The sequence below is a fragment of the Canis lupus genome, chromosome 8, assembly GCF_003254725.2.
Source record: "Canis lupus dingo isolate Sandy chromosome 8, ASM325472v2, whole genome shotgun sequence".
NCBI lineage: Eukaryota > Metazoa > Chordata > Mammalia > Carnivora > Canidae > Canis > Canis lupus.
The window spans coordinates 73,870,601-73,942,689 of NC_064250.1; the positions used below are offsets into that span (position 1 = coordinate 73,870,601).

General features: G+C 41.1%; 1 gene segment (V, D, J or C); it reads right to left on the reverse strand.

Annotated features, from left to right (window-relative positions):
* Nucleotides 1-9,306: 9,306 nt before the first annotated feature.
* LOC112670987 (immunoglobulin heavy variable 3-23-like) lies at nucleotides 9,307-56,935 on the reverse strand. The segment is given in 2 exon segments: nucleotides 9,307-9,898; nucleotides 56,843-56,935. Coding segments are annotated over 2 exon segments (453 nt in total).
* Between the last annotated feature and the right edge of the window lie 15,154 nt (nucleotides 56,936-72,089).

A 72,089-nucleotide genomic window follows, 5' to 3' on the forward strand; every position in this document is an offset into this window, starting at 1 on the left:
TGAATTCCGGTATCAGTTGTAGCAATTTTTTCAAAGCAATCTTAGGATTTGAACTTAAAGTAACTTGTATGTGAAGAGTGAAAGTTTGACTTTTTCTTTGCTGTTTGTATGATTTTTCCTTCCCTTTGTTGTCTGATTGTTGAGGCTAGGACTTCTAGCACTATGGTGAAGAACAGTGGTGATGGTGGGCATCCCTGTCCTGTTCCTGATCTTAGGGGAAAAGCTCTCAAATTTTCCCTTCAAGGATGACATTCCCCATGTGTCTTCTGTAGGTGGCTTTTATGAAGTTGAGAATGTCTCCCTATCTCTACATAGCAACATGTTTTTATCAAGAAAGTATAATCTCTTTCACGAAAATTTTTGAGTGTCAGTTGAGAGGACAAAATGTCCTTTCCTTTTATTAATGACTCAAATCCCATTGTTTGATTTGCAGATGCTGAACCACCCTTGCAGTCCAAAATTTAATCCCATTTGGTCCTGGAGAATTGTGCTATTAATGTACTGTTGGATCCTGTTTCTTAGGATCTTGTTGAAAATTTCGCATCCATATCCATCAAGTCTGTAATTCTCCTTTTCAGTTGGATCTTTCTCTGCTTTTGAGATGAAGGAAATGATACCCTCAGAAAATGAACTTAGAAGTCTCCTTTAATTTCTATTTTTGGAACATTTTCAGGATAGGTATTAATTCTTTTTAAATGCTTGTTGCATTCCCATGGGCAGCCATCAGTCCCAGGACTTTTGATTGTTAGAAGAATTTAAATATGTTTGATTTTCATTTCTTGGTTTTGGGTCTTTACAGATTTTCTACTCACTCCTGTTTCTGACTGGGTTGTTTCTACATTTACTTGAAGGCATCCATTTTTTCTCTGATTGTTGAATTTGTTGGCATGTTATTGCTCATAATGTTCTCTCTGTTTAATAATTTATTTTTAATTTATTTATTCAATATTTTATTTAAGTTCAATCTACCAGCATATAGTAACACCAAGTGCTCATCTCATTGAGTGCCTTACTTAGTGTCCATCACCCAGGTACCATGTCCTACCACACACCTCCCCTTCTGGAACCCTTTGTTCGAGTCCCAGAGATAGGAATCTCTCATGATTTGTCTTCCTCTCTGATTTATCCCCACACAATTTCCCTCCTTCCATTATGATCCCATTCACTTTTTCTCATATTCCACATATAAGTGAATCTATGATGATTGTCCTCTGACTTATTTCATTGGTAAAATACCCTGTAGTTCCATACACGTTGATGGAAATGGTACTTACTGATCCTTTCTAATGATGGAGAAATATCCCTTTGTATATATAAACTGTATCATGTTTATCAATTCATCTGACAAAGGACATCATGGCTTCTCTGGGAATTTGGCTCTTGTGGACATGGCTGCTACAAACATGGGGGTGCAGGTGTCCTGCCATTTCACTGCATCTGTATCTTTGGGATAAATCCCTGACAGTGCAATTGCTGGGTCTTAGGCAGATCTATTTTTAACTCTTTGAGGAACCCCACACAGTTTTCCAGAGTGGCTGCACCAGTTCACATTCCCACCAACAGTGCAAGATGGTTCCCCTTTCTCCACATCCTGCCCATTTGGTGTTTTCTTTCTTATTAATTTCCTATTCTCTGTGGTGTGAAGTGTCAGCTGAATGTGTTTGGATGTGCTTTTTCCTGATAGAGAGTGATGTGGAGCATTATTTTCATGGACTTGTTGGCAATAAGTAGGTTTTATTTGGAGAAATTTCCTTTCATGTTTTCTCCTCATTTCTGGACTGGATTCCTTGTTTCTTGTGTGTTGAGTTTGATAAGTTCTTTATAGATGTTGGTTACAAGTTCTTTGATTTTTCATTTACTAATATCATCTACCCTTCTGTATGTTGTGTTTTAGGTTTGTTGACAGTTTCCTTTGCTCTTCAGGACATTTTTTTTTGATGGAGCTCCCAAAATACATTTTTGCTTTTGATTCCCAGATCATTATACATATGCCTTGCAAGAAATTGCTGTGGCTAAGTTTCAAAACATTGTTCTCTCTCTTCTCCTCCTAGAGATTTTGATGGATTGTTGTCTCATATTTAGATCTTTTAACTATTTTGACTTTATCTTTTGTCTGGTATAAGAGAATGGTCTACTTTAATTCTTCTACATGTGTCATTCAATTCTCCCTGTGCCAATTATTTTTGAGAATATTTTATTTTCCAAGTGGACATTCTTTCCTATTTTATTGAAGATTATAGACTATATGTTTGAGGGTCCATTTCTGGATTCTCTATTCTGATGTATTGATCTGTGTGTCTGTTTTTTTGACAGTACCACACCGTCTTAATGGTCACGGCTTTGTAGTACAGCTTGAAATCAGGCATTCTGAAGACCCAGCTTTGGTTTTCTTTCTCAACCTTACTCTGGCTATTGAAGCTCTTTTCTGATTTTATAGAAATCTGAGGATTATTTGTTCCATCACTAGGAAGAAAGCTTGTGGTATTTTGATAGGAACTGCATTCAATATCTAGATTGCCCTGGGTAGCATAGACATTTTCACAACGTTTATTCTTCTGATCCTTGAGCATAGAATGTTTCTCCATCTGTTTGTGTCTTCATTCATTTCTTTCATAAGTGTTCTCTAGATTTAAAGTACAGGTTCTTTACCTTATTGGTTAGGTCTATTCCTAGGTATCTTATATTGGAGACATTGTAAATGAGTTTAATACCCTAATTTCTCTGTTATCAGTATCATTGTTACTGTGTAGGAATGCAGCTGCCTTCTAGCCTTGGTTTATCTCCTGCCACATCCCTAAGTTGCTACGTCCTTTCTAGAAATTTTAGGTGCTATCTCTTGTGGTTTATATAAAAATATCATGTACTCTGCAAAGAGGGAGAGTTTTAATTCATCTTTGCCATTTTGAATGCCTTTTATTTTGTTGTCTGATTGTTGATGCTAGGAATTCTATTTCTTTTGTGAGCAGAATCGGTGAGGGCCTGCATCCGTGCTGTCTTCCTGAGTTTAGGGACAAGCTCTTTTAATCCTCATTGAGTATGAGATTCACTGTGAACTTTCCTTAGATGGCTTTTAAGATATTGAAGCATGTTCCCTCTACCCTCTACTTTGAAGAGTTTTAATCAGGAATGCCTGCTGTAATTTGTCCTATGAGTTCTCTGCATCTAGTTAGAGGACCATATACATCTTGTCTTTTCTATTTTTTATAAAGATTTTATTTATTTATTCATGAGTGACAGAGAGAATGAGAGGAAGAGAGAGAGAGAGAGAGAGAGAGAGAGTTTAGGCAGAGAACAAACAGGCTCCATTCAGGGAGCCTGACGTGGGACTCAATCCTGGGACTCCAGGTCATGCCCTTGCCTGAAGGTAGGAACTAAACAGCTGAGCCACCCAGGCATCCCTCCTTGTCTTTTCTATTTTTTTACTATTATCTACAAATACTTATTGTAACACTTGAATAGAACTACAGGAAACGCTTGGCATTGATAGAAAATATTGATTCGTTGTTAGGTTACAAAAATTTATACATAGCAAAATTTAATGCTCTTTACATAGAATATATTAGACTACTTAAATAAAACTTTCAGAAATTCCTGGTAATAGCTACGAGAATTAGAAAAGTAAAATTAGGCTTGAGACACTGCATCTTCTAGAACACTGGACTCTAACAGCACCTCCACTGCTGGAAAAAATATTTAAGTCTGTCATGCAACAGGAAAACAAAACAAGCTATTCTGGAACAACTGTTCTACACAGAAGAGAGCTTCTCCCAATTAAAAATGGTGAAAATCCAAATAGGCATTTTTAGGCATTAACGAGAACAAAAAGAATCCAAATGAAATATTATACTTGATGTTCAATTTTAATAGCATCTTGATAAAGGTATGCTTCCTTTCATTTTAATACATTTCTGCACATGTATATGTTTTAAAATCCAGGAAACAGCCAAACCAAAAGTTAATTGTTAACATGAATATGCATAATTAACCCTATATTATGCAGCCCCTTTAAAAAAGCACTGATGCACCCAACAGCTATATGTATCATTTCATAAAGAACAACACAGTTTACCATCACTAATACCCAATACTTATAATCACTTAATGTGTTGGAACACAATGATTTAGAAGGCAAGTTTCTCTTGAAAATGGCTTAAACACAAGCAGGTGTTTTTGCTGAACATTGAACTTGTATTATTCCAGGAAAGTTTTCAATTTAAAAATGAAGTAAATGCCAATTCTAATTTAAATTACTTAAGTATTCAAGTCTATTAAAGTAGGAGGAGGTCTGTGGTTCATTTGTAAATGAGGTTTTTAGATAGTTGGTACAAAACGATAAACTTGCTATTCAGACCACATAAAAATGGTTCAGAATGGTGGTCATTTTAATAAGGTAACACTTCTTAATTAAGAAAAACGTTTGTGGAACAAAAGACTATGAAGGATTTTGGGTCTTCTGTTGTAAAATAAGTTCTTAGAAATCTAAAACAAATACTTATTAAGGCAGAGCTGACATTTATTTTCCAGGATGAAGAATGACAACTGGTCCATTTTATTCAAGGAAGTCTATTATAAATTTTTTTTGGAAAGCTTGTCAATGAGTCAGAATCCAGCTTCTTCAATGGTAGGTGTAGTAGATTTATAGTAGATCCTTTTAGCATTATTGAAAAATAGATTTCTGATTGGATCAGGAGACTAATGCGTCCTGGACTTAAAGAATAGAGAAGTCAGTTAATTTAAAAAAAAGCCAATTGTTAAGAATCACAATGATCTTGAGCCAAAGTTTAATAAATGTCAGCTTTCAGAAATGGAACCCTCACCCCCATTCCATTTTATTCCCTATATAGGTAAACTTACTTGAGGACGGATGGCATATGTGTACTGATGGTCAAATTCCTTGATGCTGGCACATCCTTAGTCACTCTCAAGGAGTATGCCATATTCCCATCACTCCTCTTGGTAGGATCGCTCTACCAATAATCGTGAATATGCCATCAAATTTCAGAAAGATCAACAATCATTTTGTCAAAGTGTTGACTTTTAAAATGGCTAACATGAAACCTCCAATATCTGCTCTCAAGAAAAAGATTGACGTACAGGAATGTTTTCCTAGAAATACATCCCCACAGCTTGAGAAAGACAGTGAAGTGTTTGTACTTCTACATTTGTTTGTTTGGTGGGGTACACATCTGTACTGCAGATCAGCTGTCTGATGACTTCTCAGAGCTGCAAACTCGTCAGCTGTAACACTCTGGCAAACATTTATGTGTAAGAATTGAGTTGTTCTTTTGACCTAGCCTGGATATGTTGAAGTTCCTGTTCTTCCTTTGCTTTGATATCCTGGTAAGCCTGCATTTTGCTTGCCTCCTTTAAGTAAGCCCAGTGAGAAGACAGTATCATGAGGAAGTGATCTGGAAAAGAAGGGTGAGCATAAGAGCTAGTGAGCATGTCAGAAGGCAAAGCAAGCTGCTAGGCAGATTAGACCGTCTTTACTGTCAAAAGGTAGAGTGGGATATTCTGTATTAATACTCATTCTGCTGTCAGAGCCATCAGATACTGGAAGCATGCTCTACTAGTATGCTTAAGAGTTAAAAGGCTGAAAAAAATTAGTATACAGACATAATGAACTGAAAAAAATGGCCAAAGTTATTGTTAAGAAAAAGCAAAAATGAAATAGGAGAGGATGTTTTTTGTTTGTCTGGGCATTTTTTGTTTTTTGTTCTTGTTTCTTACCATTTTGGGAGTAATTTTAACTAACACAGACGTTCAGAAACACATTGTGTGCTTCTTTTAAAATCAGTGTCGTGCAAAGATCATTCCTCTCTGTGGATAAAAATCAATTCCCCAAAGGCCTAGAAGTGAATAATACTTATTTTGAGTAACGAATATAAACCATGTATTTAACATGGCAAAATTACCTGAATGTCAAGACTACAATTTTAAGACCTCTAAGCAAAGCACGCAGTCTGTGTTAACACATTTTCAGTAGTGAAACTCCAGGTTTTGTTCTCTAACTGCCATTAGTGCATTTCAGAAAGTGTACAAATCCTTCTTCTTTTGAGTTGATGTGACCAACACTTCTTTCCCGCTTATTTTCTTCATCTTTCCTGCAAAATCTACATCTCCAGTGCCTCATATTTCCCTTTCAACATATCTGAGACTTTCAGATCCAGGCACAATTTCTGTTTACCTTAAAACCTGAAGTGCAGCTGGAGACCTGGGTCTGAGGAAACAGGGACTCTGCACCAAAACGTGACAACACCAGGTTACTGATGGTGTGGCTCTGAAAGGAGGGACTGTGTTGTGCCAAGAGAACACATGCCCCACATTCAGATCCTGGTCTCATAGAAAACAACTGGGTGCTCTTTATTTTTCTTCACATTGTACTCTAGCTAGTGGCATACTTGGAGGGGCATTTATTTGGTAGTGAGCCATGTAGTCCGAAAATAATGTTTAGTCAAATTTAAAATATGTTTGCCTTTTTTCCCAGAGTCTAAGAAAACAAAATCCAGATGAAAACATCTCTCTGCCGTCTTCTCTCCAGCACTGGTATTGGTTATAAAGCAAGCAAAAGTAACGGACAATCATTGACAGATGAATGAATAAAGAAGATGTGGTCTCTGTATACAATGGAATATTATTCAGCCATTAGAAACGACAAATACCCACCTTTTGCTTTGACGTGGATGGACCAGGAGGGTTTTATGCTGAGTGAAATAAGTCAATCAGAAAGGACAAACATTATATGGTCTCATTCATTTGGGGAATATAAAAATAGTGAAAGGGAATAAAGGGGAAAGGAGAGAAAATGAGTGGGAAATATCACTGAGGGTGATAAATCATGAGAGACACCTAACTCTGGGAAACGAGCAAGGGGTAGTGGAAGGGGAGGTGGGCAGGGGGTGGGGTTGACTGAGTGACAGGCACTGAGGGGGGCACTTGGCAGGATGAGCACTGGCTGTTATGCTATATGTTGGCAAATTGAACTCCAATTAAAAAATAAGTCAAAAAATTTTAAAAAGTAACAGACAAGGCAGGTGTTACAAAGTTTTAGCGCTACATTTAGAGATACCGCTCCAAGTTCCAGAAAGTTATTTTTTAATAGATCCTCACCAATGCCAGTACATAACTGAATCATTTTCACAACATGGAAATAGCCAGATCTCATCATTTTGTAATTCATTCCCCACATGTTGTTGCTATAACAGCATTGGGAAGGAGGAGTTAAGATTCTGGATCAGGGTCCTTGATCTTGTCTCGTAACTGGAATATGATAGACAGTTATGCAATCATTCTGATTTCCGATGAAATCAGAGGTCTGGGAGAGCAAAAACTGCAAGTCGACATGTAGAAAACCGACCACCTTTTGGACGTAGGAGGTGTGGATTTTGTCATGGGGACATATAGCTGTGGCGATGATGACAGGAGGGAGGCTGGTCCAGAATATTCTGCAGAGTAGTATGAGCAGCAGAGAGGAAAATCTGAACCTTTTGATGTCCGCTTCCATGGGGATGTGCTGCCTTCAAGGTGCACAGGTGGTAAAGAGGGAGGAATCCCAGGATACTAATGGGTCTAACGAACCCCAGGGTTGTAGGAAGAATGTGTGGCACAAATGTGATGCACAGCAAGTAAGGACAGGAGCATGGACGGTGGCTGAGGACAGTGAGTCCAGGTGTGGGCTTCCTGCTCTATTTTGTCATACCCCGAGTGTTATCCTGGGACCAGATTATAAAGGACAAATAAGAGATGAGACCCTGTTTAAGTGTTTCTGGGTGATGTCACTGCATTCCCAGACTCTGTAGATTAAACAACAGACACTCATTCTCACAGCTCTGGAGGTTGGGATGTCTGAGGTCCAGGTGCAGGCAGATGTGGTATCTGGAGAGTGCCCACGTCCTAGCGCGTCCTTTCCCTGTCACCTCATATGGGGCCCAGAGGCAGGGAGCTTTCCTAGACCTGGTGTATAAGGTCCCTGATCCCATCATGAGGCTGCACCTCCTGACCTAAGTGCTCCCCTAAGGCCCCACCTCATCCTCCCTTCACATGGACATTAGGTTCCAAAACAGGGATGTAGAGGTCACACAGAGTGAGCTGATATCAGCACCTGAAGGATCCATGAGATATTCCCTACAGGTGGAAAGTCCTCCTCCACCTTTGTTCTCTCAGTTTTCATAATAGTTTAGTTTAATTTGTCATCACACCGTATCTTTGAGTGTCACCTGCTGACACCTGTGATCACCAGTCCTCCCTCTTCTCCTCCAGCCCCACCCATGGGATATCCAGCAGGAACCATTGAATTCCCTCCTTTGATGGAGATGTGACACTGAATCCACACAAGTCCCTCCTGGAGCAGGACCTCGTCCCTACCACTGTCCCACAACACACACCATGAGCCAGTGTCCTTCCAAAATCCAAGCACTTATGACGTGATGACAGGCCTGCCCTGCTCTCAACAGACACGATGATGAAGGTGATAAAGGTTTGTACTCTCATGTCTGTGTGTGTTTGGGGTGCTCTTCAGACTACACATCCTCACAACATACTTCTTGGGGCCCCTTGCTTTCCCAGATTCACACTGATATTGATTCTGTGAGAGTGGTTAAAGACTGAAGTCACACCTGCACTCCGTCTTCTCTCCATTTGATTTTTGAGCCCTTTGTAGTGTCATGACCAGCATGAATTTTATGTTGTTTCTAAAATCCTTGCATATTAGAAATGATGAATACCCACCCTTTGCAACAACGTGGATGGAACTGGATGGTATTATGCTGAGTGAAGTAAGTCAATCGGAGAAGGACAAACATATGGTCGCATTTATTCAGGGAATGTAAAAATCGAGAAAGGGAATAAAGGAGAAAGGAAGGAAAATGAGGGGGAAATGTCAGGGAAGGAGACAGAACATGAGAGAATCCTCACTCTGGGAAATGAACAAGGGGTAGTGGAAGGGGAGGTCGGTGGAGGGTTCGGGTGACTGGGTGACAGGCAGTGAGGGGGGCACTTGGCCAGATAAGCACTGGGTGTTATGGTATATGTTGGCAAATTGAAATCCAATAAACATACACAAAATAAAATAAAATCATTGCACAATGAGCTGGGTAGTTGTTTCATGTTCCATGTATATAGCTGGGACTCTTATAGAAGAGAAGTTGTGGTAAATGGAGATATGGGTAATAAACTGGTTTTTATGGACAGTAGTAAGAAATTTTAAGCAGATTTGTCCTTGAGCATATAAGAAGAGTTGTTGACTAAATCCAACCAACTTTCCAAAACAGAAACTGAATAAGGAATAAGCAAAACAAGAGGCACTGCCATTTTTGGGTGTTGGAATATTTCACTTTCTATGACAACAAAGTGTGTAAGTTAGAGATTGAATACGTAAGCACAGAATCCTGTACCCAGAGAGACTCCCTTGGGGAAACTGCTCCTTGGAGAGGAAGACCAGACCCTGACAGGAAACCTGCCCAGAGCCTCCATCTGCATCTGCTCCTGGGCCTTCAACACAGAAGTGGTGAGGACTGTGCACCCCCTGGTGGTCCTGATCCCCTTCTACAGGGAGGTTTGTGTCTGGACTCACACTGAGGTCGACTCACTGTGTCCTTCGCACAGTAATACACGGCCGTGTCCTCGGCTCTCAGGCTGTTCATCTGCAGATACAGCGTGTTCTTGGCGTTGTCTCTGGAGATGGTGAATCGGCCCTTCACAGCGTCTGCGTAGTATGTGCTACTTCCACTACGCATAATAGCTGCGACCCACTGCAGCCCCTTCCCTGGAGACTGACGGACCCAGCTCATGTCATAGCTACTGAAGGTGAATCCAGAGGCCACACAGGACAGTCTCAAGGACCCCCCAGGCTTCACCAGGTCTCCCCCAGACTCCACCAGCTGCACCTCACCCTGGACACCTGCAAACACAAGACATCCTGGTCAGGAAACTGTCCCACATCCCCTGTTTCTGTCACTCACCTCCACTCACATACTCAGGGTTTCTGGTTCTTCATGAATTACCTTTTAAAATAGCGACAAGGAAAACCCAGCAGAGCACAGACTCCATGGTGGTTTGTCTGTGTTGTGTCCTGAGCACTGAATGGGGTCACCTGGGAATCCTGGGACTAGAGCTCCTCTCCCAGCTGCAGGGTCGGGGCTGGGCTTCTTTAATCAGTGGAGGGAGGCCCCTATTTGCATGTCCCCTGACTATATAGTCACCTACCAACTTAGATTCAATTCTTAATAAGTTATATACAAAGATTGCTTCACAACCCCAGATCAGTTTGTTTTGGTTTCACAGTGAATTTATGATGTTCTAATCCATGCATTTATCTTTGCATTTCTGTTCCTCTTTAAAGGTCTTTCATTAGTATAGGCCATTTTTAAACAGTTTTTATTCTGCTTAATGAAGTTTAATCATAAATATTTATTTTTGGTACCAGTATAAAGGTGATTGTTTTCTAAATTTGATACAGAAAATTTGTTGTTAGGGTGTAGGATTTAACCTTATTGTCTATGCTGATTTTATATCCTGAATTTTCTTTGAGCTCATTAGTTACTTGTAATTGTTTTTTGAAATAATTTTCCTCATTGACTATGTATATGCAAACAAATTATTTAACTTCCTGTTGACTTATTTTAATATCATTTATTTTATTATTGGCCTAATTTCAAGGGTAATCTTAGATTTAGGTGCATAAATATTTTCCCTGTTATTTGTCAGATTCTTTACTCAATATTTTGTCTGATATATAGCAGATTTAGGATAGCAAATGAATTTCTTTTTGCATGTGGATCAGCTGCCTAATATATGGTGTGGTGCGGGACCTCACCAAGGGCAGGAAGTCTGTTCACAACTTCTGCCCAATTCTGATTGGAGATATATATCTTTGGTGTGTGTTGAGATTGATAAGTTCATTTTAGATTTGAATTCGAGCCTTTAATCTGATAAGACATTTCCACATATCTTCTTGCATTCTCTAGGTGGCCTTTTAGTTACTTTGAGTGATTCCTTTCCTGTGAAAATGCTCTTTCCTTGATAAAGTCGCCATAGTTCATTTTCCTTTGTTTTCCCTTGCCTCTGGAGACACGTCTAGAAGTGGTTGCAGCTGAGGTAGAAAAGGTGCTGCCTGTGTTCTCCTGAGGATTCTGATGGTTTCCTGACTCACATTTAGGTCTTTCATCAAGTTTGAGTCCATTTTTGTGAATGATGTAAAACAAGTGTCCCCTTTCATTCTTCTGCATGTGGCTCTCCAATATTGCCAATGGCATTTATTGAAGAGATTTTCTTTTATTCCATTGGATATTCTTTCCCGCTTTGTCAAGATTTTTTGCCCATACTATTCTGGGTCCATTTCTGGGTTCTTAAAGTTTTCTATTTATCTATAAGTCTGTATTTTTTCCAGGGCCATACTATCCTGGTGATCACAACGTTGTAATTTACCTTGCAACCAGAATCACGATGTCTCCAGCTTTGCTTTACTTTTTCAGGATTGCTTTGGTTAGTGGAGGTCTTTGTGGTTCTCTAAAGGTTTTTAGATCATTTGCTCAAGCTCTGCAACAAATGCTGGTGATATTTCATAAACCTGGCTTTGAAGGGATAACTTGCTCTTGGTAGTATAGTTATTTTTTCAATATTTATTCTTCTAATCTATGAGAATAAATATTTCCTATCTACTTGCATCTTCCATACTGTCTTTCATAAGTGTTCTGGAATGTTTAGACTATATATCCATCCCTCTTTGGTTAGGATTTTCCCTCATTATCTGATGATTTCTGGTGCAATTATAAATTGCATCCAGTCCTTTTTTTCCTTCTTTTCTATTTCATTTGCACTATGTAGAAAAGCCATTGACTTCCTTGTATTCATTTTACATGCTCCGATCTTGCTGAACTCCGGTGTCAGTTCTAGAAATTTTTTCAACGAATCTTTGGGATTTAAACTTAAAATAACTTTCGTGTGAAGAATGAAAGTTTGATTTTTTCTTTGCTGAGTTGGAGGACATTTCCTTCTGTTTGTTGTCTGATGGTTGAGGCTAGGCCTTCTACCACAATGGTGAAGAACAGTGGTGATGGAGGGCATCCCTGTCCTGTTTCTGATCTTAGGGGAAAAGCTCTCAACTTTTCCCTGTTGAGGAAGACATTCTCCATGTGTCTTCTGTAAATGGCTTTTATGTTGAATATGTTCCCCTATCTCTACGCAGCAAGAAATTTTTAACATGAAAGTATAATCGCTCTTGCCAAAAGCTTTTTGGGCATGAGTTGAGATTATAAAATGGTCCTTATCCTTTGTTTCATTAATGATCCAAATCCCATTGTTGGATTTGCAGATGCTGATCCACCCTTACAGACCAGAAATTAGGCCCATTTCATCATGGCGAATTATCCTATTAAGGTACTGGTGGATCCTGTTTGTTAGGATCTTGGCGACATTTTGCATCCATATCCATCAAGGATATTAGTCTTTAATTCTCATTTTAGGTTAGATCTTTGTCTTCCTTTGAGGTCAAGGCAATGATACCCTCTGAAAATGAGCTTGGAAGTTTCCATTAATTTCTATTTTTTGAAAAATTTTCAGGATAGGTATTAATTCTATTTCAATGCTTGTTGCATTCCCATGGGTAGCCATCTGTCCCAGAACTTTTGATTGTTAGAAGACTTTTAAATATGTTTGATTTTCATTCCCTGGTTTGGAGTCTTTACATATTTTCTATTCATTCCTGTTTCCAACTGGGTTGTTTCTACATTTACTTGAAGGCATCCATTTTTTCTCTGATTGCTGAATTTGTTGGCATGTTATTGCTCATAATGTTTTCTCTAATAGTTTATTTTTCATGTATTTATTCCATATTTATTTAAGCTCAATTTTCCAACATAGAGTAACACCAAGTGCTCATCTCATCACGTGCCCTCCTTAGTGCCCGTCACCCAGGTACCAGGTCCTACCACCCACTTCCCTTCCCCAGCCCTTTGTTTGACTCCCAGGGATAGGAGTCTCTCATGTTTGGTCTTCCTCTCTGATTTATCCCCTCTCATTTTACCTCCTTCCCTTATGATCCTTTCGTTGTATGAGAGAAAGTATGATGATTGTCCTTCTGGGACTGACTTATTTCATTGGCATAATACTGTGTAGTTACAAACATGTTGATGGAAATGGTAGCTACTGATCCTTTCTAATGACTTAGAAATATCCCTTTGTATATATAAACCATATCATGTTTATCAATTTGTCTCTCAAAGGACATCGTGGCTTCTCCCAGAATTTGGCTATTGTGGACATTGCTGCTATAAACATTGGGGTGCAGGTATCCTGCTGTTTCACTGCATCTGTGTCTTTGGGATAAATCCCTGACAGTGCAATTGCTGGGTCTTAGGCAGATCTATTTTTAACCCTTTACGAACCTCCACACTGTTTTCCAGAGTGGCTGTACCAGCTCATATTCCCACCAACAGTGGAAGAGTGTTCCCCTTCCTCTACATCCTCTCGAACATGTGTTGTTTTATTTCTTATTAATATTCGCCATTCTCTGTTGTGTAAAGTAGCAGCTGATTGTGTTTGGATGTGCTTTTATCTGATAGAGAGTGATGTGGAGAATTTTTTCATGGACTTGTTGGCCATATGTAGGTCTTATGTGGAGAAATTCCTGTTCAAGATTTCTCCCCATTTCTTAACAGGATTCCTTGTTTCTTGGGTGTTGGTTTGATAAGTAATTTACACATGTTGGATACAAGCCCTTTGCCTTATATGTTATTTGATAATATTATCTTCCCTTCTGTTGACTGTTTCTTTTGCTGTGCAGAAGTTATTTATCTTGAAGAAGTTCCAATAATTCATTTTTACTTTTGTTTCCCTTGCCCTCATGGATGTATCTTGCAAGAAGTTGCTGTGGCCAAGTTCAAAAGGGGTATTTCCTCTACTATTTTGATGGAATCTTGTCTCACACTTAGATATTTCATATATTTTGATTTTATCTTTTTGTACAGTGTAAGAGAATGGTCTAGTTTCATTCTTCTGCATGTGGCTGTCCAATTTTCCCAGCACCATTTATTGAAGACAGTGTCCTGAATATGGTCACCCAGGGATACTGGGGCTGGGGCTCCTCTCCGAGCTCAAAGTCTGGACTGGGGTGCTTTAATTAGTGGAGGGAGGGCCTTATTTGCATGTTCTCTGACTATAACCTCAGCTTTAAATTTTTATTTTTGATGCAAGTAAAGTGATATTTTTGTTAATTTTATATAGTTTTTGTTAGTGTTGGAATCATAACTGTATTTGTTTATTTTATATCCTGAATTTTCCCTGAAATCCTTAGCTGATTCTTCGTTTGTAGAGTTTGTAGGCATTGCCCCTGTAGCAGATCATGTCATATGGAAATGAATAATATTTCTTCCTCTCTATTGATTAATTTTTTATTGCCAACTTTCCCTGGGTAGTTCTTCACCTCGTTGGAGCAGAATAAATTGCTCTGCTTTTCTTCTGATTTCATTGCCTCATCTAATAGCTCAGTAGACATAAGACATAACTAAGGGGAGATGCATTTCATTTTCCAGGTGCATGAGCTACGTAAAATACAACACCCATACAATGACCACAGCAGGCAGCACTTCTGCCCTTAGACAATACGATGGTGTGTTTGTGGATATTTAAGGCCAGGATTTGGGTTTTGGTCAGTGAATGAGTGAGCAGATGACAAGGGTTGTTTGCAGAGCCTTCTGAGCCCTGTTCCCTACCATGATTTGCAGGATGGTTTTCCTCTCTTGAAACAGAGAAAGAGTAAATCCCAACAAATATTTATTTGACTGGCTTAGGGAGCTTAAAAGGTTCTTTACACAACAAATGCAGCCTGAAAAAGCCAGAGTATCAGCGTTGGATTCATGTGTCACTAGTATCTTTGTCTGTGCCTACAAAACTTAGGAATGTCTGTCTTAACTCTGTAAAGAAAGTCTATAATCTTTTGATAAGGATTGCATTGACTGCATAGCAAGTTCTGGGTAGCATATATTTTAAAAATATTCCTGTTTTTGAAATTATTTCATAACTTTCTTATTCACACCTAGAGTGATGCAGAGACATAGTGAGAGGGAGAAGCGGGATCTCTACAGGGAGCCCATTGTGGAATCCATCCAAGGACCTTGAGTTTGACGAGAGCCAAAGGCAGACACTCAATCACTGAGCAACACAGGTGTCCAAACAATAGTTATTCTTCTAATACATAAACATGCAATGGTTTTCTATCTCGTTGTGTCTTCCTCAGTTTACTTCTTAAAAAGCTGTATAAGTAGAAATATGTTGAAAAAATCAAAGTACCTCAGGAGGGGGACATCACAATGTTGGTGGTCAAGCTGTATTACTGAGTCGTTATCATCAAGACAACCTGGTACCTGCACAAAACAACACATAGATGAATGGAACAGAGTAGAGAAGCCAGAAATGGATAATCAACTCTATGATCAACTAATCCTCCAGAATCAAGAGTGCATGTGGAATGGAAAACACACAGGCTTATCAATAAATAGTGTAGAACACTCGCCAAAGTAACTGAAGAAGACACAAAGAAAGTGAAAATACACCATGCCCATGAAATGAAAGAATAAATATTTTTAAGATGCCTCTGCTATGCAGAGCAGTCTACACATTCAACGCAATCCCCATCCATTTACCATGTTCCCCAGTGTAGTTAACTCGCCATGTGATATTGAGTGTACAATATAGTGATGACACTTCCATCCATCCCCCACTGCTCCTAGGACCAGTGCTCTCCCTTATCCAGGTCTGCTATGTCACTTGGGCCCTCCCACCTCCTCCTTTACTAACCAACAGTATGTTTCCATATTGAAGAGTATGTTTCATGGTTTGTCTCAATAAATTTTTCCCCTTGGATAATTTGTGTTTTTTAATTGAATTTTGCATATGAGTGAGTCATACGGTATTTGTCTTGTTGTGACTTAGTTAACATTACACGCTATCTAGTTCTATACTCTTTGCTGCAAATTGCAAGGATTCATTCTTCTTTGTGTATGTCCCGCATCTCTGCATCCTTTCATCAGTAGTGGACAGTTGGGCTGCTTCCCTTATTTGTCTATAGCACAAACAGGTCCTATAAATATAGGGATGTGAACTTCTCTTTGAATTAGTGTTTTATTTTTTGGGTAAATACACTGTACCACAACTATTTGATCATGCAGTAGTTCTATTTTTAACTGTAGTAGGAATATCTATACTGTTTTCACAGTGTCTACACCAATGTCACTCCCACCAGCAGTGTAAGAGGAACCTTATCCCTTCTAGAAACACTTCACAGTGTTTATATCATGGAAGAAGTTTTCAGAGCATGATGCTAAGACCCTAAGAGGAGACGACTGTTTAACTCCTTCCCTGGATTAAGAAATCCCTCAATCTTGTGTTCTCTGGTGAGTGTGAGTGTCCTCTGATGGTCCAAGTCCACATGTTGGATCCCAGGATCCCAGCAGACATTCACGGATCTGTTTTCCTCCCTTCTCTTTTATCCACAATCAACATAGAGAACTTTGCAGCATGAGCACCATGGAGCCTCCTGTTCAGAGAATGTTTCCCCTTATTTATTTCCCATCTTTGCCTCCTCACTCTGCTCCTGGCTTACAAATATCCAGATACCCTTACTGTATTCAGAGGTTTCCAGGAATCTTGTATCAAGTATTCTTTAGCATATTTAAGAGACAGAAGCACTTTTTCTTCCATAAAAGTGAGAAGAAAATGAAAGATGCTTTCTGGACTCACAAATGATACTGAAACAGGCAGATAAAGTGCTCTGCCTCAAACATGTACCAAATTCAAAGAAAAGGAAGGGTTGAACCAGATTAAAAAAAACAGCACAGTAGTTGGAGTCTGAGATTCAGAACATTCTCAAGCCTTGATCCTAGTGGAATGTTGCCCAGATGGATGTTCATTGCTTAGTGTTGGTGATGCCTTTTGAACTTACATTTTACCTCCTCTGAAACAAAATGCCAGCACCTGTTCTTTAATGTTTGCGGAGAATTGTGTTCATAAGGAGGTGATCTGTGTTTTATTTTATTTTTTAATTTATTTTTGTTTGCTTTTGCATTTTGTTTGGTGTTTCCAGTTTTTTTTTAAGATTTTATTTATTTATTCATGATAGACATGCATAAAGAGAGAGGCTGAGACACAGGCAGAGGAAGAAGCAGGCTCCATGCAAGGAGCTCGATGTGGGACTTGATCCGAGGACTCCAGGATCACCTCGGGCTAAAGGTGGCACTAAACCACTGGGCCACCGGGGCAGCCCTGTTTCCAGTTTTGTGTGTGTGTATGTGTGTGTGTGTGTGTTAGATTCATAGATCTATCACCTCCTAGAAAAGGATTTACACCAAAAGTAGGTACCCAAATATCACCATACCTGAGTTAGATGATTAGATTTTGGAAGATATAAATTATGATATGTAGGTAAAATTTGGCCTTGGGTCATTACTGTTATGGGTTGCCATTTAGGGTGATGCCAATGTGTGTCACTGTCAATCCCATGTGAGAATAAGGTGAACATTTGCATGTCTGAGTATGGACTGTATTTATCTAGGTCATTGTTGAGTCTGTGGTTGATAACTTTGTGGCCCAACAGATTGTCATGGTTGATAATTTCAGAGATCTTGATATTACCACCATGATGGGGAGTTTTGATCTGGACATTGGGGGATTGAATGACATTCACCTTCTGTCCATCTCATGTCTCCAGATGCGAGGGACTGAGGACTCAACATCCATTAGTGGTTTCACTCTGTGAATTGGGCAGGGAAAACCTCATAACCAAGTGAAGCCACTTTCCTCTATAAACTCCAGGTCTCTTTCTGGTTCTGTGTGTCTAACTGAACTCAGATACGTGTACATGGATGGAAGGAAAACTCCATGAGTCAGAGAGAGACTTTGCCGTATAAACAAGGAAAGGTCCCTAAATTTGTCATTGCACCTGAGTCTGGTGTGCACCTGGTTCTCTGCAGGCCTGATGGGATGATGCAGGACACCTGTCAGTGGAGAGGGGAGCCATCCCTACAAACTTGGCTCTTGGATGTCTGCCAGAACCCATTACCATCCTCACAGTGAATGTGATTAGACCCAGAGGTATCCACAGGGTGTCTCTTACCAGCAATCTTTAGGTCCCTAGCATTTGTGTGGAGCCATCAAGCCTCTGAGTTGTTTCTCTCCAAGTGTTTCATTGCCATAGGTTCTATTGGATGGGAAATGTAGCCTCTTTCAGTAAGTTCAGAGAACCCACTTCTCCTGGAAGGAGTCATTCCTGGGATCTTGTCTCTGGTATAAACCTCTGATCTGTGTTCTGATAGTGAAAGTGAAGGTCTTCTTCCCTTGAAGATAAAATCTGATATGGTTTCCACACTTATTCCCAACTATTCTCATTGTGAATCACTAACGAGATTGTCATTGGTCTGATAATTCTCCCAAGGAGCCAGTGCTGGGATCCATGGGTGGTGTCAGGTGGTGGAGACCGGGGTACAGATCCTGGTAAAAAGGCATCCCCAAGCTCAGTATTGTTTCCTACAGAGGAAAGGGAGGTGAATGGGAATGCCAGCTGACACTTGTCTGTGACTTCTGCAGATCCAGCAGCACTCTGTGCACGAGGATGGACCAGGAGCTCAGGATGACCCCACGCAGGCAGGTTGTGGGAGACATGCCTGGATAGGCTGCCCGTGAGGTGTGGGCACAGATGATCTAGTATGGGCAGCTTTGGATCGATGTCGAGCCAAAGGGACACCACACTGATAGTCCCTATATTTTAGTTAACCAATGTTGTTTATCTGTTATTAATAAAATGATAAAATGCAAAAAGAGAGACTTGTTTAATTAGATCCCTTTGGCTATGTCCTTTGAGGCAAAATTTCTCTTTATTCCTGAATGTATAATGATCATAAAATTATTCTGAAACCTCTGTGTCTCTCATGAATAAATAAATAAAATCTTTAAAAAATTATTCTGAAACCTTAAAAAAGACATTTATAAATATACGGTAGATTTTCTGTCAGTTAAACGGCTTTATTTTTATTTTAGAAATAGTACACAGAGTGAATCTTAAAATTTTTGAAGTGTAAAGCACAGTACTGTTAGGCATATGCACTGGAAATTGTCACCCTGAAGCACCTACAACAGAACCTCATTGATTCCACAACACCTTTTATGAAGGTCAGCCCTTGCCAGCTCAGAGGCTCAGGAACCAACCAGAGTTGTATTGCTGGTCACATATCATCTGGGCCTTTGCAAGAGCTCCCAGGGTTATTGATATAATTGAGTTTAGTAGAGATACAGATAATATGTTAATGTTTACAAGGTATATCCTTTTCATCCCTCATGTAGGAAGCAAATAACATCAGGACAATTAGGCAGGAGTTAAAGCACATGCATATTCGAAAGCAAAAATTTAAGAATAAGCCATCTACTCCCAAGTCATACAAGATTCTGAGGGGCAAGATGACGGAAGAGTAGGGTCTCCAAGTCACCTGTCCCCACCAAATTACCTAGATCACTTTCAAATCATCCTGAATACCTACAAATTCGGCCTGAGATTTAAAGAGAGAACAGCAGGAATGCTACAGTGAGAAGAGTTCGCACTTCTACCAAGGTAGAAACATGGAAACAAATAAAACAGCATCTAAAGGGGAGGGGCCCCAGCGAGGAGCTGGACTAAAAGAAGCTTTAATAATCTACATTTTTTAAAAAAGATTTTATTTATTTATTCATCTCTCTCTCTCTCTCTCTCTCACACACACACACACACACACACACACACACACACACAAACACAGAGGCAGAGACACAGGCAGGGGGAGAAGCAGGCTCCATGCAGGGAACCTGATATGGGACTCGATCCCGGGTCTCCAGGATCACACCCTGGGCTGAAGGGGTTGCTAATCTGCTGAGCTACCCGGGCTGCACAATAATCTAATTTTATCCTACATTTCGCTACACCAATTGTTAGAGTATAAAGTCCAGAATTTCCATTTTTTAATAGATTATTAAATTTCATTTTCACATAAGTGGTAATTAGTGAATCTCTAAATACTACCAGCTTTGTTTAATAGAAAAAACTGCCTGAATTATGCATGAAACATAGGACAATGTTTAAAATTTCCAGTTGTAGTTCTTCTTTTAAATTTTTATTTGAATTGCAGTAGACACTCCTGTGTCTGTGCACGTGTGTGGTAATTAAGTATTATTCAATTATACACATGTGTATATTTGTGTACTCAGCACCACAACTAAGCCATAGAACTGTTCTATAGAAAGTATCCCTCATGCAATCCTCTTATAGTCAGTCACCACAATACCACTCACTTCCCTAACTGTTGGAAACCACTAATCTTTATAATATTTTCATGTCAAAAATGTTATAAAATTGGAATCATACACAATGTACCTTAGGGATTGCTTTTTTCACTCAGCATAATTCCCTCTAGGTTCATCTAATTTGTTGTGTGTATCGATAATTTGTTTCTTTTCATAGCTGAGTTGTATCCCATGGTGTAGATGTAAACTGTTGGTTTTACCATTCATTGGCTGAAGGATATATGGGCTGATTCTGAGTTTTAGCTGTTACAACTAAAGCTGCTATGAACATTCAAAAAAATGAATTGCAGTAGAGGTCACATACAGTGTAACACCCGTTTCATGTATTCAACATGCTGATTGAACAATTCCATACATCACCCAGTGTTCATCAGGACAAGTGCACTCCCTAAGCCCCATCTGACAGGTCACCCATCCCCCACTCTCCTCCCACCTGGTAACTATCAGTTTTTATCTCTGTATTGAAGGGACTATTTCCTGATCTCTGCATCAATCTCTTTGTTCATTTGTTCTGTTTCTTAAATTCAAACTATGACTCGAAGTATACAGTATTTTCTTTTTCTCACTGGCATGTCAATTAGCATTATGCATACTACCTCCATCCTCATACTTGTAAATTGTTAGATTTAATTCCATTGCATTGATTAGTAAAATCCCTATGTATCTAGCTCTTCTATCTATCTCACATGTTCTTTATCCATTCATCAGTTGACAGATACTGGGATTGTTTCCATAGTTTGGCTAATGTAGATAATGCTGCTGTAAACATTGAGGTGCGTGTATCCCTTTTAATCAGCACTTTTGTAATCTTAGTGTAAATACCCAGTAAGGCAGTTGCTGGATCACAGGGGAGGTCTACATTTACTTATTTGAGATACCACCATACGGTTTCTCTGAGTGGCTGCACCCCTGCCCACCCACATCTCCTGACCAGAGAATTCTGCAGGGCCCCAGTTCTAGTGGAGGTAGTTTCATGGCTCATTTAACGAGCTGAGCAGAGCACACCCAGTTAAAACTCATCACATTCTTCCCAAGGACCACACACTGCCCACTTCAGGCAGGGAGAGCGTGTGTAGATGCCAGACCTGAAGGAAAGAGGCACCAAAAGAGTACAGCACAGTGCATGCAGCACACACCAGAGACACTCTCTGAAGATCCAGACCCAGGACCCTATGTGACCTCTTCTCCATAAAACTGTTATAGTTGTAGCAGGATCTATAACTGGCATTTGTACACACAGAGGAAGATAAAGACTAAAGAAAATTCCAAAATTAAGGAATTCAATTCCAGTTTCCTGCCTGGAGCCAGCTCAATTTGGTTTTCTCATGTCAGTCCCTTTGACCCTGCCAAATGAGACAAGACTTTTCTGCCTCCAGATCCAGCAGTTTCCATCCTTGAATGGGTTGTTTTCATCACCGAGACTTCCAGCAGCCCATCCCATCCAAAATGGAGTTACATAGACTGTAGGGAGACATATAACTCATGACAATTATATTCCTGCATTTATGTCCTTGGGGAGGTTGCCAGAACTCCTGCCTGAAGCCCATGTCACATGATGATAAGTGCTTTCTCTCTTTGTCACTCATCAGTGAGGTGATTTTCATGGAACACAAAACTCAACCATTACTACTGCAAAAATAATAACAATTGTATGACATACCCCCAGACAGATGGCCTCACATGGGGCCAAAGGGCAGGAGGCATTCCCAATCCTGGTGTATAAAGGCCCTGATCCCATAATGAGAATGCACCTCCTGACCTAATTGGTCCCCTGAGGCCCCACTTCCTCCTCCCATCACATGGACGTTAGGTTCCAACATGTGGCTGTTAGAGGACTCACGCAGTGAGCTGATATCAGCACCTGAAGGATCCATGAGTTATTCCCTGCAGGTGGAAGGTCCTCCTCCACTTTTGTTCTCTCAGTTTTCATAATTGTATAGTAGAATTTGACACCATATATTTGAGTATTACCTGCTGTCTCCTTGATCTCCAATCCTCCCTCTTCTCCTCCTGCCCCACCCATGGGAAATCCAACAAGCGCTCTTGAGTTCCCTCCCCAGATACTGGTGGGTACTGGTGGGAAACTGACTCCATATATTCCCCTCCTTGATCAGGACCTCATCATCACCACTTTCCCTCAACACACACCCTGAGCCAGTGTTTTTCCCTGGCTCCATCCAAACATATCTGACTTGCTGAGAGGCCTGCCTGCTTTTAACAGAAACAATGATGAAGCTGAAAACGTTTTCATACTCTTGTGTGTGTGTGTGTGTGTGTGTGTGTTGATGTTCAGACTCCACATCCACAGAACATCCTGGTGTGAATCCTGCTTCCTTCCCAGGCTGTCACTGACATGGATGCTGTGTGCGTGGATCAAGATATTGACCCCATTAGGGGTATGTCTTCTTTTGCTTTAGATATTTGATGCATTTGCAGCCTCATGTCCAACATGGAGTTTATGCTGCTTCTACCAAATTTCTCTTTGACCTGGGTGATCATGTGATGCACAATGATTGCAGGTGTGGATCGGGGAAATGCTTAGGTAATGTACATGGAAATATTTGCAATTAACTGGTATTTAGGGAAAATAGTAAGCAACTGCAAGAATCTATGTCTTAGCAATATCACAGAAGTGACGTTGTGTTCTTGACAATGTATCATATCAGGGGATACACGATATATTTTTTCTCTCAGGATATTCTTGATCAAGGTAAAGTGTGTTGGGTATTTCCACTGTAGATTTACTATTATTCCCTTTGTAAATAATAGATATATTTGGAGAGATGCTCTGAGATTACATAAATATTCTGGTTCACCCAATTATTTTATTATTTTATTATTTTATTTTATTTTATTTTACTTTATTATTTTATTTTATTTTATTTTATTATTTTATTTATATATATATTGTTAGTTATGATTCTTTTTTGAAAATAATAAATTTATTTTTTATGGTGTTAAATTTGCCAGCATACAGAATAACACCCAGTGCTCATCCCGCCAAGTGCCCCCTCGGTGCCCATCACCCATTCACCCCCAACCCCACCCTCCTCCGCTTCCACCATGCCCTGTTTGTTTCCTGGAGCTAGGAGCCTCTCATGTTCTGTCTCCATCTCTGATATTTCCCATTCATTTTCTCTCCTTTCCCCTTTATTCCCTTTCAGTATTTTTTATATCCCCCAAATGAATGAGACCATATAATGTTTGTCCTTCTCCAATTGACTTATTTCACTCAGCATAATACCCTCCAGTTCCATCCACGTTGAAGCAAATGGTGGGTATTTGTCGCTTTTTTAAAATTTTCTTTAAAAAATTATTTATTTATTTATGATAGAGAGAGGCAGAGACACAGGAGAGAGAAGCAGGATCCATGTGAGGAGCCCGACGTGGGACTCATTCCGGGACTCCAGGACCATGCCCTGGGCCAAAGATAGGTGCCAAACTGCTGAGCCACCCAGGGATCCCCATATTTGTCATTTCTAATGGCTGAATAATATTCCCTTGTATACATATAACATATCTTCCTTATCCATTCATCTTTTGATGGACACTGAAGCTCCTTCCACATTTTTGCTGTGATATCCCCAAGAAATACAAAACCTTAATCTAATCATGCCAAAAGGGTCACATAAACCCAAAGTGAGAGGCATTCTTAGAACAACTGACCAGTACTCATGAAATGTTTCAAGGCCATGAAGGACAAAGAAAGACTTAAATAGCTGCCATAGGTTAGCAGAAAAAAAGAAAACAGCAACTAAATGCAATTGGGGATCCTAGTTTGGATCCTGGGGCAGGAAAAAAAAACTATTTGGAAAACTGGTGAAATTTCAATAAGGGCTATAGATTACTCAATATTATAGTACCAGTGCAAATCATACTACTGTATAAAAAAGTTATTATAGCAGGCAAATTAATACAATGTCACCATTATGCTAAATTATAAAGTTATTCACTGTCCTAGCATTTTTATTCCAAATAAATAGAGCATGTATTACTCCTTCTTATGAAACCAGCTGCATAAGCCTATGTTTTCTAGAATCATTACATTTACCTATCCCCCAAATTATCTTTTCTATTATACTATCTCATCAAATTCACATATTTATTGATTGCCACAGTGTGCAGTGTACTCAAGATATAAGATGATTACAACGTTTCTACCTGCATAAACAAATCTAGAAAAACAGTTTATGTAATTTATGTTTTACATGCCTACTATAACCTATTATCATGTAAACTAAAAGTACTGTGAAATCTAATGTGAAATGGAGCAGCCACTCTGGAAAACTGTGTGCAGGTTCCTCAAAGAGTTAAAAATAAACCTGCCCTACAACCCAGCAATTTCACTGTTGGGGATTTACCCCAAAGATGCAGATGCAATGAAATGTCTGGATGCCTGCACCCCAATGTTTATAGCAGCAATGTCCACAATAGCCAAACTGTAGAAGGAACCTCGGTGTCCATCGAAAGATGAATGGATAAAGGAGATGTGGTTTATGTATGCAATGGATTATTACTCAGCTATTAGAAATGACAAACACCCACCATTTGCTTCCATGTGGATGGAACTGGAGGGTATTATGCTGAGTGAAATGAGTCAATCGGAGAAGCACAAACATTATATGTTCTCATTCATTTGGGGAATATAAACAATAGTGAAAGGGGATAGAAGGGAAGGGAGAAGAAATGGGTAGGAAATATCAGAAAGGGAGACAAAACATAAAGACTCCTAACTCTGGGAATCGAACTAGGGGTGGTGGAAAGGGAGGAGGGCGGGGGTGGGGAGTCAATGTGTGATGGGCACTGAGGGGGGCACTTGACGGGATGAGCACTATTATTCTGTATGCTGACAAATTGAACACCAATACAAAATAAATTTATTATTAAAGAAATAAAATAAAATTACTGTGAAATCTATTGATAAAAAAAATCGCTGTCTTTTGTGCATGGCATAATAGCTGTTTTCATATAAAAAACAGATGTGTCTAAATCAGAGACTGAATAGGTATGCACATACCATCTGCATAGATAACTCCCTGGGGAAATCTGCTCCTTGGAGAGGAATCCCAGATCCTGACAGGAAACCTGCCCAGAACTTCCATCTGCACCTTCTCCTGGGCCTTCAAGACAGAAGTGGTGAGGAGTGTGCACCCCCTGGTGGTCCTGATCCCCTTAACAGAGAGGTTTGTGTCTGGGCTCACACTGAGTTCGACTCACTGTGTCCTTCGCACAGTAATACACGGCTGTGTCCTCGGCTCTCAGGCTGTTCATCTGAAGATACAGCGTGTTCTTGGCGTTCTCTCTGGAGATGGTGAACCGGCCCTTCACAGCGTCTGCGTAGCCTGTGCTACCTCCACTATCACTAATATCTGCGACCCACTGCAGCCCCTTCCCAGGAGCCTGGCGGATCCAGCTCATGTAGTAGCTACTGAAGGTGAATCCCGAGGCCACACAGGAGAGTCTCAGGGAACCCCCAGGCTTCACGAGGTCTCCCCCAGATTCCACCAGCTGTACCTCTCCCTGGACACCTGCAGACACAAGACATCCTGGTCAAACAACTGTCCCACATCCCCAGTTTCTCTCACTCACTTCCACTCACAGACTCAAGGTCTCTGCTTCTCTATGAATTACCTTTTAAAATAGCGACAAGGAAAACCCAGCCAAGCACACACTCCATGGTGGTTTGTCTCTGTTGTGTCCTGATCAGTGAATCAGGTCACCTTGGGATCCTGGGGCTGGGGCTCCTCTCCCAGCTGCAGGGTCAGGACTGGCCTGGATTAATCAGTGGAGGGTGGGCCCTATTTGCATGTCCTCTGACTATGTAACCAGCTCCAGACTTACATTCGTGTATTTAAAGCCAACACATGTATTGCACCACAATTCTATAGCAATTTGTGTAGATGGCCCTCTAACTATATGCAGTTCTAAGCACAGTTATTTATTAATTTCTGGGTGCATTTCAAAAGACACATCAATATAGGTCATTTTCTGGAGATATTTCATCTTGCTAGTAAATTTTAATTCTACATATTTATTTTAGGTGCTGGTGTAAATTGGATTATTTTGTTAATCTTGTATATGTAATTTGTTGTTATTATGTAGGAATATATCTTTTTTTATTTGCTGATTTTATATACTGATTTTTTGCTGAGCTCACGAGTTATTTCTTCCAGTTTTTATCTGGCGTTTTTACTCATTGACTCTATTAATACATTGTCATAAGAAAACTAATTATTTTCTTTCCAGTTTATCACCTTTTTTTATGTAGTTTTCTTGCCATGTTTACTGGTAGGTCTTCCAGTCTGTGGCAGAAAGCATTTTCCTCTTCTCTTCAGGATGCATTGTCTGTTTTAATCATGCAGTTGATATAAGGCAGACCTAGAGGAGACAATAAATTTCATTTTGTATGTAGATGACCTACCTAATATAAAGTGACAGTCTACATTCCAATCAGGACAAGGTGAATCTTTATGTCTTCTGCCCATTTCTGACTGTAGTTTTCACTTTGTGGTTGTTTTGTTTGGTAATTTATTTTTCAATTTTGGAAACAAGCCTTTATCTGGAGATAGATTTGCAATTCTCTTCTCCCATTGCTTTTATTCTTTTGGAAGATGTTATTTATTTATTCATCAGAGATGGGGAGATTCAGAGATGGGCAGAGGGAGAAGTGGGCTCCCCACACTGAGCCCAATGCTGATCTCAGTCCCAGAGCTCTAGGACTTCATGAGCCAAAGACAGATGCTCAAGCTACACGGGCATCCCAATCTTTTCCAATTTGTTAGGCCTTTTAATTATGTTGAGTGTTTCCACAGCTGTATGACAGCTCCTTCCTTGATGTAGTCCATAGAGTTCACTTTTACTTTTGTTTCCCTTCCCTTTGGAGATTCGAGTACAAGAACCTGTTGTGGCTGAGGTAACAAAATCTCCTTGATTTTGATGGTTTCTTGCCTCACATTTAGGTCTTTCATCTACTCTGAGTTTATCTTTGTGTGGAATGTAAGAATGTGGCCCAAGTTCATTCTTCTACTTGCAGCCGTCCAATGTTCCCAACACCACTTGTTGAAGAGGCTGTTCTTTTTCCCATCGATAGTCTTTTGTACTTTGTTGAAGATAAGTTGACCATAGAGCTGTGTGTCCATTTATGGGTTCTTTATTCTATTCCATTGACCATGTGCCTGTTATAGTGACACTATTATACTGTTTGGACGATCATAACTTTGAAATCTGGAATTGTGATGGCTTTCGCTTTGTTTTTTTTTTAAGTTTTTATTTATGTACTTACTAGAGACACAGAGAGACTGAGAGAATGACAGAGACACAGGCAGAGGGAGCAGCAGGCACCAAGCAGGGTGCCTGTCATGGGACTTGTTCCCAGGTCTCCAGGATCACGCCCTGGACGAAAAGGCAGTGCTAAAACGCTGATCCACCCAGGCTGCCCTGATTTGTTTTTTGTTTCAACATTCTTTTGCCTAGTCAGAATCTTTTCTGTTTATTTACAAATTTTAGGCTTGTTCCATTCCCTAGAAAAATGTTGGTGGTGTTTTGATAGGGTTCATATTGAATGCATAGATTGTTGTTGGTGGCTTAGACATTATATGAATATTTATTTTTCCAATCCATGAGAATAGACTGTTTTCCATATATTTCTGTCTTCTCTAATGTCTTTCATATGTATTTTAGAATTTTTAGACTATAGGTCCTTTCCTCTTTGGTTAGGATTATTCCTCATTATCTGAAGTTTCATTTGTTTTTTTAAAATTTTATTTCTTAATTATATTTTTTATTGGAGTTCGTTTTGCCAACATATAGTATAACACCCAGTGCTCATCCCGTCAAGTGACCCCTCAGTAACCGTCACCCAGTCACCCCTACCTCTGCTGACCTCCCTTACAACTACGCCTTCCCAGAGTTCCTTCCCAGAGTTCCTTTCCCAGAGTTAGGAGTCTCTCATGTTCTGTCGACCTCTCTGACAGTTCCCACTCATTTTATCTCCTTTCCCCTATACTCCCATTTACTACTTTTTATATTCCCTGAATGAATGATACCATATGTTTGTTCTTCTGCGACTGACTTACTTCACTCAGCATAATACCCTCCAGTTCCAATCACCTCAAAGCAAATGGTGGGTGTTTTTCATTTCTAATGACTGAGTAATATTGCATTGTATATATAGACCACATCTTCTTTATCCTTTCATCTTTCTTTTTTTTTTTTTTTAATTTTTATTTATTTATGATAGTCACAGAGAGAGAGAGAGAGAGGCAGAGACACAGGCAGAGGGAGAAGCAGGCTCCATGCACCGGGAGCCTGATGTGGGATTCGATCCTGGGTCTCCAGGATCGCGCCCTGGGCCAAAGGCAGGCGCCAAACCGCTGCGCCACCCAGAGATCCCTCCTTTCATCTTTCAATGGACACCGAGGCTCCTTCCACAGTTTGGCCACTCTGGACTTTGTTGCTATAAACATCGAGGTGCAGGTGTTGTGGTCTTTCACTGTATTTGTATCTTTGTAGTAAATCCCATTAGTGCAATTGCCGGGTCATAGGGAAGCTCCAGGGGAACTTTAGAGATTCATAGTATATAGAACTAGATTTTAAATTAAAAATATTTAATTAGAAAAAGGAATCCCTTTTTTTTTGTATCAGGAGATGAAAGTCAGGGGAACAGCACAGAGTAAACATGAATTTTCGAGCTCTGACCTATTCCCTGTAGAGGAATAGTAGCTTCAGGTGAATGCCAGTAGACACTTGTTCATGCTTTCTGAGTATCCAGCAGCACCCCGTATTAACAGGCCTTTTCCATCAGTGCAGGAAGTCCCCAAACAGGGATGTCATGGGATGATGGGTACCGGACAGGCTGAAAGTGAGATGCGGGCATTGATGAATTAGGAAAGGCAGGTGTGGTTTCAATTTCAACCCACATGTTACCACAGTGGAGTCATGATGGTTTTGGTTAATTAATATCTGCTCCCAGTTGGGGATAAAATGTTTAAATCAAACATATTCAACCTCAATACCCTATATCCCAATGTTTATGAACTTTTGAGGTATAATTTCTCTCTTTCTAACAAAATTAGATGAAAATATCAAAATCATAGAGACATTTTTAAAAAGATTAAACATATATATTATGGTAGATTTTCTGTCAGTTCTTAAAAATGCCCATTCTTCTGTTGATGTGATGAGCACTGGTTGATATGCTTTATGTTGGCAAATTGACTCAAATAGAAAATAAAAAATATATATATTTAAAAATAGTGTCAAGGAAAACCCAGAAAAACACAGACTCCGTGGTGAGTTGTGTTTTGTCCTGATCACTGAATTGGTCACCTATTGTTCCTGGAGCAGGGCTCCTCCCCCAGATGCAGAATCAGGTTTGGGATGTTTTATTCAATAGAGAGGAGCCCTTATATACATGTCCTCTCAGTATATTCTCAGCTTGGGCTCATTTCTGTGGAACTCTTTTGACCAGAGATGTTACTGCCTTTGTATGTTCATATTTACTTCTTTGGAAAACTATGGTTTTTATTATGTAATATTCCAGACTTCAGACTTTGTGTCCACGTGCTACTTTGTAATTGTATTTGCATATAACTCTTGGTTTGTAGGTGTCACGTTTCCCCATACAGTGTTGTGAACTTACCCCTTGCATTGTAGAGGGTTTCTAAGGTGTCCTTGTGCACATTTTCAGGTGGGTCTAACCCCAGATTCTTGGCCTGTGCTCCTCTCCACAGGATTTACTGCCCCTCTGAAACACCTGAACGACAGAGTGGCAGGGTTCCTTAGAATAGTGGATTCCGCATGTATTGGGGATTGCATGATTTTGCTTAATTTAGAATTTAGCTGAATTTCAGAAGGTTTCAGGTAATGCAGTTCTATTTGTAATTCTCTAACAAACCATTCACTGTGTTCCACTGCAGTTAAATCTGTGATCTTCTGTAATCGCTTTGATGAGATTACCTGATGCAGAATGAGCTCATTCAAGTAGAGTTTGGGATATAATAAACTGGTGTCAGAATGAACATTTTTCATTGTATAGCATATATTTTTATTTTTATTATCCCTCCTAAACTAACAGTATAATGCTGCCTGAGATAAACCAGCTCAGAGACAGGTACGGTGAACACAAGATTCAGATGTCGACTGAGGACAGAAAGTGCTTGCTTAATGGCTCCTATGAGAGTTCCCTGAAGAATCAGGGGTGAGAACATTCAATCCCAGGCTAGAGGTAGGAGGCCATGTTCAGAATGGCTCTCCAGTGCAACCAGGAAGAGAGTCACAAAACCCCAAAACAAGCCTCAACAAGGTGGGGAGTGAGCATTCACAGAGGAAACAAAACCAAGAGCAAATGATAACAATCTATTGCCAACTGCACTGTGCATTTAGACATCCATGTAACTCCAGCTCAGGTCCAGGAGCTGCACACTACAAGATGAACTGTGATCACTTGCTCCATCCTCTCACACTTATTTTCTGAGTGTTCATGTCTGGGGAAGCTGATATTTGTATAAATGTTGATGAAATCGTCAAAGCCAACCACTGCCCTGTTTCTGGGCATTCAGAGCTTCTCCCCTGCCTTGCTGACTATGAGTGGACTTAACTTGCCTGAAATAGCTTCACTATCATGTAAGTTCACATGTAGAGTATGAAATAGAATGGTAGAGCTGTTAGATATTGACATAACCAGGTCATGTTACCTGGTTATTGCAAATTCCATGACAAAAATGATTGCATTTAAATAAAATGATAAGAGATAAATAAGTTGTGTAGGTCCCTCGAGGGTTCCATTGAGGAAATCCTAAAGGGAAACTGATCTTATGTACAGAGGGAGAATCACAGATGCAGGTGGGATTGAAATGGGGACATGGGGACATGGGGCATGAAATGTTCATCCAGTGATAAGGGGTGATGGAAGGGGAGGAGAGCGGGGTGTGGGGGTGAATGGGTGACAGGCAGTGAGGGGGGCACTTGAGGGGATGAGCACTGGGTGTTATGCTGTATGTTGGCAAAGTGAACACCAATAAAAAATAAATTTATTATAAAAAAAGGCATAGGGGGATCCCTGGGTGGCGCAGCGGTTTGGCGCCTGCCTTTGGCCCAGGGCGCGATCCTGGAGACCCGGGATCGAATCCCACGTCGGGCTCCCGGTGTATGGAGCCTGCTTCTCCCTCTGTCTGTGTCTCTGCCTCTCTCTCTCTCTCTCACTGTGTGCTTATCATAAATAAAATAAAATTTAAAAAAAAGTTTTAAAAAAAAGGCATAGGAAACAAAGGGAAAAATAAACTATTAGGACTTCCTCAAGATAGAATCTGTACAACAATGTAACAGGCGACAAAATGAAAGGCAACCTACAGAATAGGACAAGATATTTCCTTACCAAATTCAGCACCCAACAAAACAATGGATCCGGTCAAGAAATGGGGAGAATACATGAACAGGCTTTTCTCCAAAGAAGACTGACAAATGGCCAACCAGCAGATGAGAAAAATGAATCACATGACTTGGCATCAGGGAAATACAAATGAAAACTAGACTAAGATCCCACTTATACAACTCAGAATGGATAAAGTAACAAGGCCAGAAACAATAAATACAAGCGAAGATTTTGAGAAAGTGGAACTTTCTCTTTCACGTTTGGTGCAAAGGTAGGCTCGTTCAGCCACTCCAGAAAACAGAAAGGAATGTCCTGAAAAAGTGAGAAAATGCCATGCTTGGATGCAGACATTGCACTACAGGGTATTTACCCAAAAGACACATTTAATGAATGAAATGACCCCTGTACATCAATGTTCACTGCAGCAATGTCCACAATAGCCAAACTATGGGAGAAATCAGGATGCCCTTCTACAGAAGAGTGATAAATAAGATGTGGAAGGAGCCTCTGTGTCCATTGACAGATGAATGGATTGATGTGATCTATATATAAAGTGGGATATTACACAGCCTTCAGATATTACATGCTTTCATTAAAACGGGGAATATAAAAAATGGTGAAAGCGAATAAAGAGGAAAGGAGAGAAAATGAGTGTGGAATATCAGAGTCAATGACAGAACATGAGAGACTCCTAACTCTGGGAAAGAAACAAGGGGTAGTGGAAGTGTGGGAGGTGGTTAGGGTGACTGGGTGATGGACAATGAGGGGGGCACTTGGCGGGATGAGCCCTGGGTGTTATGCTATATGTTGCCAAATGGAACTCAAATAAAAAATACAAAATAAAGATGTGGTTTATATGTATTTTGGGATATTACACAGCTGTCAGAATTGATGAATATAATGAAATAACATTTCCTTCAAAATGAATGGAACTGGAGGTATTATATTGAGAGAAATAAATCAATCACAAAAAGGCAATGATATGGTCTCACCCATATGTGGAGTATAGGAAATATTGAAAGAGACCATAAGGGAAGGAGTGAAACTCAGTGGAGTAATACTACAGAGGAAGACAAATCATGAGAGACACTTAACTCAGGGGGAAAAAAGCCTGAGAGTTGGTGGAAGGGAGAGGTTGGGGATGGGGCAACTGGGTGATGGGTGTTTAGGAGGGCACATGAAGTGATAGGAACTGTGTATGTAGTAAATAATGGTAAATTCAATTTAAACAAAGAAAAAAATGATTTATCCTGTCCTCACTACTGAAACATCGTACATGGACTGGGTGGATCAAACAACAGACACTTATTCTCACAGATCTGGAATCTGGGACTTCTGAGGTTCAGGTGCAGGCTGATGTGGTGTCTGGAGAGCACGCAAGTCCTACCCTGTCCTTTCTCCATCCCCTCACATGGGGCCAGTGTGCAGGGAGGTTTCCCACACCTGGTGTATAAGTGCCCTGATCCCATAATGAGGCTGCACCTCCTGACCTAAGTGCTTCTCTAAGGCCCCACTTCCTCCCCATATACCATAGAGCAGGACCCTGTCCCCACCACTGACTCACAAATCACACCCTGAGCCAGTGTCATTCCTTGGCACCACCCAGGCATTTATGACGTGATGAGAGGCCTGCCTGGTTCTCATCAGACATGAAAGTGAAGGTGTAGAATGGTTATACTCTCGTGATTGTGTGTGTGTGTGTGTGTGTGTGTGTGAGTTACCTCTGAGTCCACCTCCCTACCATGTCATACTGAGATTATTTCTCACTCCCCAGACATTATTAATATTTTGGTAGAATGTCTCTTTTATATTGTGTTGATTGGAGATTCCTCTGTACCGTGATGTGCAAGACAGCATGTTAGCTTGGGGTCCTGTGATCTACAGTGAGTATCACTGGGACTCATGAAAATGTTCAGATGATGTGAATGGAGTTATTTGTAATTGATTAGTATTTTGGGTCAGGAAAAGTTAAGTACAAGTAACTGCAAGTGCTATATTTGAATTTTTAAGTCTCTAAGACAGAGACTGAAGAGGTAAGCAAGTAATCAAGTGTTCACAGGGGCTCCCTGGGGGAAACTGCTCCATGGAGAGGAAGTCCAGACCCTGACAAGAAACCTGCCCAGAACCTCCATCTGCACTTGCTCCTGGGCCTTCAAGACAGAAGTGGTTAGGAGTGTCCACCCCCTGGTGGTCCTGATCCCCTTCTACAGGGACGTTTGTGTCTGGATTCACACTGAGGTCCCCTCACTGTGTCCCTCGCACAGTAATACAGGGCTATGTCCTCGGCTCTCAGGCTGTTCATCTGCAGATACAGCATGTTCTTGGCGTTGTCTATGGAGATGGTGAATCGGCCCTTTACAGTGTCTGGGTAGTATGTGCTACTTCCATCATACCCAATCCATGTAACCCATTGCAGCCCCTTCCCTGGAGCCTGGCGAAACCAGCTCATGCCCTTCACAGCATCTGCGAAGCTTGTGCTACTTCCACCACTGTTAATGTATGCGACCCACTGCACCCCCTTCCCAGGAGCCTGACGGACCCATTGCATGCTGTAGCTACTGAAGGTGAATCCAAAGGCCACACAGGAGAGTCTCAGGGACCCCCCAGGCTTCACTAGGTCTCCCCCAGACTCCACCAGCTGCACCTCACCCTGGACACCTGAAGACACAAGACATCCTGGTCAGGAAATTGTCCGACAACCCCTCTTTCGCTCACTCACCTCCACTCACAGACTCAAAGTTCCTTCTTCACCATGAATTACATTTTAAAATAGTGACAAGGAAAACCCAGCGGAGCACAGACTCCATACTGGTTTTTCTGTGCTGTGTCCTGAGCATTGAATGGGGCCACCTGGGGATCCTGTTGCTAGAGCTCCTATCCAGGCTTAGGGTTGGCGTTGGGCTGGTTTAATCAGTGTAGGGAGGGCCTTATTTGCATGTCCTCTGACTATATAGTCAGCTCCAGTCTTAGATTCCATTCTTTTTTATTATTATTATTTTATTTTTAATTTTATTTTATTATGAATTTATTTATTGATTTATTTATTATTTATTTATCTTTTATAATACATTTATTTTTATTGCTGTTCAATTTACCAACATACAGAATAACACCCAGTGCTCATCCCATCAAGTGCCACCCTCAGTGCCCGTCAAGCATTCACCCCCACCCCTCGCCGTCTTCCCCTTCCACCACCCCTAGATCATTTCCCAGAGTTAGGAGTCTTTATGTTCTGTATTCCTTTCTGATACTTTCCACTAATTTCTTCTCCCTTCCCTTCTATTCCCTTTCACTATTATTTATATTCCCTAAATGAATGAGAACATATAACGTTTGTCCTTCTCCGACTGACTTACTTCACTAAGCATAATACCCTCCAGTTCCATCCACATTGAAGCAAATGGTGGGTATTTGTCATTTCTAATGGCTGAGTCATATTCCATTCTAACATAAACCACATCTTTATCCATTCTTCTTTTGATGGACACCGAGGCTCCTTCCACAGTTTGGCTATTGTGGACATTGCTGCTATAAACATCAGGTGCAGGTGTCCCGGCATTTCATTGCATCTGTATCTTTGGGGTAAATCCCCAACAGTGCAATTGCTGGGTCATAGGGCAGGTCTATTTTTAACTCTTTGAGGAACCTACACACAGTTTTCCAGAGTGGCTGCACCAGTTCACATTCCCACCAACAGTGTAAGAGGGTTCCCTTTTCTCCGCATCCTCTCCAACATTTGTTGTTTCCTGCCTTGTTAATTTGCCCCATTCTCACTGGTGTGAGGTGGTATCTCATTGTGGTCTGATTTGTATTTTCCTGATGGCAAGTGATGCAGCGCATTTTCTCATGTGCTGGTTGGCCATGTCGATGTCTTCCTCTGTGAGACTTCTCTTAATGGCTTTTGCCCATTTCATGATTGGATTGTTTGTTTCTTTGGTGTTGAGTTTAATAAGTTCTTTATAGTTCTTCCCTTTATCTGATACGTCATTTGCAAATATCTTCTCCCATTCTGTAGGTTGTCTTTTAGTTTTGTTGACTGTATCCTTTGCTGTGCAAAAGCTTCTTATCTTGATGAAGTCCCAATAGTTCATTTATGCTCTTGTTTCTTTTGCCGTCATGGATGTATCTTGCAAGAAGTTACTGTGGCTGAGTTCAAAAAGGGTTTTGCCTGTTTCTCCTCTAGGATTCTGATGGAATATTGTCCCACATTTAGATCTTGCATCCATTTTGAGTTTATCTTTGTGTATGGTGCAAAAGAGTGGTCTAGTTTCATTCTTCTGCATGTAGATGTCCAATTTTCCCAGCACCATTTTTTGAAGAGAGTGTCTTTCTTCCAATGGATTGTCTTTCCTCCTTTATCGAATATTAGTTGACCATAAAGTTCAGGGTCCATTTCTGGGTTCTCTATTCTGTTCCATTGATCTATGTGTCAGTTTTTGTGCCAGTACCACACTGTCTTGATGACCACAGTTTGTAGTACAATCTGAAATCTGGCATTGTGATGCCCCCAGCAAAAAGCAAAAAAAAAAAAAAAAAAAAAAAAAAACCCACTTATGGGGGAGTATCTTCTGATTCTGTATACTTTAAGTCCGTTGACTTCCCCTGGAACTTGTCCATCTAGCTGGTCTTTTGAGGGAGGGGCCGGTTGTGCTGATTTTCAGGTGTTAGCACTTGAAGGAGCTCCTCTGCCCCCTGCCTGGTGCAGGGCTCAGTGAGTGTTGTTTTCCCCATGAGGCCCCAGAAGGAACAACCGCAGTGGCAGCGGTCAGCTCTGGAGCCCTGGATTCAGCTCACGCAGTAACTATGGAGCTCTCCACCTGCAGGGGCCTGGAGGCTCCAGAGGCGGGGCTGATGATCTGTTCAGCTTGGGGCAGGAGCGTCCTTGCTGTCCTGGGCCCTCCTGACCTCTTCCTGTCCCATGGGTAGGTCGGATCCTGGGCTGTCCCCCAGCGCCCTGTGCTCCCGGGCCTGTGCTGTTTGATTCATTCTCCCGGCCAGGCAGCCCCCTCCACGGAGCCGCCAACTGAGCCCCTCCGAGCTGCCCCCAGGGCTGCCCAGCCCCCTCTGTGCAGAGCTGCTGCCGGAGCCCCTGTGAGCTGCTCTGGGGTCAATGCGTGCATGCGGTAGCCCTTTAGGGTGCTCGGTGCATTCTCCCCAGTGTACAGTTGCTCTGTTAGTGTCCCCAGGAGCCTGACAGCATCCCCGTCCTCCTGGGGTCCTGCTCTAACTTCCTGCGAGTGCCTTTCTGCCCGGGAAGATTGATGAAGCTCCTGCTTCTCTGGGACGGGGCTTTCCTGTCCTGGGGGCACTCGCTCCAGCCTTATCCTGGTTCCTCGCAGGGCCACTCCCCCTTGGATGCCCTTTGTTTCTTTAATTCTTTTTTCCCCTTATCTTCCTACCTTTATAGTAGCGTGATGTCTTCTCCTGTAGCATTCCACCTGTTCTCTCTTTAAATCTCAGGCCGAATTCATAGATTTTCAGGATGATTGAAGGTTATCTAGGTTATATGGTGGGGACAGGTGACTTGGGGACCTGAATCTTCCGCCATCTTGCCCCTCCCAGCATATGTTCCTGATTAAAACTCTTTAAGTGGAGGATAGAGGGAACGTTCTTCAATCTCATAAAAGCCATCTATGACTTTCACAGTGAATCTCATTCTCAGTGGGGAAAAACAGAGTTGTCCCTAATTTCACAAAGACTGCAGAGCTTCCCAATCTCAGCACTTGTGTCACTATAGGAGTAGAAATCCTACCATCAGCAATCGGACAACAAAATAAATAAAATCCATTCAAAATGACAAAGAAGAAATGAAACTCTCCCTTTTTGCAGAGTACATGATATTTCTCTCTTAACTCCAAGACACACCACCTAAATTTTCTAGAAATGACATAGCAATGTAGAGACGTGGCAGAAGACAAAACCATGGCATAGAGGGCACCTGCATTCCTATACACTAACAGTGAGACTGACAGGAGAGAAATTCGGAATTGAACTCATTTACAATGGCACCAACCTTAAGATACCTAGGAATAACCCTAACCAATGAGGTAAAGGATCTGTCCTTTAAATCTAGAGAACACTTATGAAAGAAATCAAAGAAGACACAAAGAGAAACATGGAGAAACATTCCATGCTCATGGATCAGAAAAATAAACTTTGGGAAAATGTCTATGCTTCCCAGGGCAATGTAGACACTGAATGCAAGTCCTATAAGAATACTGCAATCATTCTTCCCAGTGATGAAACAAATAATCTTCAGATTTCTATAAAATCAGAAAAGAGCTTCAATAGCCAGAGTAAGGTTAAGAAAGAAAACCAAAATTAAGGCATCAGAATGCATGGTATCAAGCTGCACTACAATGCTGTGATCATTAAGGCACTGCGGTCCTGGCACAAAAACAGACACATAGATCAATAGAACAGCTTATAGAACCTGGAAATGGACCTCCAAATATATGGTCAAAATCTTCGACAAAATAGGAAAGAATATCCCCTGGGAAACTGTAACAGTCTCAAAAATAATTGGTATGAAGAAAATTGAACAGCTCCTGCAGGAGAATTAAACTGGACCATTCTCTTATACCAAACAAAAATATAAAGTCAACATGATTAAAATATGACCCTTCACGTCCCACTTGCCTCTCACTCAACTTCTGTCATGCATCGAACATAAGCTTGTTTGAAGCTAAGCATACAGGCAATCAGGATGTGGGACGCAGAGGCCATAAGTTCTACTCTCAGAAATATGTATGCCTTGGAGGCAGATATCAGCTCTCCACTCATTTATGACAGTTAGAACCTACCTCAATTCTAACTGAAGATATTACTTGGAAATCGATGTATTAAAACTCACATACACATGAAAACAACAGAATAAAATTTGAGAAAAAATCCATCTAAATCTCTGGAAGGGGAGGAGGGCAGGGGGTGGGGGTGATTGGGTGATAGGCACTGAGGGGGGCATTGGGATGAGCACTGGGTGTTATTCTGTATGTTGGTAAATTGAACACCAATAAAAATAATTTTATTATAAAAAATAAAGAGGGGATGTCAAAAATAAATAAAATGTAAACAAAAAAAATAAATCTCTGTCAGGAGAAGAGAGGGAACAGCTTTTTGGAACATAGCCACAGCAATTTCTTGCAAAGCATATCTATAATGGCAAGGCAAACAAAAGCAAATATGAATTTTGGGAGCTCCATCAAGATAAGAATCTTCTGGAGAGCAAAGGAAACTGTCAACAAAGCTAAAACACAACATACAGAAGGGAAGATGATACTAGCAGATGACATATCGAACAAAGGTCTTGTATCCAACATCTATAAAGAACCTATCAAACTCAACACACAAGAACAGGGATTCCAGGCAAGAAATGGCAATAAAACATGAACAGAAATTTTTACAAATAAAACCTACATATGGCCAAGAAGTCCATAAAAAATTGCTCCATATCACTTGTTATCAGGGAAAAGCACATCCAAACCACAATCAGCTGCTGCTTTACACCACAGAGAATAGCATAAATTAATACGAAAGAAATCATCAAATGTTAGAGAGAATGTGGAGAAAGCGGAACCCTCTTGCACTGTTGGAGGAAATGTGAACTGGTGCAGCCACTCTGGAAAACTGGGTGGAGGATCCCGAAAGAGTTAAAAAAAGAGCTACCCTCTGACCCTGCAATTATACTACTCGGGATTTATCCAAAAGATACAGATGTAGTGAAGCGGCAGGATACGTGCACCCCAATGTTTACAGCAGCAATGTCCACAAATACCCATAGGCAAACTATGCGAGAAGCCACGATGTCCTTTGACAGATGAATTGATAAACATGATATGGTTTATATATACAAAAAATATTTCTCAGTCATCAGAAATAGTCAATTGCTACCATTACCAATGAAACTACAGGGGAATTATGCCAATGAAATAAGTCAATCGAAAAAAAGAGAAATAAGTCAATTGAAGAACAGTCATCATAATTTTACTCATACATGGAATATAATAAATAGTGAAAGGGATTATAAGGGAAGGAGGGTAACAGAGTGGGGATAAATTAGGGAGGAAGAAAAACCATGAGAGACTCGTATTTCTGGGACTTAGAGGAGTGCAGAAGGGGAGGTAGGTGGTGGGACATGGTACCTGGGTGATGGGCACTAAGGAGGGAACGTGATCAGATGAGAACTTGGTGTTACATTATATTGGCAAATTGAACTTAAATAAAATATTGAATAAACAAATGAAAAATAAATTATTAAAGAGAGAGAACATTATGAGCTATAACATGCCAACAAATTCAGCAATCTCAGAGAAATGGATACCCTCCTATAAATGTGGAAACAACCAAATCTGAAACAGGAATGAATAGAAAAGCAAGACAGACCCAAAACTGGAAAGGAAAATCGAACATATTTAAAGGTCTTTTAACAATCAAAAGTCCAGGGACAGATGATTGTCCAAGGGAATGCAACAGGTATTTAAAAAGAATTAATGCCCATCCTGATAATGTTACAAAAAACAGAAATTAAAGGAAAATTCCACTCATTTTCTGAGGGTAGCGTTACCTTGACCTGAAATGGAGACAATGATCCAACTTAAAAAGAAAATTACAGATTAATTTTCCTGACGGACATGGATGCAATATTCTCATTAAGATCCTAACCAACAGGATCCAACAGTACTTTAAAATAATAATTCTTCAAGACAAAAATTGGATTAATTTCTGGTCTGCAAGGGTGGTTCAGCATATGCAAAACTAAGAGTGGGATTTGAGTCATTGATAAATGAAAGGATAAGGACCATTTTATCCTCTCAGCTGATACCCAAAAAGCTTTTGGCAAAAGAGATTATACCTTCTTGATAAAAAAATCCTCTTGGTATGTAGAGATAGTGGGACCTACTCAACATCATAAAATACATTTACAGAGACATATGGAGAGTGTCATCCTCAACAAGGAAAAGTTGAGAGGTTTTCCCATAAGACCAGGAACGAGACAGGGATGCCCACCATCACCACTGTTCTTCACCATAGTGCTATATGTCCTAGCCTCAACAACCAGACAACAAAGAAAAGGAAATGTCATCCAACTCAGCAAAGAAAAAGTAAAAAGTTGACTCCTCACACCACAAAATACTTTAAGTTCAAACCCAAAGATTCCTTTGAAAAAAATTGCTAGAACTGATACCAGAATTCAGCAAAATTAGAGAGTGTAAAATCAATACAAGGAAGTCAGTGGCTCTTCCGTAAAGTGCAAGTGACGCAGAAAAAAGAAAATCAAGGACTGGATGCAATTTATAAGTGAACCAGATATCATCAGATGATGAGGAAAAATCCTAACCGAAGAGGGATGGATCTATATTCTAAACACTGAATAGCACTTATGAAAGACAGGAAGGAATAAAAACGTAGATAGAAAATATTTAAAATCCTTTGTATTTCCTTGGGGTTGGTAGTGATCTCTCCTTTCTCATTCATGATTTTATTAAATTGAGTCTTCTCTCTCTTCTTTTTAATAAGGCTGGCTAATCGTTTATCTCTCTTATTAATTCTTTCAAAGAACCAACTCCTGGTTTTATTGATCTGTTCCACAGTTCTTCTCAATTTCATTGAGTTCTGCTGGAATCTTCATTAACTCTCTTCTTCTGTTGCGTGTAGCACCTATTTGCTGTTTTTTTCTCTAGCTCCTTTATGTGTTAGCTTTTGTATTTGAGTTCTTTCCAGTTTTTGAATGGATGCTTGTATTGCGATGTATTTCACCATCAGGACTACTTTTGCTGCATCCCAAAGATTTTGAACATTTGTATCTTCATTCTCCTTAGTTTCCATGAATCTTTTAATTCTTCCTAAATTTCCTGGTTGACCCTTTCATCTTTCATGTTTTTTTTTTGTAATTCTCCTTTTTGGTGGGGTCTTTGTCTGGTTTTGGAATTAAGGTGATGCTGACCTCAGAGAACGAATTTGGAAGTACTCCATCTCTTTCTATCTTTCCAAACAGCTTTAGTAGAATAGGTATTGTTTCTTCTTTAAACGTTTGATAAAATTCCCCTGGGAAGCCATCTGGCCCTGGACTCTTGTGTCTTGGGAGGTTTTTGATGACTGCTTCAATTTCCTCCCTGGTTATTGGTCTGTTCAGGTTTTCTATTTCTTCCTGTTCCAGTTTTGGTATTTTGTGGCTTTCCAGGAATGCGTCCATTTCTTCCAGATTGCCTAATTTATTGGCGTATAGCTGTTCATAATATGTTTTTAAAATTGTTTGTATTTCCTTGGTGTTGGTAGTGATCTCTCCTTTCTCATTCATGATTTTATTAATTTGAGTCCTCTCTCTCTTCTTTTTAATAAGGCCGGCTAATGGTTTATCTATCTTATTAATTCTTTCAAAGAACCAACTCCTGGTTCTGTTGATCTGTTCCACAGTTCTTCTGGTCTCGATTTCGTTGAGTTCTGCTCGAATCTTTATTAACTCCCTTCTTCTCTTGGCTGTAGGATCTATTTGCTGTTTTTTCTCTAGCTCCTTTATGTGTAAGGTTAGCTTTTGTATTTGAGTTCTTTCCAGTTTTTGAATGATGCTTGTATTGCGATGTATTTCCCCCTTAGCACTGCTTTTGCTGCATCCCAAAGATTTTGAATGGTTGTATCTTCATTCTCATTAGTTTCCATGAATCTTTTTAATTCTTCCTTAATTTCCTGGTTGACCCTTTTATCTTTTAGCAGGATGGTCCTTAACCTCCACGTGTTTGAGGTCCTTCCAAACTTCTTGTTGTGATTTAGTTCTAATTTCAAGGCATTATGGTCTGAGAATATGCAGGGGACAATCCCAATCTTTTGGTATTGGTTCAGACACGATTTGTGACCCAATATGTGGTCTATTCTGGAGAAAGTTCCATGTGCGCTTGAGAAGAATGTGTATTCAGTTGAGTTTGGATGTAAAGTTCTGTAGATATCTGTGAAATCCATCTGGTCCAGTGTATCATTTAAAGCTCTCGTTTCTTTGGAGATGTTGTGCTTAGAAGACCTATCGAGTATAGAAAGAGCTAGATTGAAGTCACCAAGTATAAGTGTATTATTATCTAAGTATTTCTTCACTTTGGTTAATAATTGATTTATATATTTGGCAGCTCCCACATTCGGGGCATATATATTGAGGATTGTTAAGTCCTCTTGTTGAGTAGATCCTTTAAGTATGATATAGTGTCCCTCTTCATCTCTCACTACAGTCTTTGGGGTAAATTTTAGTTTATCTGATATAAGGATGGCTACCCCTGCTTTCTTTTGAGGACCATTTGAATGGTAAATGGTTCTCCAACCTTTTATTTTCAGGCTGTAGGTGTCCTTCTGTCTAAAATGAGTCTCTTGTAGACAGCAAATAGATGGGTCCTGCTTTTTCATCCAGTCTGAAACCCTGCGCCTCTTGATGGGGTCATTAAGCCCGTTCACATTCAGAGTTACTATTGAGAGATATGAGTTTAGTGTCATCATGATATCTATTCAGTCCTTGTTTTTGTGGAATGTTCCACTGGACTTCTTCTTAAAGGGGAATTTTAAGAGTCCCCCTTAAAATTTCTTGCAGAGCTGGTTTGGAGGTCACATATTCTTTCAGTTGCTGCCTGTCTTGGAAGCTCTTTATCTCTCCTTCCATTTTGAATGAGAGTCTTGCTGGATAAAGTATTATTGGTTGCATGTTCTTCTCATTTAGGACCCTGAATATATCCTGCCAGCCCTTTCTGGCCTGCCAGGTCTCTGTGGAGAGGTCTGCTGTTACCCTAATACTCCTCCCCATAAAAGTCAGGGATTTCTTGTCTCTTGCTGCTTTAAGGATCTTCTCTTTATCTTTGGAATTTGCAAGCTTCACAATTAAATGTCGAGGTGTTGAACAGTTTTTATTGATTTTAGGGGGGGGGGATCTCTCTATTTCCTGGATCTGAATGCCTGTTTCCCTTCCCAGATTAGGAAAGTTTTCAGCTAGAATTTGTTCAAATACATATTCTGGCCCTCTGTCCCTTTTGGCGCCCTCGGGAACCCCAATTAAACGTAGGTTTTTCTTCTTCAGGCTGTCGTTTATTTCCCTTAATCTATCTTCATGGTCTTTTAATTGTTTGTCTCTTTTTTCCTCAGTTTCCCTCTTTGCTATCAACTTGTCTTCTATGTCACTCACTCGTTCTTCCACCTTGTTAACCCTCGTCGTTAGGACTTCTAGTTTGGATTGCATCTCATTCAATTGATTTTTAATTTCTGCCTGATTAGCTCTAAATTCTGCAGTCATGAAGTCTCTTGAGTCCTTTATGCTTTTTTCTAGAGCCACCAGTAGCTGTATAATAGTGCTTCTGAATTGGCTTTCTGACATTGAATTGTAATCCAGATTTTGTAACTCTGTGGGAGAGAGGACTGTTTCTGATTCTTTCTTTTGAGGTGAGGTTTTCCTCTAGTCATTTTGCTCAGTGCAGAGTGGCCAAAAGCAAGTTGTATTGGGAAAAGGAGAAAAAGAGAGGAGATAAAGAAGGAAAGAAAAGAGAAAGAGAAAAAAAAGGAAAAAAAAACGAAAAAAAAAAGAAAAAGAGAAAGAAAAAGAAAGGAGAAAAAAAGGGGGTGGGGGAAGGAAACAAATCAAAAAGCAAAACAAAACAAAACAAAACGAAACCAAAAAAAAAAAAAAAAGAACCATGGGGGAGTATCTTCTGATTCTGTATACTTTAAGTCCCTTGGCGTCTCCTGGAAGTTGTCCATCTAGCTGGTGTTCTGGGGGAGGGGCCTGCTGTGCTGATTTTCAGGTGTTAGCAGTTGGGGGAGCTGCTGTGCCCCTGCCTGGTGCAGGGTTCAGTCGGGGTTGTTTACCCCGTGAGGCCGCAGGAGTAACAACCCCAGTGGCGGGGCCAGCTCTGGAAACCTGGATTCAGCTCCGGCAGGAACTCCGGAGCTCTCCGTCTGCAGGGCCTGGAGGCTCCATGGCGGGGCTGCTGATCTGCTCAGCTCGGGGCAGGAGCGTCCTTGCTGTCCTTGGCCCTCCCGGCCTCTGCCTGTCCCGGGGGAGGCGGGATCCTGGGCTGTGTCCCTGCGCCCTGTGCTCCCGGCCTACGCTGTTGGATTCGCTCTCCTGGGCCACGCAGCCCCCTCCACGGAGCCGCCCCCCGAGCACCCCCGAGCTGCTCCTGGAACCTCGCAGCCCCCTCCGCAAGGAGCCTCTTCCTCTGCCCGAGCCCCTCTGAGCTGCTCTGGGTCCCGCCGTGCGCGCTGCAGCCCTTAGGGAGCTCTGCGCACTCTCCTGGGAGCGCAGTTGCTCTGTTACTGTCCCTGGGAGCCCGAGGGCATCCTCACCCTCCTCGGTCCTGCTCCAACTCCCTGCGAGGCCTTTCCACCCGGGAAGTTTGGTGCAGCTCCTGCGTCTCCGGAACGGGGCTCTCCTCTCCTGGGGACACTCGCCCTGGCCTCAGCCCGGCTCCTGGCGGGGTCCCTCCCTCTTGGAAGCCTTTGTTTCTTTATTTCTTTTTTCCCCGTCTTCCTACCTTGATAGAAGCGCGAACTCTTCTCACTGTAGCATTCCAACTGGTCTCTCTTTAAATCTCAGGCCGAATTAATAGATTTTCAGGATAATTTGAAGGTTTTCTAGGTAATTTGGTGGAGACAGGTGATTTGGAGACCCTACTCTTCCGCCATCTTGCCTATTCTTCTGAAATGTGTTTTCTTTAAATGTTTGGTAGAATTCACCTGGAAAGCCATCTGACCTAACAATTTCTTTGGAATTTTTGATAACTGTTTCAGTCTCCTCACTGGTTATTGGTTTGTTCAGGTATTGTATTGTTTTCCTCTTTCAGATTTGGCAATTAGTCTCAGGGAACCCCCCCAGGCCTCACCAGGTCTCCCCCAGAGTCCACCAGCAGCACCTCACCCTGGGCACCTGCAGACACAAGACATCCTGGTCCGGAAACTGTCCCACATCTCCTGGTTTTCTCACTCACCCCCATGCATATTCTCCATGTCTATTCTACATGAATTTCCTTTTAAGATAGCAACAAGGAAAACCCAGCTGAGCACAGACTCCGGTGAATTGTCTGTGTTCTGTCCTGATCCATGAATGGAGTCACCTGGGGATCCTGGGGCTGCGGCTTCTCTCCCAGCTGCAGGGTTGGGGCTGGGCTGTCTTAATCATTTGATGTAGGGCCCTATTTGTATGTCCTCTGAGTTTTTAGTTTAAGCCTTAGGTTATGATCTTTACAGGTTATATACTAGAATTGAATAACCTTTGCACACACCTTGTGTAGATGACATTGTGACAATAAGAAGTGTTCTAACTTCTGAACAAAATTACCATTAAATTTTTTGTGGCTTTTTATTATTCTTTCATCAATATACTGGAGTTTGATACACCTATTTTCTTTCCTTGGGAAGTTTATTTTAAAGATTTTTTAAAAGATTTTATTTCATTTTTTCATGACAGACATACACATAGAGAAAGAGAGAGAGGCAGAGACACAGACAGAGGGAGAAGCAGGCTCCACGCAGGGAGCCTGATGTGGGACTTGATCCCAGGTCTCCAGGATCATGCTCCAGGCTGAAGGCAGTGACAAACTGCTGGGCCATCAGGGTTGCCCATGTCCTTGGGAAGTTTAATCCTAAATATTTTATTTCTGCTCCAGTGTAAATGTAGTAATTTTGTTAATTCCTTTTATACATTTGTTGCTATTTTGTTATATTTGAAATATAGCTTTATTTCATCTGTTGATTTTCATACTATGGTTTCTCTGAAATCATATATTAGTTGTGCGACTATGCTGTGGAGATGGTAGTGTTTACTACATATGAGATCATGTCATATGGAAAAAAGAAGTTTTCTTCCTCTATGCTGAACTAAATAACTTTTGTTTCATTGTTGCAATTTCTAGATAAGTCTTCCGGTTATCAGGGCAGGAAGATTTACCTTCTATTTTTCTCAGGTATTTGGTCTAATTACTTAGTAGACATAAGGTAGATCTAAGGTAAATACATTTCATCTCATATGTTAATGAGCTACCTAGAATACAACACCCAGACAATGACCAAATTACACAGCCCTTGTGTGTCTCAGACCACAAAATATTGAGATGGTGGATATTAAGGCCAGGATTTGGTTTTGGGTCAGTGAATTATTGAGGAACTGACAAGGGTATTTTGCACAGCCATTTGACCCCTACATTCTCTATTCTGGTCCTGAGGAAGGTTCACTACTCCTGGTATAGGTAAGGTAACATTCCCAAGGGAGACTTATTTCCTGCCAACAGGGGAACATAGATGGCTCAGCATATCTGTCTTCTGGCTGTTTCTCATGTAGCTTTAGTCCATAATAACCCAGGTGACCAGCTGACATATTTGGGGTGTCACAGTTCATTCTTCTTCATGATAACCATGTTGTATACTCATGGTGGGAATGAGCATCCTTTTGTGGCCCTGGACTTGACAGTAAGCCTTCAAATTTTCACTGCTGAATATGGGTTTGGGTGTGGACTATTAATAAATTGCCACGATTACTTGGAGGTAATTTCTTTAAGTTCCTTGATTATTAAGAGTTTTGATAAAAACCATGTGTTGAATTTTCATTTTTTTAAAAAAAATTATTTATTTATGATAGTCACACACACACACACAGAGAGAGAGAGAGAGAGAGAGAGAGCCAGAGACAGAGGGAGAAGCAGGCTCCATGCACCGGGAGCCCGACATGGGATTCAATCCCGGGTCTCCAGGATCGCGCCCTGGGCCAAAGGTAGGTGCCAAACCGCTGCGCCACCCAGGAATCCCCTGAGTTTTCATTTTTAAGATTTTATGTATTTCTTTATCAATTCATGAGAAACAGAGAGAGAGAGAGAGAGAGAGAGAGAGAGATGTAGGGACTCAGGCAGAGGAAGAGGCAGGCCTCCGGAAAGGACCCGGATACCAGACTCAATCCAGGATCCTGGTGTCACTCCCTGAGCTGTAGGCAGATGCTCCATGACTGAGACACCCAGGCATCCCTGTGTCGAAATTTCTTAAATTATCTTAGGTATCAAAGGGAGGATCATATGGATCATTCCTACACTTTGTTAATACAGAGGGTGCCATTTATGATCTGGGTATATTGAATAATCCCTGCATCCCAGGACTGACTTCCTCTATGTCATTCTGTGTGATCCTTTCCATGTGCTGTTGGATTCAAGATGCCAGGAGTTTTACATGTATGTGCATCTCAGAAATTGTCCTTGAGTCCCTTATTGTGAGCTCCTTGCTGTGGGTTTGTTGTCACAGTCATCTTGGCCTCCTTAAATGAATTTGGGCATATCCTATTCTCATTAGATTTTGGAAGAGACTGAGATGTTTGGGCCCCAATTCTTCTTAAAATATTTGATAAAATTCATAAATAAAGCAATCTGATCTTGAGCATTTTTTGGCTTTGTTCTTTTTAAATATTCTTTGTGATTTTAGAGGCAGAAATTTTTAGATAATGGATTTGGCCTTCGTATTAGTTCTGTTTTGTTCATTTTTTATTTCTTCATGAAAACCATTTTAGTGTATTGATCATTTTAGTAATTCTCTAATTTGCCTGGTTATGCAATTTTTGTTCTATAATCACGTTACAATTTTATTCATGGTTCTATTCATTGATGTTTCCGTATTCTTATTAAAATCTCCTGGAATATTTGTATTGTTATGGTTTATTTGTGTTTTTTTTTGGTTGTTTTTGTTGTTCTAAAAAGTTTAATTAAATTATCAAAATACTAGTTGTTTTATCCATAATAGAAAAAATCCATGTTCATATGGAAATGAAAATCAGATGATAGTGAACACATAATTATGAGAAGGAAAACCAATTCTCAGACATTACAATACCCTCTTTATAAATGTATTTCTGAAGAATATTCATTACATCAGTTTGTGACTGCATAACATCACACATGTAGACAGTGCAGTAGATGATGAAGCCCAGATGTGAACATGTGAATATACAGTCAGCAAATTCTCCATAGGATATCTAAGAGCACACAATAGGGAAAGGATAGTCTCTATGACAAATGGTGCTGAGTAGTCACATGCAAAATAAAGACACTTGGAGTTTATCGTACATCACACAGACACAAATTCAAAATGGATTAATGACTTAAGCAGAAGACTTGACCTTAAATCTTTTCAATGGAAACAAATGGGAAAACATCATGACATGTGCTTGGCTATGATTTATTTGATATAGCATCAGAATCACAGGCAACAAAATCAAAGCAGACAAGTGGGGCTACATCAACATAGAAAGGGTGCAGAACACATATTAGCAGAGCAAGAAGGAGTGCACTTGAAGGGATGAGCACTTATTATACTATTTTTTTGAAAACTGGATTTAAATTTTAAAAATGTGAAAAAAGATAAAAACTTAGTAGAACAGAAGGCACCCTAAGACATGGGAATCAGTGTGCTCAACCATATATTGAGGAGATAGTATCCAAAATACAGAAGGGACACTTACTCCTCAATAGAAAATTCAATAAACACATAATAATTGTAAACATATCCTCTGATTAAAATTGTGGCAAGGGAAATCCTGGGTGGTATAGCAGTTTAGTGTCTGCCTTCAGCTCAGACCAGGATCATAGTTCAGGGATAGATTCCCCTATCAGGGTCCCAGCGAGGAGGCTGCTTCTCCCTCTGTCTATGTCTCTGTCTCTCTCTGTATGTCTCTCATGGAAGAAAAAAATCTTTGTTTAAAAAATTAGGGAAGTACACCTGAGTGCCTCAGTTGTTGAGTGTCTGCCTTTGGCTCAGGGCATGATATCTGAGTACTGGGAGAAAATCCAGCATCAGGCATGCTGCATGGAATCCGCTGCTCCTCTCTCTGCCTAAGTCTCTGTCTCTGTCTCTGTGTGTCACTCATGAATAAATAAATGGGTTCTTTAAAAAACTGGCCCAAGGGTGATGTCCATAGGGAAACATTCAGGTAACCATCGATTCTTGATTTCTGCTGAGATGGTGATCCCTGACCTGGGATCAAGCCCCTGGTCAGGCTTTGTGCTCATTGAAGAATCTTCTTGAGATTTTCTATCTGTTACCCTCAAACTCTTTTGTCAATTTTTCTGAAAACTTCTTGCAAGATACATCCACGAAGGCAAAAGAAACAAAAGCAAAAATGAACTCTTGGGACTTCATCAAGGTAAGAAGCTTTTGCACAGCAAAGGATACAGTCAACGAAAGTAAAAGACAACCTACAGAATGAGAGAAGATATTTACAAAGGACGTATCAGATAAAGGGCTAGTTTCCAAGATCTATAAAGACTTATTAAATTCAACACCAAAGAAACAAACAATCCAATCATGAAATCGCCAAAAGACATGAACAGAAATCTAGCAGAGGAAGACATACACATGACCAACACGCACATGAGAAAATGCTCTGCATTACTTGCCATCAGGGAAATACAAATCAAAACCACAATGAGATACCACCTCACACCGGTGAGAATGGGGAACATTAACAAGGTAGGAAACCACAAATGTTGGAGAGGATGCGGAGAAAAGGAACCCTCTTACATTTTTGATGGGAATGTGAACTGGTGTGCAGCTACTCTGGAAAATCGTGTGGAGGTTCCTGTCTAAAGAGTTAAAAATAGACCTGCCCTATTACCCAGTAATTGCACTTTTGGGCATTTACCCCAAAGATACAGATGCAAAGAAACACCAGGACACTTGCACCCTGATGTTTCTAGCAGCAATGTCCACAATAGCCAAACTGTGGAAGGAGCCTCGGTGTCCATCGAAAGATGAATGGATAAAGAAAATGTGGTTTATATATACAATGGAATATTACTCAGCCATTAGAAATGACAAATAGCCACCATTTGCTTCAAAGTGGATGGAACTGGAGGGTATTATGCTGAGTTAAATAAGTCAATCGGAGAAGTACAAACATTATATGTTCTCATTCATTTGTGGAATATAAATAATAGTGAAAGGGAATATAAGGGAAGGGAGAAGAAATGTGTGGGAAATATCAGAGGGGGGAGACAGAACATAAAGACTCCTAACTCTGGGAAAGGAACTAGGGGTGGTGGAAGGGGAGGAGGGAGGGGGTGGGGGTGAATGGGTGATGGGCACTGAGGGGGGCCTTTGATGCGATGAGCACTGGGTGTTATTCTGCTGGAAAATTGAACGCCAATAAAAACTAAATTTATTATTAAAAATTGTCTGAAAATAAATAAATAAATGGATAAATAAATAAATAAATAGATAGATAAATAGAAATAATAAATAAATAAAATGTTGGGGGCAGGATCATGGGGGAGTACCAGTCCTCACCTCACCTTGTACCAGTAACTAACCTAGATAACTTATTTTTTTATAGATCTTGGATATTAGCCCTTTACCTGATAGGTCATTTACAAATATCTTTTCCCATTTATAGGTTGTCTTTGAGTTTTGTTGACTATTTTGCTGTGCATAGCTTTTTCTCTTGATGATGTCCCAATAGCTCACAACCTATAGAAAGGAGATACAAACGATTTTAAAAACATATTAGGACCACTTATATGCCAATAAATTAGGCAATCCAGAAGAAATGGATGCTCTTTTGGAAAACCACAAATAAGCAAAACTGGACCGCAAAGAAATAGAAATCCTGAACAGGCAAATAACCAAGGAGGAAATTGAAGCAGTCATCAAAAACCTCCCAAGACACAAAAGTCCATGTCCAGATTGCTTCCCAGGGAAGTCTATCAAACATTTAAAGGAGAAGCCATACATATTTACTAAAGCTGTTCTGAAAGATAGAAAGAGACAGAATACTTCCAAACTCTTTCTCTGAGGCTGGAATCACCTTAAATCCAAAAAGAGAAAAAGACCCCACCAAAATGGAGAATTATAGACAAAAAACCTTATGAACACAGATGCTAAAATTCTCAACAAAACACTGGCCAATAGGACACAACAGAATATTAACACAATAATTCACCATGACTAAGTGGGATTTATACCTGGGATGCAAGGCTGGTTCAACACTCGTAAAGCAATCAGTATGATAGATCATATCAACAAGAGAAAAAAAACAAGAACCATAGGATCTTATCAATAGAAACAGAGAAAGCCTTTGACAAAATACAGCATCCATTCCTGATCAAAACTCTTCAGAGCGTAGGGATAGAGGGAACATTCCTCAGAATCTTAAAAGCCATCTATGAAAAGCCCACAGCAAATATCATTCTCAATGGGGAAACACTGGGAGCCTTTCCCCTAAGATCAGGAACAAGACAGGGATATCCACTCTCACCACTGCTATTCGACATAGTACTAGAAGTCCTAGACTCAGCAATAAGGCAACAAAAAGAAACAAAAGTCATTCATATTGGCAAGCAAGAAGTCAAAACCAAAAAAGAAAAAAATAAGTCAAAACCTCTGTCTTCTCAGATGACATGACACTGTATCTAGAAAACTCAAAAGACTCCACCCCAAGGTTGATTGAACTCATACAGCAATTCAGCAGTGTGGCAGGATAAAAATACAATGTCCAGAAATCACTTCCATTACTATACACTAGCAATGAGTTGAAGAAAGAAAAGTTAAGGCATCAAAAAAATCTTAAATTGCACCCAAAAACATAAGATACCCAGGATTAACCCTAACCAAAGAGGTAAAGTTTCTATACCCTAAAAACCATAGAACATTTCTGAAAGAAATTGAGGAAGACACAAAAATATTGATAAATATTCCATGCTCATGGATTGGAAGAACTAATTTTGTGAAAATGTCAATGCTACCAAGGGCAATTTACACGTTCAATGCAATTCCTACCAAAATACCTTGGAATTTCTTCAGAGGGTTGGAACAAATCAACTTAAGGTTTATGTGGAATCAGAAAATACTCCAAATAGCCAGGAGAATACCGAAAGGAAAACCAGAGCTGGGGGCATCAGAATGCTAGATTCCAAGTTCTACTACAAAACTGTGATCATCAGGACGTTCTGGTACTGGTACAAAAACAGACATATTGATCAATTGCACAGAATGGAGAACCAGAAGTGGACACTGAACTCTATGGTCAACTAATATTTGACAAAGTAGGAAAGATTATCCACTGGAAAAAACAAGAGTCTCTTCTATAAATGGTGCTTGGAATATTGGACAGCCATGTACAGAAGAATGAAACTAGATCATTCTCTTACACAAAACACAAGACAAACAAAAAAAATGGATGAAAGATCAAAATGTGAGACAAGATTCCATCAAAATCCTAGAAAACACAGGCAACACCCTTTTTGAATTTGACCACAGTAACTTCTTGCAAGATTCATCCATGAAGGCAAGATAACCAAAGCAAAAATGAACTATTGGGACTTCAGCAAGATAAGAAGCTTTTGCCCAGCAAAAGATACCGTCAACAAAACTCAAAGGAAACCTAGAGAATGGGAGAAAATACTTGCAAATGACTAGATAACGGACTAGTATAGGACAAATATGAGGTAAGACCCTGTTTAAGTGTTTCTGTGTGTTGTCACCACATTCCCAGATTCAGTGGACTAAACAGACGCTCATTCTCACAGTTCTGGAGTCTGGAAAGTCTAAGGTCCAGGTGCAGGCAAATGTGGTGTCTGGAGCACCCATGTCCTAGCACGTCCTTTCCCCATCACCTCACATGGGGCCAGGGTGCATGGAGCTTTCCATATCCTGATGTATAATGTTCCTGATCACATCATGAGGCTCTATCTCCTGACCTAATTGCTCCCCTAAGGCCCCAACTCCTTCTTCCATCACATAGACGTTTGGTTCCAACATGGGGATGGTAGAGGTGACACACAGTTAGCTATATCAGCACCCGAAGGATCCATGAGTTATTCCCTGCAGGTGAAAGGTACTCCTCCACTTTTGTTCTCTCATAATTGTTAAGTGGAATTTGTCATCACACAGTATTCTTGAGTGTTACATGCTCGCTCCTTGATCTCCAATGCTCCATCTTCTCTTCCTGCCCCACCCATGGGAAATCAGCAGGAACACTTGACTTGACATCAGGGAAATACAAATGAAAACCACACTAAGATCCCACTTATACAACTCAGAATGGATAAAGTAACAAGGCTGGAAACAATAAATATAAGCAAGGATATTGAGAAAGTGGAACTATCTTTTTTGGTGGGAATGCAGGCTTATTTAGCCACTCCAGAAAACAGAAAGGAATGTCCTGAAACGTGAGAATAGAGCTACCCAAGTAAGAGAATGATCTAGTTTCATTTCCAAGTGTACAACCATTACACTACAGGGAATTTACCCCAAAGACGGAAATTTAATGTAATTAAGGGACCCATGCACCCCAATGTTCACAGCAACAATGTCCAGAATAGCCAAACTGTGGGAGGAATCATGATGCTCTTCTACAGGAGAGTGATAAAGAAGACGTGGAAGGAGCCTCTGTGTCCATCGACAGATGAATGCGTAGAGAAGATGTGGTTTATATATACAATGGGACATTACTCAGCCATTAGAAATGACGAATACCCACCATTTGCTTCAATGTGGATGGAACTGGAAGGTATTATGCTGAGTGAAGTAAATGATTCAGAGAAGGACAAACATTTTATGGTTTCACACATACAAAGTACATAAAAAATTGTGCAAGGGAACAAAGGGGAAAGGAGATAGAATGAGTAGGAATTATCAGACAGTAACATACATGAGAAACTCCTACCAATGGGGTAAGAAAACAAGGAGTAGTGGAAGGGGAGATGGTTGGGGGGTTGGTGTACCTGGATGACAGGAGCTGGGGGGGGCAATTGACAGAATGAGTACTGGCTGTTATATGTTTGCACATTGAACTGCAATAAAAATATATAAAATATGTGGTTTATATATACAATGGGATATTACACAGCTGTCAGAAATGATGAATAACACGAAATAACATTTCCTTCAACATGGATGGAACTGGAGCTATTATACTGAGAGAAATTAATCACAGAAAAGCAATGATATGGTCTCACCCATATGTGGAATATAGGAAATATTGAAAGAGACCATAAGGGAAGGAGTGAAACTTAGTGAGGTAATATTACAGAGGAAGACAAAACATGAGAGACACTTAACACCAGGGGGAAAAAAAACTGAGGGTCGCTGGAAGAGAGCGGGTGGGGGATGGGGGAACTGGGTGATGGGAGTTAAGGAGGAGACATGATATGATGAGCACTGAGTGTGTAGTAAATATTGGTAAATTCAATCTAAACAAAGAAAAAAATGGACTTTAGCCTGTCCACATTCCTGAAACATCATACATAGACTGGGAGAATCAAACAACCGACACTTATTCTCACATATCTGGAATCTGGGACATCTGAGGTCCAGGTGCAGGCAGATGTGGTCTCTGGGGAGCGCCTACATCCTACTCTGTCCTTTCCCCATCACCTCACATGGGGCCAGGGTGCAGGGAGCATTCCCAGTCCTGGTTTATAAGGGCCCTGAATCTATCATGAGGCTGCACCTCCTCACCAAAGTGTTCAACTAAGGCTCCACTTCCTTCCCCATCTCATGGGCGTTAGGTTCCAACATGGGCATGGTAGAAGTCAGACACAGTGATCTGATGTCAGCACCAGAAGTATATATGAGTTATTCCCTGCAGGTGGAAGGTCCTCCAATCCAGCTCCTCACCCTGAGGATCCTCATTGATCCAGTAGAAGCTTCTGGTCTCTGAGCACATTGTGTATACATGACCTTCAGAACCAGATTGTGACCTTGGGGAGAGGACAGCTTCCATCTGAGACTGGGGTAGGATCTTGGCCTAGTATTATTATTTAAACTTTTGTGCTGTTTCGATATATTATTCATCTCCTTTCCCTATGATTCAGACATCTGTCTACTGAGAATGACCATGTTTCTCTTTTGTCCTTCCGGTGTGAGACTTGTTTAGTGAAATTATTCTTCACACCATGTCCAGTCTTTATTGCCTGCTAGCTCCCTGACATTCCTTCCTCATTCTTCTTCTCCACCCAAAGGATAAGAAATCAAATAACCCAGGGGTTCCCTCTTTTGATGCAGTTGGGACACTGACTCCACACAAGCCCATCCTGGAGCAGGATGCCGTCCCCACCACTGACCCACAACACATACCCGGAGCCAGTGTCCTTCCCTGGCACCATCCAGGCATTTATGATGTGATGAGAGGCCTGCCTGGCTCTTATCAGACATGAAGGTGAAGGTGATGAATGGTTATACTCTCATTATTGTGTGTGTGTGTGTGTGTGTGTGTGTGTGTGTGTGTGTGAATGACCTCTGAGTCCACATCCCTACCATTTCATGATGTGATGCTGGGAATCTCTCTCACTCCCAGGCTGTTATTAACATTTTTGTAGAATGTCTCTTTACTCTTGTGTTGATTGGGGATTCTGTTATACCGCAATGTGCAAGACAGCATGTTAGCTTGGGGTCCTGTGATCCACAGTGATCACCACTAGGACTCATGAAAAATATTTGTAATTGATTAAAATTTCAGGTCAGGAGAATTTAAGTACAAGTAAGTGCAAGTTCTATAGTTGAATTCCAGGTCTCTAAGAAAGAGACTGGATAGGTAAACACACAATCAAGTGTTCAGAGGGGCTCCCAGGGGGAAACTGCTCCATGGAGAGGAAGCCCAGTCCCTGACAGGAAACCTGCCCATAACCTCAATCTGAAACTGCTCCTGGGCCTTCAAGACACAAGTGGTGAGGAGTGTGCACCCCCTGGTGGTCCTGATCCCTTTCAACACGGAGGTTTGTGTCTGAGTTCACATTGAGTTTGCCTCACTGTGTCCTTCGCACAGTAATACACAGCCGTGTCCTCGGCTCTCAGGCTGTTCATCTGCAGATACACTGTGTTCCTGGCGTTGTCTCTGGAGATGGTGAATCGGCCCTTCACAGCGTCAGTGTAGTATGTGCTACTTCCATCATAGCTAATAGCTGCGACCCACTGCAGCCCCTTCCCAGGAGCCTGGCGGACCCAGCTCATGTCGTAGTTACTGAAGGTGAATCCAGAGGCTACACAGGAGAGTCTCAGGGACCCCCCAGGCTTCACCAGGTCTCCCCCAGACTCCACCAGCTGCACCTCACCCTGGACACCTGCAGACACAAGACATCCTGGTCAAACAACTGTCCCACATCCCATGTTTCTCTCACTCACCTTCACTCACCTACACAAGGTCTCTTGTTCTCTATGAGTTACCTTGTAAAATAGCGACAAGAAAAACCCAGCTGAGCACAGACTCCATGGTGGTTTGTCTTTGTTGTGTCCTGATCACTGAATCGGGTCACCTGGGGATCCTGGGCCTGGGGCTCCTCTCCCAGGTGCAGGGTCGGGACTGGGCTGGTTTAATCAGTGAAGGGAGGGCCCTATTTGCATATCCTCTGACTATATAACCAGCTCCAGACTTACATTCGTGTATTTAAAGCCAACACAAGTGTTGCACCACTATTCTATAGCAATTTGTGTAGTGGCCCTCTGAGTATATGAAGCTCTAATGACAGTTATTTTTTAATTTCTTGGTTCATTTCAAAAGACACATCAGTATAGGTAATTTTCTGGAGATATTTCATCTTGTTAATAAATTTTAATCCTAAATATTTATTTTTGGTGCTAGTGGAAATTGGATTATTTTGTTAATTTTGTACATGTAATTTTTATTTATTTTGTAGGAATATATCTTTATTTTATTTGCTGATTTTATATACTGATTCTTTTGCTGAGCTCATGAGTTATTTCTTCCAGTTTTTATGTGACGTTTTTACTCATTGACTCTATTAAGACATTGTCATAGGAAAATTAATTATTTTCTTTCCAGTTTACCACTTTTTCTTTTTTTAAATAAAGTTTTCTTGCTACATTTACTGGTAGGTCCTCCAGTCTGGGGAAGAAAGCATTTTCCTCTTGTCTTCAGGATGCATTGTCAGTTTTTTTTTTTACATGCATCCTATGTTTATTGCAGCATTTTTTAAATAATAAATTTATTTTTATTGGTGCTCAATTTGACAACATACAGAATAACACCCAGTGCTCATCCCGTCAAGTGCCCCCCTCAGTGCCCCTCACCCAATCACCCCCACCCCCACCATCATCCCCTTCCACCAGCCCTAGTTCGTTTCCCAGAGTTAGGAGTCTTCCATGTTCTGTCTCCATTTCTGATATTTTCTACACATTTCTTTTCCCTTCCCTTCTATTCCCTTTCACTATTATTTATATTCCCCAAGTGAATGAGACCATATAATGTTTGTCCTTCTCCGATTGACTTATTTCACTCAGCATAATACCCTCCAGTTCTATCCACATTGAATCAAACGGTGGGTATTTGTTATTTCTAATGGCTGAGTATATTCCATGTATACATAAACCACATCTTCTTTATCCATTCATCTTTCAATGGTCATCGAGGCTCCTTCCCCAGTTTAGCTATTGTGGAGATTGCTGCTCTAAACATTGGGGTGCAGGTGTCCCAGCGTTTCATTGCATGTGCATCTTTCAGGTAAGCAGTTGATATAAGGTAGACTTAGAGGAGACAATAATTTCATTTTGTATGTGGATGACCTACCTAATATAAAGTGACAGTCTACAACTCAAATCAGGAGAAGGTGAATCATCATGTCCTCTGCCTATTTCCGATTGTAGTTTTCACTTTGTGGTTGTTTAGTTTGGTAATTTATTTTTCGATTTTGGAAACCAGCCTTAATCTGGAGATAGATTTGCAAATCTCTTCTCCCATTGTTTTTATTCTTTTGGAAGATGTTATTTATTTATTCATCAGAGATGGAGTGAGAGATTCAGAGACCGGCAGAGGGAGAAGTGGGCTCCCCACACGGAGCCTAATGCTGGTCTCAATCTTAGAGCTCTAGGAGTCCCAGGCTAAAGACAGATGCTCAAGCTACACAGGCATCCTTATCTTTTCCAGTTGTTAGGTTGCCTTTTAATTATGTTGTGTTTCCAATCTGTACTACAGCTCCTTCCTTTATGTCGTGCATAGAGTTCACTTTTACTTTTGTTTGCCTTCCCTTTGGAGTTTCAAGTACCAAGAACCTCTTGTGGCTGAGGTCACAAAATCTCCTTGATTTTGATGGTTTCTTGCCTCACATTTAGGTCTTTCGTCTACTCTGAGTTTATCTTTGTGTGGAGTGTAAGAATGTGGCCCAGGTTCATTCTATTTGCAGCTGTCCAATGTTCCCAACACCACTTGTTCAAAAGATTGCCCTTTTTCCAGTCAATCGTCTTTTGTAATTTGTCGAGGATAAGTTGGCCATAGAGCTGTGTGTCCATTTATGGGTTCTTTTTCTATTCCATTGAACTTGTGCGTGTTTTAATGCCACTATTATACTGTTTTGATAATCACAACTTTGAAATCTGGAATTCTGATGGCTTTTGCATTGTTTTTTTTTTAAGTTTTTATTTATTTAGTCATGAGAGACACAGGGATACAGAGATAATGGTAGAGACTCAGGCAGAGGGAGCAGCAGGCACCATGTAGGGAGCCTGATATGGGACTTGTTCCCAGGTCTGCAGGATTAAGCCCTGGACAAAAAGGCAGTGCTAAAATGCTGAGCCACCCAGTCTGCCCTGATTTGTTTTTTGTTTCAACATTCTTTTGCTCACTCAGAATCTTTTCTGTTTATTTACAAATTTTAGGCTTTTTCCATTCCCTAGAAAAATGTTGGTGGTGTTTTGATAGGGTCCTATCCTGAGTCTTCACCCTCCTTACCTAAGTGTTCCCCTAAGACTCCACCTCCTTCCCCATCTCAATGGCATTAGGTTCCAACATGGGCATGGTAGAGGTCACACAGAGGGAACTGATATCAGCACATGACTGGTCAATAAGTTATTCCCTACAGGTGGAAGGTTCTCCAATCCAGCTCCTCATCCTGGGGATAAACATGGATCCAGTAGAAGCTTCTGGTCTCTGCGGACAGTGTACCCATGACCTTCAGTACCACCTTGTGACTTTGGGAGAGGACATGTTCCACCTGAGACCCTGGGTAGTACCTCAGGCATCTTCTATTATCATTTCATGATTTGTGGTGCTTTCTTGAGATCACTAACCATTTTCCAATATTTCATATTGTTTCTCACTACGTCGATTTTTTTATAGGTGCATATATAGGTTAACCTATTTTGGACATCCTCAACATGGAGATATTTGTAATTTATTCCTATTTAGTGACAAGTGTAAAGAAGTGTAAGCAAATGTGTGCTCTGTGAATATAGAAATAACTGTTTCTTATAAAGCAACAAATTTTAAAATCACACACTGAAGAAGTCAACTCAGAATCTTGAGTCTATAGAGGCTCCCTGAGGGAATCTTCTCCATGGAGAAGATATAGAGCCCTACTGGAAACCTGCCCAGAACCTCCATCTGAACCTGCTCCTGGGCCTTCAGGACAAGAAGTAGTGAGGAGTGTGCACCCACATCATTTATTTCCCTTAACCTTTCCTCATGGTCTTTTAATTGTTTTCCCTTTTTTTCTCAGCTTCCTTCCTTGCCATCAACTTGTATTCTATTTCACTCACTCTTTCTTCTATGTCATTAAGACTCATCATTAGCACTGAGGTGGGCACTTGATGGGATGAGCACTGGGTGTTATTCTGTATGTTGGCAAATTGAACACCAATAAAAAATAAATTTATTATTAAGAAAACAGACTCATCATTAGGACTTCCAGTTTAGATTGCATCTCATTCGATTGAGATTTTTAATTTTGGTCTAATTAGATGTAAATTCTGAATTCATGAAGTCTCTTGAATCCTTTATGCTTTTTTCCAGAGCCACTAGTAGCTTTCCAATTATGCTTCTGAATTGGCTTTCTGAATACGAGTTGTAATCCAAGTTCTGTAAGTCTGAGGCAGAGAGTATTGTTTCTTTTCTTTCTTTTGTGGTTATTTCTTCTGTCTAGTCATTTTGCTCAGTGCGGAGTGGCTGTTTCAGTGGGCTGCATCAAGAATATTAACCACAACCTGAGTAAATTTCACCCTAGATAATTCTGACAAGGTAGGAGGCCAGAAATTGAAAACAAAGTACAGAATGAAATAAAGCAAAAGATCCACTAAACTGAAAATCAAATTTTAAAGCTAAGTGGTAAAAAATAAATTCCAAGAATCCCAAAAGAGAGAAAAAAAAAGAAAAGAATAAAAAAGGGGAAAAACCAAAAGTAAACAGGAAAAAAAGGTAGAGTGCCATCTAGTTCTATATACTGTAAATCCCTCATATACACCTCTAGGTTTCCAGCGCTGCTTGTCAAGAACTTGCTCCTCTCCTGACCTTACAGCTGGTGTTCTGGGGGTGCGGCTTGCTGTGCTGATTCTCATGTGCATGTGCCTGGGTGGAGATGCCAAACCCCCTGCTGGGTGCTGGGCTCAGTGAGAGCTGTTTACCTGATTTCCCTGCTCCCTGGTGGCCCATCTCTTCCAGGCACAAGGTGAAACAAGGAGGAACAGAAGCCAGGTCTCCAGCTCTGGAGTCAGATCTTAGCTAGTATCTACCGCAGTCTCCCAGTTGGCACTGGCCTTGATGCTCCCAGCTCAGCCTTTTACTGCCATCAATGTAGGTAATTTTTATTATACAATATTTTATACTTCCTGAAGTTGAATCCTAAATACTTTATTTTTAATGCTGGAGTCAACAGAATTATTATGTTAATTGTCTTTTAGGTAATTTGTTGTTAGTGTGTTGAAACATAAATTTATTTTCCATGTTGATTCTGTATCCTATAGATTCTCTGAACACATTCATTAATTCTCAACGTTTGTGAGTGGATTTGACCCTGTAGCAGATCATGTCATATGGACTCAAATAAGAGGAAGTGTGGCAAGACGGGTGAGAACCTCTGGGACAAGAAAGCCCAGCCCTAGAGAAGTGGGAACTTTAAAAAAATCTACACTGGATTCTCCCCAAAATGAAAAGTGCTTAGCAGAGAAATTGGACAGAATCGCAGGAGGGGCAGTGAAGCCTCCAGTTTCCCAGAGTCACTAAGAGGAAGTGCACCATGGGAAAAAACACACCAAAACTTGTGGGTAGGTCCCAGTAAAGACCTGGAGCAGCCTGTAGGGCATTTGGGAGAAGCCAGGCAGGCAGGGGTTCCGGACAGTGGGGTCTGTATATTGCTGCCTTTGGGAGGAGCAAGCCACGGGAGTGCAATTCCAGAAGCGCATGACTCTGGATCCAAGGGCACCCATCAGACAAACCCCAGGATCCTGCATTGCCCAAGGGACAGCCAAGACTCTCCTGCCGCCTGAGCCACCAAGCTTGCAGGTCAGTGCCCCCACTACCCCGGGAGCATCTAAGCCAGTGTGGGGGGGGACCGGGAAACTGGGTTAGCTACTGCAGGGAGCTGACTCCAGGGCTGGAGACCTTGCTGTTGCCATTGTTGTTGTTCCTCCATCAGAAAGAATTAATACCCACCATTTGCTTTGTCATGGATGCAACTGGAAGACGTTATGCTGAGTGAAATAAGTCAGTGAGAGAAAGAAAGCAAACATATGTTCTCACTCATATGTGGAATATAAGAAATATTGCAAGGGACTATAAGAGAAAGGAGGGGAACAGAGTTGGGAAAATTAGAGAGGAAGACAAACCATGAGAGACACTTAATTGTGGAAACAAAGTGATGGTCTCTGGAAGGGAGGTGGGGAGGTGGATGGGGCGACTCATTGATCTGTGGAGGCCGAGAAAAATTAAGGCCATTCCACAAGAAGTTTAGCATTAGCACAAGTACAGCCATCTTAGGCCCCCGTGAATAAGAGCTGAACTTTAGAGAAAAAAACTGCAGAATGTCCTCGGCAGGGAATCCCATATCAGAAAGACAACAGAGCTCAGAATTGCCCTTGGGAGAGAATCCTATATCAGAAAGACTACAGCCCAAGCCAGTGACAGAAAGCCCCATATTAGAATGAGAAGAAAGCTCCATGCCCCTGAAAGCCACATCTCAGAATGTAAACAGAGCTTGAGAAATTCATCCACCCCTTCTGAAAATCCCCTAGACCAGCCCATAAAAACCCAGCTGTAACCCACTTTGGGGTCCAAGTCCCTGCTCAGCTGTGTTTGGGTATACTTGGACCCAAGGTCGAGCTTGCTAATAAACCCTCATGTGCTTGCATCAATGTCAGCACCTTGGTGGTTTCTCGGATTTATAAGCTTGGGCACAACATTTGGGGATTCGTCCGGGATCCGAGAAATCCCCAGGACCCCATCTGGAGGATTCACGCGTGGTGAGGGCTCTCAACTTTTTCCACCTTTTGTGCAAATATTCTCTGAGAGCTCTAAACTGTACTTTTACCTGTAGGAATTCCTTTTTTTTCAATGATAGTCACACACACACACAGAGAGAGAGAGAGAGAGAGGCAGAGACATAGGCAGAGAGAGAAACAGGATCCATGCACTGGGAGCCCAATGTGGGACTCGATCCCGGGTATCCAGGATCGCACCCTGGGCCAAAGGCAGGCACTAAAGCGCTGCGCCACCCAGGGATCCCAGGAATTCCAATCTGTATTGGGTTGACATCAGCTCAGGCAGACGCACTGGCAGGCCATCGAATGGGGGTCTTGAGGAGACGTCCCTTTCCCCCACCTAGAGGACAGTGTCTTCATCTGTGAGGATGGGATCCTCATGTAAGGAGGACGGTGGTCCTCATCTGTAAGGAGGACAGAGGTCCCCATCTTTAAGGATGACAGAGGTCCTTATCTGTAAGGAGGATGGAGGTCCCCATCTGTTAGGATGACAGGGTCCTCATCTCTGAAGAGGATGGGAGTCCTCACCTGTAAGGAGGAAAGGTTCCTCATGTAAGGAAGATGGGGTCCTCATCTGTAAGGAGGTTGGAGGTCCCCAACTGTAAGGAGGATGGAGGTCCTTATCTATAAGGAGGACAGAGTTCCCCATCTGTAAGGAGGAGGGGCTCCTCATCTGTAAGGATGACATAGGTCCTCATCTACAAGGAGGATGGGAGTCCTCATCTGTAAGGAGGATGGAGGTCCTCATCTGTAAGGAGGGCCGGCTGCCAGGCCTTCAGATTACTTTCTGTTTTGTCTCTGCGACCACACTGGAAAGTTTGTCTGTGTTACTATGTTTGTCTGTGTTACTATGACTGTCTGTTTGTCTGTGTTACTATGTTACTATGTCTGTGTTACTATGTTACTATGTTTGTCTGTGTTACTAACTTTGTGTTACTATGTCCTTGTTAACTCTTTGTGCAAATGATGTGTTTTGATGAAAGGTATTTTTAATAACAAATGTGGCAGGAAAATTCAGTTTCAATTCTTTTCAATCTATGCCTTTAATCAACCTTAATTTTGAATTTCTCAGATCATTCCCCCTGACCCTATGGGCTATGTAGAGGACTTGTCTTCTGTCTCCAAATCTAACACATTGCAACTTTGAATGGATCACATGCATCAGGAAGACTGCCAGCAGAGCCCACCAACCAAAAGATGCCGGTGTCCACTTCAAAAAGACACAGAGTCTTGCCTATAATATTCCTGCAATTCTAAATTTAGAATTTAGCTGAATTTCAGAGGGTTTCAGGTAATGCAGTTCTATTTGTAAGTCTCTAACAACTCAGTCACTGTGTTCCACTGCAGTTAACTCTGTGATCTTCTATAATCACTTTGATGAGCTTACCTAATGCAGAATGAGCTCATTCAAGCAGAGATTGGGACATAATAAACTCGTGTCAGAATGAACATTTTCCATTGTATACCCTATATTTCTATTTTTCTTATCCCTCCTAACCTAACAGTATGGTGCTGCTTTGCAAGTGTAAGTCTTTCATGAATTCCTTTTACATTCAAATACTATATTCCATCTAAGAGAAGAAAAATATCTACCATGAACCTCTTCTACAGATTTATCAGGTATTTTTGATAACAAATGCAGCAGAAAATTTCCATTTCAAACCAATTTCAATTTGTGCCTCTGATCAACCATAATTATCGTTTTCTTAGATCAGTCCCCCTGAACCTGCGGGCTGCATACAGGACTTTTGTTCTGTTTCCAAATCTAGCCCATTCCATCTTTTTTTTAAATGTTTTATTTATTCATGAGAGACACAGAGAGAGAGAGAGAGAGATGCAGAGACACAGGCAGAGTGAGAAGCAGGCTCCGTGCACGGAGCCTGATGTGGGACTCAATCCCTGAATTCCAGGATCAGGCCCTGGGCTGATGGCGGCACTAAACTCCTGAGCACCCAGGTACCCTCCTTTCCATCTTTCAATGGAACATATGCATCAGGAAGACTGCAAGCAGAGCCCAGCACCCAAATGGCACCTGTGTCACCTGCACAGAGACATGGAGTCCTGCCAATAATATTCCTGCAATTATGGTCCTTCGGGAGCATCTGTTCCCTCCTTCAATCCCCAGTCTCACTGCTAGGCGGTGCATTGCTCCTTATGTCACTTGTTGGGTGACCTTATGTGCATGGACCACATATGTCTATAATTGCTTCCTGAAACATAATATAATATTAGTACAATAGTCAGTAGGCTTGTACAAACAAAAATGAGTCCTTAAGATCCAGAATCAGAGTAGGGGTGAAAATAAGTTTACGATACTCTGAAACAAAACACCAGGGTCTAAAGTTCACCTCCAACATATAAATCAGAAAAAATTAACCACACCATCTTTAGTATAAGATAATATGGGAGAGAGAATTTAACATGTCAGAAGTTGTAGGGGACTCAGGGCTTGTCACATCACTGAAACAGCTGGATAGTTATTAAATCATTTCGAACATCCATGAAATGGATCAGAGTTGAACAAGCAACAACAGAAGGACTCCTAATAGAATACTGAGCAGGTTTTGAAGTGCTGGAGCTTTGCGGTGTTGACATTGGGGAGATACAGTCATAGGGATGACAGCAGGAGGGAGGTTGCTTGCAGAAGCTACTGTCTAGGATTTTAAGGACAAGAGAGGAACATATGAACTTGTAGAATTCTACTCCTGCGGGGGACGGTCCTGGCATGATGGTGCTCAAATGGAAAAATAGGGAAATTTCTGGATCTAAGGACCCCCTAAGTGCCAAGAAGAAAAAGTGGCACAATGCGATGCATGGTTAAGAAGGACTGGAACCTATAGACGTGTGAACATTGGGTCTGAGTGCAGGCGTTGTGCTTTGTTTCCATAAATTGAACGCTGTGTGGTCCTGTGACATCTATTCTGAAACCAGCAGGCAGAAACTAGACCCTCTCTCATGACAAGCCCTCAGAGGACTAGCCAGGTCCACACTATAGAGCCTTTCATACTGTCATTTAGAGATCCATTCATGTGTCTGAGATACACCAGCCCAGACACAGGTATGGTGAACACATGATTCAGATGTCAACTGAGGAGAGAAAGGGTTTCATGGCTCTCTTTGAGGGCTCCCTGAAGACTCCAGCGTGCAAACATTCAATTCCAGACTAGAGGTAGGAGGCCATGTTCATAACGGCTCTCCAATGCAGCCAGGAAGAGACACAATATCCCAAGACAGGCTTCAACAAGGTGGGGTGTGAGCATCTACAGAGGAAACAACACCAACAGCAAATGATAACAATCCATTGCCAATTGCACTGTGCAATTAGACATCCATGTAAGCCCAGCTCAGGTCCAGGGCTGCACACTGCAAGAGGAACTGTGTGCTCCATCCCTTGCTCCATCATCTCACATCTATTTTCTGAATGTTCATGTCTGGAGATAGCTGCTCTTTGTATAAATGTTGATGAAATCATCACAGCCAACCAATGCCCTGCTTCTGAGCATTCAGAGATGCTCCCCTGCCTTGCTGACCATGAGTAGACTTACCTTCCCTGAAATAGCTTCACTGTTATGTAAGTTCACATGTAGACTATGGAATAGGATGGTAGAGCTGTTAGATATTGACATAGTCAGGTCATATTACCTGGTTATTGCAAATTCCATGACAAAAATTATTGCATTTAAATAAAATGATAAAGGCCAAATAAGTCATGTAGGACCCTTGAGGGGTTCCATTGAGGAAATCCTATAGGGAAACTGATCTCATGGCCAGAGAGAGAGTCACAGATGCAGGTGGGTTGAAATGAGGACACGGGGCACCAAATGTTCATCCAGTAACAAGGGACACCCTAAAGGCCATCAGTAAAACACAACCCTGTAAGGTGATGGTGAGACACAAATCCCACTGGGTCATCACATCCTCATCTTCTGGAAACGTTATAACAGAACATCCTTAAACTGAAGTTCCAAAGTTTCTGAGTATCTCTGACTCTCTTGTATCATTGTTCTCCTGTTGAGAGTGTCCACTGTGACTTTTTGACAGGTACCTATGGTTTGCAAAATATTAGTCCTAGTTCCAGGTGAGAAATGCACCCTTCACTGGATGAGGGTGGTTACATGATACTTCTCACAACAAATACAGCAGGGCCATGCCAGTGCATACATGTGTCCCTAATGTCTCTGCTTGTGCCATAAAAATCTTAGGATTATATGTTCGTACTCTGTGAAAAATGTCCAGGATGCTTTCAGAAGGATTGCTTTGAATATGTAGAAGGTACTGGGCAGCATAGAGATTTTCACAGGATTTATTTTTGTTTTTTTAAAGATATTATTTATTCATTAATGATAGAGAGAGAGAGAGAGAGAGAGAGAGAGAGAGGCAGAGACACAACCTGAGGGAGAAACAGGACAATGCCTGGAACCCGATGTGGGACACTATCCCGGGACCCCAGGATTGAACCCTGGGCCAAAGGGAAGTGACAAACCACTGAGCCACCCAGGGATCCCCAATAGTTTTGTTTTTGTTTTAAAGATTTATTTATTTATTCAGGAGAGTCACAGAGGCAGAGGGAGAAACAGGCTTCCTTCCAAAAGCCTGATGCAAGATACCATCCCAGGACCCCAGGATCACAACCCCAGCCAATTGCAGACACTCAACTTCTGAGCAACACAGGTGCCCTGACAATATTCATTGTTCTAATCTGTAATCACGGAATGTTTTCCATCTCTTTGTGTCTTCTTCAATTTCTTTCCTAAGTTGCGAAACAGGTAGAATCATTTTGGAAAAAAAAAAAAACAGAAACAAAACTACAGCTGGAGGGCATAACAACGTTTGCAGACAAGCTCTATTATAAAGCCTTTATCATCAGGATAGCATGGTACTGGTAAAAACAACACATAGATCACTTGAACAGAGCAGAGAGCACAGAAAGGGACCCTCAGCTCTATGGGCAACTACTCCTCAAAAAGCAAGAAAAAATATCTAATGAAAGAAAGACACATCAACAAATGGATCTGAAAAAATTGGAGAGTCACCTGCATAAGAATGAAAGTGGACCATTCTGCTACACAAAGCACAAAGATAATCTCAAAATAATGAAATACTGAAATCTGAGACAGCAATTCATCCAAATCCTAGAAGCGAATTCAGGTAGCATCTTTTTGTCTTCACTTGCAGTGACTCCTAGCAAGACTCCTCTCAAAAGGCATAGGAAACAAAGGGGAAAAAAAACTTTTAGGACTTCATCAAGATAGAATCTGTACAACAATACAACAGGCGACAAAACAAAAGGCAGCCTACAGAATAGGACAAGATATTTCCTTAACAAATTCAGCACCCAACATAACAAACCAGTCAAGAAATGGGGAGAATACATGAAAAGGCTTTTACCAAAGAAGACCGACAAATGGCCAACAGGCAGAGGAGAAAAATGATCCACATGACTTGTCATCAGGGAAATACAAATGAAAACCACACTAAGATCCCACTTATACAACTCAGAATGGATAAAGTAAAATGGCCAGAAACAATAAATATAAGGGAGGATATTGAGAAAGTGGAACCTTCTTTTATTCCTGGTGGGAATTACGCTTGTTGAGCCGATACAGAAAACAGAATGGAATGTCCTGAAAACATGAGAATAGAGTCACCCCAGGAGCCAGCCATTGCACTACAGGCTATTTACCCCAAAGACACAGATTTAATGAAATGAAGGGACACTTGCATATCAATGTTCACAGCAGCAAAGTCCACAACAGCCAAACAGTGGAAGGAGCCTCAGTGTCTATTGACAGATGAATGAATAAACAAGCTGTGATCTATGTATACTATGGGATGTTTATCAGCCTTTAGAAACGATGAATACCCACCAATTGCTTTGACGTGGATGGAACTGGAAGATATTATGCTGAGTGAAATAAGTCCTTTGGAGAAGGAAAAACATTATATGGTCTCATTCATGGGGAATATAAAAACAGTGAAAGAGATTATAGGAGAATGGAAAGAAAATGAGTGGAAATATCAGAGAGGTTGACAGAAGTGAAGAGACTCCTAACTCTGGGAAAAGAACAAGGGGTAGTGGATGGGGAGGTGGGCGGGGGATGGGGGTGACTGGGTGAAAGGCACTGAGGGGGACACTTGATGGGATGAGCACTGGGTGTTATGCTATATGTTGGCAAATCGCACTCCAATAAACAATATATAAAATAAGATGTGCTTTATATATACAATGGGATATTGCATAGCCGTCAGACATAATGAATAACATGAAATAATGTTTCCGTCAACATAGATGGAACTGAAGTCATTATATTGAGAGAAATAAATCAATAACAGAAAGGCAATGATATGGTCTCATTGATATTGAAAGACACCATAAGGGAAAGAGTGAAACAATGGGGTAAGACCAGAGAGGAAGACAAATCATTAGACACACTTAACTCTGGGGAAAAAATGAGGGTCACTGGAAGGGAGGTCACTCTGGGGAATGAGGTAACTGGGTGATGGGAGTTAAGGAGGGCACATGATGTGATGAACACTGAGGGTAGAGGGAATGTTGATAAATTCAATTTAAATAAAGAAAAAAATTACTTAAGCCCGTGTCCCCTGTTGGAACATCATACATGAGCTGGGCAGATAAAACAACAGACACTCATTCTCACAGATCTGGTGTCTGGGTCGTCTAAGGTCCATGTGCAGGGAGCTGTGGTGTCTGGAGAGTGCCCACATCCTACCCCATCCTTTCCCAGTCACCTCACATGGAGCCAGGGTGCAGGGAGCTTTCCCAGTCCTTTTTTTTTTATTTTTTTTAAAGTTAATTTATTTTTTATTGGTGTTCAATTTACTAACATACAGAATAACCCCCAGTGCCCGTCACCCATTCACTCCCACCCCCCGCCCTCCTCCCCTTCTACTACCCCTAGTTCATTTCCCAGAGTTAGCAGTCTTTACGTTCTGTCTCCCTTTCTGATATTTCCCACACATTTCTTCCCCCTTCCCTTATATTTCCTTTCACTATTATTTATATTCCCCAAATGAATGAGAACATATAATGTTTGTCCTTCTCCGACTGGCTTACATCACTCAAAATAATACCCTCCAGTTCCATCCACGTTGAAGCAAATGGTGGGTATTTGTCATTTCTAATAGCTGAGTAATATTCCATTGTATACATAAACCACAGCTTCTTTATCCATTCATCTTTTGTTGGACACCGAGGCTCCTTCCACAGTTTGGCTATCGTGGCCATTGCTGCTAGAAACATCGGGGTGCAGGTGTCCCGGCGTTTCATTGCATTTGTATCTTTGGGGTAAATCCCCAACAGTGCAATTGCTGGGTCGTAGGGCAGGTATATTTTTAACTGTTTGAGGAACCCCACACAGTTTTCCAGAGTGGCTGCACCAGTTCACATTCCCACCAACAGTGTAAGAGGGTTCCCTTTTCTCCACATCCTCTCCAACATTTGTTGTTTCCTGCCTTGTTAATTTTCCCCATTCTCACTGGTGTGAGGTGGTATCTCATTGTGGTTTTGATTTGTATTTCCCGGATGGCAAGTGATGCAGAGCATTTTCTCATGTGCATGTTGGCCATGTCTATGTCTTCCTCTGTGAGATTTATCTTCATGTCTTTTGCCCATTTCATGATTGGATTGTTTGTTTCTTTGGTGTTGAGTTTAATAAGTTCTTTATAGATCTTGGAAACTAGCCCTTTATCTGATATGTCATTTGCAAATATCTTCTCCCATTCTGTATGTTGTCTTTGAGTTTTGTTGACTGTATCCTTTGCTGTGCAAAAGCTTCTTATCTTGATGAAGTCCCAATAGTTCATTTTTGCTTTTGTTTCTTTTGCCTTCGTGGATATATCTTGCAAGAAGTTACTATGGCCGGGTTCAAAAAGGGTGTTGCCTGTGTTCTTCTCTAGGATTTTGATGGAATCTTGTCTCACATTTAGATCTTTCATCCATTTTGAGTTTATCTTTGTGTATGGTGCAAGAGAGTGGTCTAGTTTCATTCTTCTGCATGTGGATGTCCAATATTCCCAGCACCATTTATTGAAGAGACTGTCTTTCTTCCAATGGATAGTCTTTCCTCCTTTATCGAACATAGTACTGGAAGTCCTAGCCTCAGCAATCAGACAATAAAGACATTAAAGGCATTCAAATTGGCAAAGAAGAAGTCAAACTCTCCCTCTTCTCTGATGACATGATACTCTACATAGAAAACCCAAAAGTCTCCACCCCAAGATTGCTAGAACTCATACAGCAATTCGGTAGCGTGGCAGGATACAAAATCAATGCCCAGAAGTCAGTGGCATTTCTATACACTAACAATGAGACTGAAGAAAGAGAAATTAAGGAGTCAATCCCATTTACAATTGCACCCAAAAGCATAAGATACCTAGGAATAAACCTAACCAAAGAGGTAAAGGATCTATACCCTCAAAACTATAGAACACTTCTGAAAGAAATTGAGGAAGACACAAAGAGATGGAAAAATATTCCATGCTCATGGATTGGCAGAATTAATATCGTGAAAATGTCAATGTTACCCAGGGCAATATACACGTGTAATGCAATCCCTATCAAAATACCATGGACTTTCTTCAGAGAGTTAGAACAAATTATTTTAAGATTTGTGTGGAATCAGAAAAGACCCCGAATAGCCAGGGGAATTTTAAAAAAGAAAACCATATCTCGGGGCATCACAATGCCAGATTTCAGGTTGTACTACAAAGCTGTGGTCATCAAGACAGTGTGGTACTGGCACAAAAACAGACACATAGATCAGTGGAACAGAATAGAGAATCCAGAAGTGGACCCTGAACTTTATGAGCTTTCCCAGTCCTAGTGAATAAATGCCCTGATCCCTTCATCAGGCTGTACCTCCTAACCTAATTGGTCCCTAGGCTCCACCTCCTCCCCCATCACATGGACATTAGTTTTCACCACAGGGATGGGAAAGGTCACAACCAGTGAACTGATGTCAGCACCTGAAGGACCCGTGAGTTTTGCCCTGCAGGTCGAAGGTCCTTCAATCCAGCTCCTCTCCCTGAGGATCTTCATGGTCCAGTAGAAGACTCCGGTCTCTGAACACACCAAGTACACATGACCTTCAGAACCAGATGGTTCCTTGGGAAGAGGACAGCATCCATCTGAGACCTGGATAGGATCTTGGCCTATTTGTATTATTATTTAAATTTTTGTGCCGCTTCCATA